The sequence below is a fragment of the Diprion similis genome, chromosome 6 (genome assembly GCF_021155765.1).
Source record: "Diprion similis isolate iyDipSimi1 chromosome 6, iyDipSimi1.1, whole genome shotgun sequence".
NCBI classification, from domain to species: domain Eukaryota; kingdom Metazoa; phylum Arthropoda; class Insecta; order Hymenoptera; family Diprionidae; genus Diprion; species Diprion similis.
The window spans coordinates 255,520-327,192 of NC_060110.1; the positions used below are offsets into that span (position 1 = coordinate 255,520).

The following is a 71,673-nucleotide window of genomic DNA, read 5'->3' on the forward strand; positions in this document are numbered from 1 at the left end:
TACTAGTAAGAAAAGTAAAGATAGCGATAGCGATAGACAGTAGAAATTACACAAGCGTTTCTAGCATAAAATTACGAGAAGCAAAGAAAATCAGATATACAAAAGATAAGCAAAGAAATTCAGACATACAAAAGATAGTTATTCGGTAGTTACAAGGTCGCTCACCATAGGTTTTCGGAAATTAATTACAAAACGAAATTATGCAGTCGCACGGCGGCTTACAGCACCTCAATGTCCGTGGACCATGATTCACAAAGATACCGGCATCATTCGATGCAACCAAAACGATAATTAAGATACGATACAAGAAACAGAAATTAGAGCAACTTCGTAACGGTACGATACATAGGCGAAAGCCTTACCTTAGTCGGCGACGAGATTAGACACTGACTTTATTTTAAATTAAACTTAAAGAAAAGCATAAAAGAAAGGAAGTGATTTTACAGGAAGGAGTGAAGCTAAAAGATCAAAACGATAGTGGGTGCGAAAAAGGTAACGATAGCGATAGCGATAAAGGAATAAGCGATAGTGGTAGAATATAAGAGGAAGGTTGAAGGATTTCTAACTAAACGAGAGCGAGGTGGTAGCGAAGCTGTCTCCTGGCGGGTTGAGCGTAGTTCGGAGTCCGGATCAGCGATCTCGCCGATGTCGTCAGGTGATTCTCCTTCCCCTTCGGCGGTCATTCAATCCCCACCATAATTGGGTCATCCCTCTGGCGAATATTGGCTACGCGTTATCGACGATTACCGCTAGATGAGCGTAGTTGACATCACACGTACTTTTCTTCGGCTGCTGCGTCGTACTGTCCAGATTGCCTGTCATTGGGGGTTCCCTCCACGAAGGCAGGTACGTAGGCTACCTCCGGAAGGTTACCGGATGGGGTGCAACTCCACATTGTTTGCCTTCGCCGGCTTCGTCGTCTAGGTAGTGGCCAACTGCCCACGATATATCACGAAGATCATGCAGTCACACGGCGGCTTACAGCACCTCATCGTCCGTGGACCATGACTCACAATGATTGTAGCCCTTACTGACAGGGAGGCTGCGTCGATCCTCAGGACGAGGGCTTCATCAACTTTGGACGTAGTGTTTTGGGTTCGGTCCGGCTCCTGGCCGGTAAGTCGGTGAACGACAGGCTGCGGTCTGCCCTTAATGTCGAACTTACGGCATCCGAAAAAGTAGGCATTCAAAGTTGTACGGGAGATTCATGTTTACGGAACGGTAGTTGAATTCGTCGGTAGCTGGAACTGTAGTTTTCGGTAGTTGTCGGTAGTTGTCGATCTCTCGGTGAATCAAAGAAACGTGTTGATCCCTCGGTGATCGTGATTGCGGTACCTGTTTAGCTTGCGCCGAAGCGCGGGATTACAAAATTTGTACAGAAAATATTAGTAACTAGTATTTTTCGCCTATATCGTATCGAGCTTGCTTGGAGTACCCCGCCAGGGACGCGTTTTTGGTAGTTTCCTTTAGATTTTTAGCCTTGTAACGAGCCATTCTGAAATGCCACGTTACAACACATAAGTATACATATACACGTATAAATAGTTTTAAAAGGAAAAACCTAACAATGAAGTTACCGGCAAACGAAGATGGGTTTGACTTTGAGGTAATTTTCTTACAAAAACCTGTCTCTAATAACAAACGGTTAGTTACCATTGAAATTAAGATGTATTCAATAAAAATTATAACAAATTTTGGATGCGATGCACTCACGAAATTTACCCTTGTAGAACTAGTTTGTAAGACAAACATAGCTGAAGGCGTTTATGAATTTTTTCGTAAAATAGTAGAGAGTGTAGATGAAGTAGATGATATGATAACTGATTTCCAATTAGTAGACGTAACAAAGAAACAGATATTGTTTTTCATCAAGATTCATAATGGAAAATGGTACCCACCGAGCCTTATCTTCGTAGGCCAGGGAACCATTGGGATACTTTCGGAATATTCCAGGGTAAATAATAAAATCACTTGTATGGAAACCGAAAATTATAACAAACTGTTAGAGGACAGTGATATAGAGATATAAATTAACCGTTTAAATTTAAGCTAAAATTAAGCAATTGTCAGAAATTCAGTACGAATAAACCTTCCAGGTTATGATGTTAAAATTCGAGGTAACCATCACCATCATCCTATTATGGAACAATGGAGCGCTCAGCCTCATCGGATATGACTGCGGAGGAGCAGCCTTAAACGTAACAACTATTAGTTTATTGGAGATAGACGAGTGCGATATAGACCCCCAACAGACACAGACAGAAAAAACTTATATACAGTTGCTGCAGTTGACGGAATATAAGCAGACAAATGTCATACAATGTAAAGTGGAAATAGATCGGACGGTGTACAGATGCGGATCATTTTCACACAATTCGGTAACCGATGGCGGAAGGAAGGCCTACCTCCCTCGAGTATCAAGAGAAGCATGCGAACTACTGCACCGCTCCGGAACAATTGCTATAGGCACAAAAACCAATTTTGTGGAAATTCCAGTTAATGCAACGACGCTACGCGACGCGACCTTAGCGGGAAGCCTGACGTCAGACGGAACCTGCCAAGGCGAATACTATAATGACGGCTACGGACAATGGGAAAAGGCCGTGGTGCAAGCTATCATTAAGATTTCAACCCAATCTTATACTGCAGATGTCAAGATTTCCAGGAATCAGATGATTTTAACAGGCGGAACAGTATGCCCCTTCGCCGACGGACATTGCATCGACGAAGACGGCGGACACACATATTGGGCCACCATGCCATTCGACGAATGTAAATTCGATAACTACGATGTCTTATATACAGGATATGCAAACAGAATGAATGCAACAAATTCACCTACAATTTACTCCTTGGAAACAGAAGAAACGACTTTCGCTTTAATGGAAAAATCAAGAACCAACGTTTGCGGGTACCGCATCATCAATACGGAACACCCACGATTATATATTTTCGAAACAAATCCAACTGAAACGTTCAAGCAGCGAACGAAATTAGCAGTATCAAACATCGACATGTTTTCATGCATGAACTCTAAATTTATCTATGTGGAAAAACGTATACGAACACAGACGACAAATTTATATCGAGACGTAATTGAACAAAAATGTAAATTAGAACAACAAGTGTTAAAAAATGCATTAAATTTAGCTGAAATATCGCCAGACTACTTTGCATATAACTTGATGAAAGGACCAGGATACTTCGCTACAGTCGCTGGAGAGGTAATATACATTATGAAATGCATACCAGTGGAAGTTGAGTTTAGAAAGATCGAAGGATGTTATAACGACTTACCAGTTAGATACCAAAACAAGAGTATGTTCCTACGAACTAAATCAAGAATTATTGTTAAAGCAGAAATATTAGGAAATTGTAACGAAATTGTACCACCCATGTTTAAAGTAGAGGACACCTGGTATAAATTTACACCTCGTGCCGCAGAAGCTAAAATACCACAAAGACTAAAGCCTTTGACGTCAATGAAATGGAAATACAGCAGCCCCGGACCACTTGGAACGAGCGGGATCTACACAAAAAAGGAATTGAAAGAATTGAGGGACCACATCATGTTTCCGGTTGAGAAACCCGCGCTACTGGACACAATCTCGAGAGGAGCGCGAGGCGAAAACATAGACTCCGGTTCAATTAATATGTACAATCTATTCGACGAAAAGACATTGTCTAAAATTGCAGAATCAACGGCACGCATGCTATTCTCAGGTTTCACAACATTCGAAAGTATAATTGGAAGAATTTGGGGATTGTGGGCCATATGGTCACTTTTAAAATTTCTTATTGACACTTGTGTACATGGTTATACACTTCATGCCGCGTACGGGTGGAATTTTTAGTTAATAACAGCATTATGGGACTCTATAACTAATCTGTTAATGCATTTAAGTCATCGTGAAATTAATGAATCTACGACCGAAACTGTGTCGAACGATCAGGAAAACATTGAACAAACCTCCTGTCCTTCACCAACACAGCCTATCCGAGTTTATGAAGTAATGAATTCTGACATAGAATTAAGAAAATTGGAAGAAAGAGCGCAAAAGCGAGCGAAAGATCTTGATATTGTATAATGATCTTTCAGGAAATAAACCCTTATTTCCCTGAAATAAGGAGGGGGGTATGACGTCCCTAGGTAACGTCCTATATATATTTTTCACAACTATATACATTATAATACTAATGCTCTCTTTCTTAGCCTTTGTGGAAATATTGTGTATTGAGGATTGTGTAGGAATGTATGAGTGGTGAGAAAAGAAATATAAAGGTTCGGATAATGTAGACGTATGTGTTTATTGTATGACGTGCTACCGACAACTGAACAGAAAAGTAAGGACGAAAGCTCGAACCTTGATATGCGATCTGCGCGCGCATGTGCTGGTATTATTCTCGACGTGCGAGAACTATTTTATTTTTCAACACTCCCGCCGTTTGAGTATGTCGAGACTCCTATACCTAAATTAACACATAAGAAATTAAATTGGCTCTTTGGGAGTGCCTTGGTGAATATATCGGCTAATTGCCGTTCTGTCGGTACATATTCCACCGATATTTCGCCATTTTCAACAATCTCTCGTATGTAGTGATACTTAATGTCTATATGCTTAGTTCTTTTATGAAATTCGGGATTCTTTATTAGACGAATTGCACTTTGATTATCTATTTTTAATGCTGTCGCAGTATTTGGTAAACACCTGAGATCGCGTAACAGTTTCCTTAGCCAAACGGCTTCTCTCGCAGCCGCTGCTGCTGCAACATATTCGGCTTCGGTGGTGCTGAGCGTAACTAGTTTCTGTCGTTGTGACGACCATGACACAATACCATTCGACACACAAAATGCATAGCCTGTCGTGGATCTGCGCGTTTCCACATCGCTCGCAAAATCGGAATCAGAGAAACCCAGTAATTCTAAATTACTCCCGCCACTTGTATAATTTATACCGACTTTAGTAGTTCCGATCAAGTAACGAAAGATTCTTTTTACAGCTTGCCAGTGACTTTCGTTATGATTGCTCAGATATTTACTGACCGAGTTCACAGAATACGCGATATCTGGTCTTGACACAACTGCGAGAAACAACAAGGACCCTACTGCTTCTCGGAACGGTACATTATTCGATTCTACAATATGGCTATCATTTAGAGTTAACTTTGCGTGTGGATCGGCAGGGACGCTTGCAACTTTTGCTTCGTTCATCTTAAATTTACTTAGAATTTTATTAGTCTACGCTTCTTGATGCAAGAAAAGTGCCTTTTTCTCTCGATCTCGTACTATTTGTACTCCGACAAAGACTGTCCCGTCTCCAAGCGTAATCTCGAACGCGTTTTTCAAGGATTTGACAACCGACTCGAGAGCTTGACTATTGTTTGCTGCTATGAGCCCGTCATCCACAAACAGAGCTAAAAATACTTCGGTACCGTCGACATGGCCCCGAAATATGCACTTGTCGGCCTCTGTCTCGCGAAAACTGTACTGTCTCAAAAATTCACGAAATTTTTCGTTCCAGCACCGAGGTGCTTGTTTCAAACCATACAAAGATTTGTTTAGTTTGCTAACTAATTCTTGACTTTCTTCTTTCTTGATCTCGAGCCCCTCTGGTATTTTCATGAGAATTTCCTCCTTCAGTTTCCCATGGAGGAAAGCCGTCCTCACGTCGAATTGTGCGAGTTCTAAGTCCTTTTCAGCCACCACGGCCAGTAGGACTCGTAAGGTGTCGTATCGTACGACTGGTGAGAAGGTCTCGTTATAGTCAAGGCCCTCTTTCTGTTTGAACCCTCGAGCGCAGAGTCGTGCTTTATATCGGTGCACATTGCCTGATGTGTCTGTTATAACTTTGAATACCCATTTTGAATCGATGGGTTTTCGATCGTTCTTTTTCGGTACGATTGTCCAAGTTTCGTTTCGTTCATGTGCGTCGAATTCTTCTCTTATTGCTCGACCCAGTTTTCGGCCTCTGGACTATTCATTGCCTCCTGGAACGTATTTGGCGGATTATATTCTGCAACATCGACCACATACCTGGCTGGCAACCGAATGTTGTTTCGGTCTCGCAGTTGTCTAGCCTGATTGGGTTGTTCGAGTTCTTCTTCGCGAAGAACTTGTACTTCCTCGACTGCCTCAGGTTCAACTGCTTCGGGTTCTTCCTGTTCCTCGAAAACTTCTGGCTCGTCTTCGTTATCAGCGACAGGGAAGGTGTATTCTAATTCTTCTTCTTCCGACGATCCATGCTTCGACTTCTCATTGAAGGTGACGTCCCTAGACACTGATATTTTCTTTGTTTCAGGGTTGTACAGACGATAGTTTGTTGAATCGTTCTGATACCCGACTAAAATCAATTTTGCTGATTTCCAATCTAGTTTCTTACGAAACTGCTTGTCAATGTGCATGAAGGCGTCTGACCCGAACACACGGAAATGGGATACGTCTGGTGGTTTTCCCATCCAAATTTCATATGGCGTTTTCACGTTACCGGCTGATAATACTCGATTAAGCACGGTAACTGCCGTACCGACTGCTTCAGCCCACAGAGAGAGAGGAAGACCTTTTGCTGAAATCATCGTGCGAGCACTCTCTACAATCGTCCGGTTATCGCGCTCGGCTTTGCCATTTTGCTGCGGCGTGTATGGCGCCGTGTTTACCAACTGGATCCCTCGAGTTGCGAGATACTGCTCCATTTCTCGATTGCAATATTCACGCCCATTGTCCGTGCGTAATATCTTCATTGGTTTGCCGAACTTGTTGTTGATTAGCCTCTCGAACTTCTTGAAAATAACAAAAACGTCAGACTTATGTTTCATGAAATACACATGCCGGAAACCTGACGCGTCGTCTTTAAAGTTTATGCAATATCTCGAGCCACCTGTTGATTCTACCGAGAACGGACCACATACATCTGAATGTATGTACTCTCCGGGTTGTATGTTTCTTTTTCTTTCGGTCTTCTTGAACGCGAGCCTGTGAGATTTTCCGTAAGCACACGATTCGCAAAAGAAATCGTCAACGTCGGTAGGTTTCACACCACGAATTAACCCTTTCTGTATCATTTCCCGCAACACTCTATTGTTTATATGTCCCATGCGCTCGTGCCACAAGTGCAAGTTCACTGTTGACACATTCGCTTCGTTTTTGACACTCGAGTTCTTGGCTCTGAAAAACATGCGGTAGATTTTGTTATCTTGTCTCACACCGATACCGAAAGTTTCACCGTCACGATTTACAGTCACGTATTGTCCTTTGAACATAACCTCGAACCCCTTCGACGTACACACGCCGACCGAGAATAGATTTTTTCTCCGTTTGGGAACGTATAACACGTTTTCAATGCGCGCTTCGCACCATTCGCCATCCACGAGTCTATCGATTACCACAGTGCCTGTACCGGCAATCTCGCACACGCCGTTATCCCCGAGCGATATTGATTCGCCGCTCCTCGGGTAAAACTCACTATACCACTCTCGTCGGTAGGTGATGTGCCTAGAGGCACCACTGTCGGTAATCCAAACGTCATTTGTATCGACTGCCATGAGTCGTTGGATGACCTCACTAGATGGTGCTGCCTCTGTTTTCTTGTGTTGCTGACCGCTCTCACGACCGCGTGCACCGGAAGTCGCAACAAACGCACATTCGCGAGAATTTTCACCGCTTTTCTTTTTGTCCTTTTTCTTTTTTCGACACTCGCGAGCATAATGACCTCTTCTTTTGCAATAAAAGCACTCGACACTTGTTTTATCACTTTCCCGATTTTTCTCGCTATCTTTACTTGCACTCGCGGTAAACTTTTTCTTGCTGTTCCCGCCAAGACTCACAGCGGCTAGCGCTCGGGCGACGTCATCGTCTCCTTCGAGTCGTCTCTCTTCCTTTATTAATCGTTCCAGCAAATTTTCGAGCGATTGGTTGTCTTCGGGTACACTATCCCACGCTGTTTGGAGGGCGTTATATCGGGATGAAAGGCTACCTAGAACCTTTGCCATAATGGCAGTGTCCGAGACGTTCTCTCCCAGATCCTTTAGCTGAGCCGCCATATTCTGTACTCGAGACACGTAATGCACTACTGATTCGTTCAAGTCCATGCGGTGCCCATGAAATTTTTGCAGCAACAGCATCTTATTTGACGCGGATCTCTGTTCGTGGATTCTTACCAGTTTATCCCACATTTGTTTGGCTGTCGTGCATTCCAGCAAGCAGTCAAGCTGAGAATCCTCGATCGAGGACGATACAATGCACATGGCCGTGGCATTGTCATTTACCCACTTTTTGCCGTCCGCAGATTGAGCGTCTGCCGGCATCACTCTCGCACCCGTCACGATATCTTGGATCGCGTTCGCGATGAGCATCGAATTCATTCGAAATTTCCAGGCTTGGAAATTCGAGCCATCAAACTTTTTGATACTTTTGAACAGAGTTGTTTCCGACATATTCGTTCGATTATTTTACCGAGTCCGCGGATACCGTTACACCACGACACTAGGATGGCGACCACGTGTCGACCAACAAGAGAAAAAAAATCGAGATAACACTTTATTTATTTTAACGTCCACCGTTCTTTCGACTACACAAATCTATTTTTCTGCAGGCTGCTTGCCTGGGCCCATAACCTATTGAGGATTGTGTAGGAATGTATGAGTGGTGAGAAAAGAAATATAAAGGTTCGGATAATGTAGACGTATGTGTTTATTGTATGACGTGCTACCGACAACTGAACAGAAAAGTAAGGACGAAAGCTCGAACCTTGATATGCGATCTGCGCGCGCATGTGCTGGTATTATTCTCGACGTGCGAGAACTATTTTATTTTTCAACATTGTGTATTAACTAAGTTACACAGAATAAGTTTTGCTTATATAATTTATTCATTATAAAGAAGACGAAATAACGTGGAAGAGAAATGACATTAATATAATGCATACGAATATGGCTCGCCTCATGAGATTGTCAGCGACCATCTTGTTCCGTCTTCACTCTGCAACATATATAGACACACATACGTATATTAGATTTGTGATACCGCTAAAAAACTGTTTTATTGGGAAAAAGTATATAATTATTAGAATTATAACTAAGTTGCGAGTAACAATACTCGATATTCGTACAATAATGCATATCATTATATTAACTAAGAAAATGTATTGAGAATAATATCAAACAATATCTAAGGAGACGAGTGTACCTCACGTCAAAGAAAAGCTATATCCAAGAGCGTTCGTGTACACCGAGTAAATAATTATATTTCAATATACAATTGACCACACGATTTGTAAACGTTTATATTAAAATATACATTTGGTCACGATTTGTAAACGTTTATATCAGAATATACTTTTGGTTACAATTCATAAACGTTTATAGTGGAATAAACTGGCGGCCACGATTTCTAAATGTTTATACCAAGATAAACAAGTATTAAGTATCTATCAATAATGCGATAGCCCGACGCCCGGGAATGGAGTCGAATAAACACTCTCAGGCTCTCGGACCAACGCCATCTTGGAGTGGGAATGCCACGCGGGAACCCCCGGACTGGTGAAAGGGAAGCGGCCATTTGCAAAAGCACCTCCTACCACACGGCCGAGGCGGTCGACTGCAGAGCACGGACTCCTCACTTCTTCGCCGAGTTTTGTTCTGTCTACGAGCTTCAAGATCTGTTCTCTTGAATATTAATCTTAAATATTAACTTTAACGTGTAACTTCTTCATCACTTGTACATTTATTCATGAGATTTAATTGAAAGAGTTTGTAATAATATATGGGTTACAGACCCAAAAGTTAAACAAAGTGTATTCATTTCTTAGAAAGTATTTAAAAACTAAAGTCAGTGAAATACCCAAATTCGAAGTTATCCAATTCACAATCAAGAGTCTCCTCCACGGGCAGATCCAGGCCCTAGTTCAACACATTCCGACGACGGAGTAGTCCACGAGGTCACCCAGCAGGTGATCAGAATACCTGAGGTTATCACGATTGATTGAAAAGTAAGTAAAAACATTCCATGTTACTATATTCCATAAAGTCTCATTCTTCCAAAAGAAATCCCGTGAAATATAATCCGTGGCAGGGGCCCGGGTCCCACAAATAAAAATAGGGCTCCTTAGACTCTCGGGCGACGTGTCGGTCGCGACTGTAAAAATAGAGAATTTTTTTTTTTTTTTTATTGAACATTCGCTCTGGGACGTCACAAAACCCTCGATTCTCGTCGGTTCTGACCGTTCTGAAAACCTGAAAGTGTTGGGTGCGTTTGTCAGAATCGCAGACACTTAGGTCAGCCCAGCAGAAAAATTGAAGATATCTCGATTTGGAGACGAGATAGCCAGGAATTCTACATTTTTCAACGGATTTTGGCTATTTCTAAATCGATCCTGAAATTCTTGGGTGGGTTCGACAGAGTTGCAGACAGTCAGCTGCCCCGCACCGAAAATTCAGAAAAAAGTTGGTATTGGGCTGAAAAAACCTCGATTCTCGTCGTTCCTGACCGTTCTGACCAAGTTACGATCAAAACCTGAAATTCTTGGATGCGTTTGTCAGACTTGCAAATACTCAGGTCAGCCCAGCAAAAAAATTAGAGATATCTCGATTTGGAGACTGTTCAGTATGACGCGTCGATTGATGTCGCTAGGTGTCGAATATGTGTGGCAGAACCAGCGCGACGCCACTGCCATTGGTTGGCAACACTGATACCCGCTACTGCGGAAACTAGACACCCTTAGGTTGGCAATAAAAAAAAACTAGAGTCTTTTACTCACTTCCTTTCTACCGCTACAAGTGTGGCATCATCATCACGTACCTGTCAAATAAAGAAACAAATTTATGCATAAAGTTAACCCACATAACATGTTTTGTTACTGATCACTCAAGAGAAGACTACATTTGGTGACCCGGACCAAGACTGTGCCCGGATTACAGTGTATTACTATTCTAACCTAACTTTTGTGCGTCCCTACGAACACACATGGCCACCGTGAGCCACCCGCCCGAAAAGAACCCCGACCTGAATCAATCGCTGATTGACTTGGACGACGCACCAGATTTCCGCGACCGCGACGATCAGAAAAAAAACATCACAACCAACCAGGTACAACAAATTCAACCTTCGATGGATAATCATGGAACAGAAAACCTCTACGCAGTAGGGAAGCACAAACTACCGTCCTTCATGCGTGACACCCCGGACATTTGGTTCATCCTCATCGAAGCGGAATTCAACGCAGCAGAAATTCGCAGCGATGAAACTAAATACCTCGCTGTATTGAGAGCACTAGATGCAAAAACAATGAGGCAGCTCACAGATGTTCTCCGTAACCCCCCTGCCGAGAATAAATATACTCACCTAAAAAAGGTAATACTCAACCGTGTTACTGAATCTAGACCTAAACAAGTTGATAAATTGCTTAAAAACCTAGTTCTTGGCGACAAAAAGCCTTCACAACTGCTACGCGAGATGCAAGACCTGGCCAAAGGCGAAATCGGTAACGAAATACTACATCAACTCTGGCTGGAACGATTTGCCGGCGCATATAAGACCACACCTTCTCACTTCAAGCAACCTTAGCGTGGATGATGTAGCTGAAATGGCTGACCGAGTCATCGATCTCTTCAGCAGCTCATACATCATGGCGACCGCCCCTTCTACGCACCAACCTAGTTCACAACAGCAATTAGGTCAGAAAATTGATGAAATGCAAGCTCTACTTATCACTTGCATGCAAGAGATCAAAGAACTAAAAGAGAACAAACTACAGCAACAACCTCAAAATCAACAACAGCAAAGCCAAGGATACTCCTCAAGAGGGAGGTCTAAAACACCCACACGCTCTAACCACCTCTGCTATTACCACGACCGCTTTGGCAAGAAGGCCACACAATGCCAAGAACACTGTCTACTTTATCCCAATTTCAACAAAACACAGCAACCGCCTGCGGAAAACTAGCACAGCTGTCATCAACAGGAGCCCTTGGTGACGGCCATCTAATACTATAACAAACGAGCTCCGCCTGCATGTATACGACAAAAAGACAAACCAGCAGTTTCTGATAGACTCTGGATCGGTTTTTTCTCTCGTACCTTCCAACAAATTTCGCAACCACGAAGCACAAGATTATCTCACTCTTTTCGCTGCTAACTCCACTCAAATTCCAACATTTGGCAAGAGAGACCTCAACCTAGATCTGAGTCTCCGCAGATGCTTCTCCTGGCCATTTGTAATCGCTGATGTAGCCACTGCTATCATTGGAGCAGATTTCCTCACACATTACAACCTACTCATTGACCTAAAGAACCAGAGACTCATCGACTCAACCACAGGACTCACTTCCAAGGGAGAAATCCTTCAAGCTCAACACGTCAACGTTTCGACTATCATTCTTCCAATGCCTTTCTCTGATCTTCTTTCAAAATACATCAAAATCACTAAGCCTTCACCCAAATTCAATTTCAAACAATCTGAATTTGCACACAGAATCACCACAGGTCCGCCAATCGGAGATAGATTCAGGAAGATTTCTGGCACGAAGGCTGCTGCAGCTAAAGCCGAGATCAACGGCCTGCTAGATGCTGGTGTTCTGAGGCCCTCACGCAGTCCGTGGGCAAGCCCAATACACGTCGTTCCGAAGAAAAATGGGAAATTCAGACTTTGTAGAGACTACAGAAAACTAAACGCTGTCACCGTACCTGACAGATACCAACCTCCACTCGTTCAAGATGTTTTTCCAGCCTTTAATGGCAAATCAATCTTCACTACACTCAACCTTCAGAAATCATACCACCAAATTCCTATGCATGAAGATGACATCGAATCATGTCTTCAGAGGTCTCGACTTCGTTTTTGTCTACGTCGATGACATTTTGGTCATGTCAGAGAACGAACAACACCACCAACACCCACAACAGGTATTCGACAGACTAAAAGAACACCACCTTTCAATCAATGTCCAAAAATGCAAGTTTGTTTGTTCAGAAGTCAACTTTCTTGGTTTTAAGATCAACGCCGAAGGATACTCTCCAACTACCGACCGAGCTGAAAAGATAACTAACTTCCCCAAACCTTCGACAGTCATGGAGCTCAGAAGATTCCTGGCAATGATCAACTACTACAGAAAATCTCTTTCTCGATTGGCGCAGCATCAAGCACCTCTCAACGACTACCTCAAGAAGTCCAAAAAGAACGACAAAACTCCAATCCCTTGGACAACCGAAACTGAAACTGCTTTCACAACCTGTAAAGAAAGCCTCGCCTCGATCACCCTACTAAAATATCCTGCAACCAACGCTCAGCTACGCCTAGCTACTGATGCGTCTACGACAGCCATTGGAGCCTCACTGAAACAAGAAGAAGATGGTTTATGGCAACCGATAAGTTTCTTCTCATGGAAATTGAGTGACACCGAAAAACGATACTCAACCTATGATCGAGAACTACTGGCAGTTTTCGCAGCTATCAAACATTTCGAGTACCTACTAGAAGGCCGCCCCTTTGTTATTCACACTGACCACAAGCCTCTCACACACGCCTTCAAACAAAAACCTCACAAAGCCTCGGATCGACAATTGAGACAACTAGAATACATCTCGCAATTCTTCATGTGAAAGGTGAAGAAAACGTGGTAGCAGATGCACTGTCGCGAATCAACACAATTGAGGTGCCCACGAAACTAAGCCCTCAAGAAATTCAACAAAACGATCCTGAATTGCAAGACCTACTCAATAATCAAGACCAAACATCACTCCAACTTCAGGAACTTTCTGTCGAACCCGACGTCAAAATCTACTGTCAAATCTCTGGTAACCGTGTAAAACCATACTTACCTCTTTCTCTCCGTCGGACCGCCTTCGATGTCGTACACAACCTTGCACACCCAAGCAACCGCAACACCTCTCGTGAACTTCGTGAACGGTATACCTGGCCTGGAATTGAAAAAGATGCTACAAAATGGGCACGTGAATGCATAGCCTGCCAGAAAGCCAAAATCCAAAGACACAACAAAATCAAACTAAATCACATCCAAGTTCCTGATAACAGATTCAGCCACATCCATATCGATATCATCATACTTCCAGCAGTCAACGGCTATCGGTACTTTTTAACTATAATTGATCTTTTCTCCAGATGGCTGGATGCTATTCCTCTTGAAGATATTAGAGCAGAAACACTTACCAAAGCACTGTTCGCACACTGGATTTCTCGCTTCGGTACTCCAATCAAAATCATTTCTGACCAAGGAAGCGAATTTGAGTCCGCTCTCTTTCAATCGCTTACACAAGCAATCGGAGCACAAAAACACAGGACGTCGGCGTATCATCCACAATCAAATGGCATCGTTGAACGTTCGCACAGAACCCTCAAAAGCGCACTCATGTGCTCATCAGAACTAGAGATGTAAAAATACCGGTATTAAGATTCTCGGTAAAATTACCAAATAAATACCGTAATTTTACCGTAAATTGACGTCATTTTTTTTCCATCTAATTTTGTGTTGTAAAATTACGGTCACAATTTTTTTAGTCATTTTACGGTAAAAATAGGTTAACACCGCCTTAGGCTAAGCTAAGCATAAGTTAATTTTTTTCCACCAAAAAGCAATATAACATTCACAGCTAATTATGAATAGATTGATAAATTTATTATAGTTTCATCACAAAAATATATGCCTAAAAAAATCATTTTTAGATTTCTTAGTTTTTCTTAGAATTTTTTATCAGAATATTCTTCTTAGATTAATTATGTATTTTGAGATTTAACAAGATAAAAATATGTATTATATAATAACGGCAGTTCAATAATCTCTGATAATTAATAATATTAGGAACTGAGTTCTTGAGTATCGTTTCAGTCTTTTTTTTTTCTCATTTCTATATCTCGCAAATCAAATTTCCGTTTCGATGTTTTCCATTTCTTCGTCGGGCTCTCCATCTCGTGCTTCATCTTGATCTTGAACGAAGTCTTCTTCAGGTTCAGATGATTCAACATTTAACTCGTGCACATCTGATATCGGAGCTGCTCTCAGTTTGCGTTTGTGCGTCTTTTTACCTTGCAGAGCTAAATTGTGGGCAATATAGGTCAACATGCCTGCACGTTTTTTTGTCAAGCGGTTACGCTTTGTCGAATGAATCCATCCATAGGTACTGAAAGAACGCTCGATTGCAGCCGATGTGGGTGGCAAATTCAAAATTGCGACACTGATTTTGCTCAAGCAAGTTTTATTACAGATTCCTTTCCACCAGTTAACAGCGGATGTTACGGAAATGGCTCTTTGCACGTAGTTCTTACTCCAGACTCCTTGATCGATCATATAGTCAGCGAGTTCAGCCGGAACTTGATTGTCGTCCAACTCGAATTTTATTGCTAATTCGAAAATAAGTTGGTTACCTGCCATAGATTCTTCGTTGGTCAAGCGTTTACCCTTGTACCCTGGGTCCAAAATATTTGCCGCGAAATGGATTGGATGGATCGCCATATCACGTCGTTTTTTAGCGCAGACATAACTTTTTCAGTTTCCGCGACGGGAAGAGGACGCAGAGTCGACATCTCTAGTTTCTAGTAGAAAACTTCAGGAACCAAACTAAGCTTTGGTTCATCGCTTTCCAACTGACTAATCCACATACCGATCGGTTTGAAAAGAATAAGCATTTTGTTGAGTAGAATCCAAAATTCTTCTCCGAGAACAACTAATTTCGTATCTCGTTTCCAATACGGTTGAGCTTTCGGCAAAATCGCGAGTGCTTGAAGATTATGTTTGTTCTGCTGCAAACTTTCGAAGCAGTGAATGATGTATCCAAATCAAGTCTTTACAGGTAACTTGAGAGTCGTTCGTATTGCGGTCTCGTCTTCCTTTTGGACGTCAGCGAATAAGGCTGAAATTACATGACCATCTTTGATTTCTCTCACTATCGCCGCTGCGTTTTTGATGAGATGTACAACCACTGGCTGAGCTGCGATATCCTTAATTAACAAATTAGGAATATGAGCGATGCAACCGTAAAACGCAATCTTGTGAGCCGCGTACTGATTGTCCAATATTTTCCAAGCTCTCTTCATAGCAGCCGCATTGTCAGTACAGACACCGAGAACTTTATTAGCATCAATTTTCTTGATTACCTCACTCATCTTTGTTGCTATGAATTCTGCCGTTTTTGAGTTGGCCTCAGTTGAGATAATTTCAAAGAATACTGGATCCGGTGTAGTCACGATGAAGTTGATAATACCCTCGTTTCTAATATTGCTCCATCCATCGCATTGAATGCCCACGGTTGGAGCAGATACCACTTTTTCCTTGACACCATTTTTGACTTTCTCATGAGCATTATCGAGCAGAGGATTCGATAATTCATATCTCGTTGGTAATTTCAAGGAAGGGCGAGCTGCCGCGAAGAACTCTTGCCAGTAAACGTTCTCCGTAACAGAGAGAGGAGTACCCGATGCAAATATTGCCAATGCAAGCTGACTTTGAAGATTTTTTTGTTTTCACTCTTAGTTATAGTATCACAGAATTTTAATACCGAGTCAGACTCCTTACTTTTCTGTCGGTTTAATTTGCTTGTCGCAGTTGATAGGCTTGTGCCGGCAGCCACGATATCCTCAACGACGAAAGAATTTTCGCTGCGACTGGTCTCTGCTGAGCGACTAGAGTGACGGCGACGGTGTTGTCCTTCTCTATTGCGTCTGCTGTGCTTTGCCGGTGATTTGAGAAAATCTTTCAATTTTTGTGGGCAACTTTTACAACCGTTTTTGAGGTGCTTTACCATCCTTGTGACGTTTAGAACGTATTTTTTTTTACAATGATTGCAGACATACTGCGTTATTTTTTGATTCGGCTGAATGCCGGACACTGTGAAGTGTTTTTTTACAAGGGCCTGTGTCCGCATCGTCTGTTTGGAAGGAGGTTGAAAATGCATTTTAAAGTAAACATTATAAATAATAAGACGGTGAATTTCGAACCCAAACATTTCTAACCTCTCATTCGTGTCTGTCGACGTCGACCCAAATCTCGAACCCGCCAACGCTAACCAACAATCTACCGTAGTTATTACAACAGAAACCTTATTCACATTTCTACGAAAACAGACAAGACATTTTCAAGCTGATTGAATTTTCGCATTACTTACGAAATTATCGCACAATCAGAATATTAGAATATTAGAATTGCGAGATCTCGCGTGAGATGGCGCTAGCATGTGTGTGACCAATGTGGTAATTTTTTCGCCGTCACGTTACCGGTTTGTGACGGTAAAAATACAGTAAATTTACCGGTCACGTTTACCATTTACATCTCTAATCAGAACCATGGCTAGAAATGCTTCCACATATCCTACTGGGACTCAGAACTTGCTTCAAAGAAGATCTACAAACAACACCGGCAGAACTACTATATGGCATGACGCTATGGATTCATGGAGATTTCTTTCTACAAATCTTCGTAGAAAAACACCGGACAATCATGCGGGCTCTGCGCCCAACTTCAACTGCACACCACAACAAAGCGAAGATGTTCATTCTCATGCCTTCATTCGCTCTGACCACGTTAAAAAACCTCTTGAACCGCCATACAATGGTCCCTACGAAATTCTCAGAAGGATCACGGACCGATTCTACATAATCAATGTAGACGGCACTGACAAAAACATATCAAACGATAGACTGAAACCCGCCTATATCAACAAGACTGATAACATAGTACCTGACAATGAGAAGAAGCACTTCGACCTCAACAACCACATCACTGAACATCAAATATGGACCAGCCAAGACGCACCTACAAAAGCGTCAAATTTAAAACGCCCGCTTAACCTTTCTCGTCAGAAGGAGGGGGAGTGGTTGTGGCGGAAGCAGTGCGACGCCACTGCCATTGGTTGGCAACACTGATACCCGCTACTGCGGAAACTATACACCTTTACGTTGGCAATAAAAAAAAACAAGAGTCTTCTACTTACTTCCTTCCTACCGCTACAAGTGTGGCATCATCATTACGTACCTGTAAAATAAAGAAATAAATTTATATAGAAAGTTAACCTACATAACATGTTTCGTTACTGATCACTCGAGAGAAGACTACATATTCAGGTCTCCCGTGCTCGCGCCGTCACAAGAGGCCCCGCTCGAGAGTATGTAAGTCAAGATGGTGACAAGCGAGGAGAATGCATGCTGGTCGTCTCTCCGTCGTATACAATAAACAAGATTTAAAAAAAATTAAGTGAGTTCGAGTTTTCTAAGCCCCTCTCGAATCGACCAATCAACATTTCAAACAGAGACGAGATAGACAGGAATTCGACATTTTTCAACGGATTTTGGCTATTTATGAATCAAACCTGAAATTCTCGCGTGGGTTTGACAGACTTGCAGACACTCAGCTGCCCCGCACTAAAAAATCAGAAAAAAGTTGGTATTCGGCTGAGAAAACCTCGATTCTCGTTGTTCCTGACCGTTCCGACCAAGTTACGATAAAAACCTGAAATTCTTGGAAGCGTTTGTCAGACTTGCAAACACTTAGGTCAGCCCAGTAGAAGAATTGAAGATATCTCGATTTGGAGACGAGATAGCCTGGAATTCTACATTTTTCAACGGATTTCGGCTATTTATAAATCGAACCTGAAATTCTTGCGTAGGTTCGACCGAGTTGCAGACACTCAGCTGCCCCGCACCAAAAAATCAGAAAAATATTGGTATTCGGCTGAGAAAACCTCGATTCTCGTCGTTCCTGACCTTACTGACCAAGTGACTGAGTTCGACTAAGTTGCAGTTACTCAGCCAGCCCGCACCAAAAAATCAGCAAAATGTTGGTAATCAGCCCGGAAAACGACAATTTTCGAAGTTTTTCGACCGATCTGACCAAGGGACGATTAATATAAAAAATTCTAGAATGGGTTCGTTAGGCTTGCGAACACTTGGGGCAGCTCAGCAGAAATATTCAAGATTTCGTAGTGGTTTATAATATCAAACCACCTTATCTGATGTAATAACATTTATTAACCAGAAACCATTGCACAAAGCATACACACGTCATTCCGCCATTCTCTATAGACTGTCTCCTGTTTGGAGCCTACCGGATCAGGCACCTACAGTTCGGCAATCCTGACAGAAGTTCGTCTCGAGCTCAGCTAACAGTTTACATCGATATCATATATAAGAGAACTAGGGGCTCCGCCCCTGCGCGCTTCCCGCGCCAACCCCGGGTCGGCGCTTCGCGCCTCGAAGATTGTTTTATTTATGTAATCATCATTTGTCTTTGTTTAAATTCATGTTGGTAATCTATATTCTTCTACGATATGAAAATCATTATCCGTTGCTTTTATGTGCATATCACAGTGAACTCAAGTATATCCTTGATTTAAAGCATTTCCAGTTTAACCCTCCTAAGAATCTTTTTTTTTTTCATTGTTATGATAAAGTAATCAGTCTAATTTTTTTTTCTTTTTATCGAGAAAAGCAACATATAATATCATTTAAAAATTCGCTGCGGATATATCAACTAATTCTAAAAAAATGATATCTAACCCTTTTTTCACCCCCTTGAGTGTCAAATTTATAAAAACGCTATAAGTACTTTTAAGGTATGGAGATAAGAACCCGTTTGAACGAAATACCAAGTCAATATCTCATCGTGTCTCGGAGATATCTATGAATCCGTTACAATAATAACGGTTAACCCCTTTCCACCCCCTTATGAGCCAAATCTAAAAAAAACGCTATAAGTACTTATGAGGTATTTATATTATGAACTGTTTGAAGCAACAACCGAATCTATATCTCATCGGGTTGTGGAGATATCTACGAATCCTTATGAATCACGTTTAACGGTTTTTCACCCCCCCCCCCCCCCCCCCCCCCCCGTTAAAATCACGATCACCTGCTTTTCAACCCCTTATTGTCTAAATTTCTGAAAACGCAGAAAGTACTTTTTAGGTATTTATATTATGAACTGTTCGAATCAATAACCAGGTCGATGTCTCATCTGTGTACGGAGATATCTTCTAATCCTTAAAAATCACGTTTAACCACTTTTCACCCCCTTAGGGTTCGAATTTCTAAAAATCGCTTCTTAGTGGGTGCTTACGTTCCGAGGTGAATATGCATCCTAAATTTCAATTTTCTATGTCAAGGGGTTTGGGCTGTACGTTGATCGTACTTGTTCCTTTATACAGGGTGTCTCTAAATTGCCTCCCACGGACTAGCCAGCGTGATACGTCGCTAAAATCCAACCGACAATTTCTTTACCGGAACCTCGTACGACGCATAGTTTTTGAATTATAAGCGATAGCGCTAGGCCAATCCGAGTACAGCTTTTCTTCTGGATTTGCCGCCACGGAAATTGCCACTTTGTTTGTCTCGGTAAATTATGATTATTTTTTTACGAATTAAATATCGGCACCGCTAGCGACCAGTATTGTCGCCGCGGTATTGTTGCCGCGGTCCGCGGTGCTAGCCGCACTATCGCTTATAATTCAAAAACTATGCGTCGTACGAGGCTCCGGTAAAGAAATTGTCGGTTGGATTTTAGCGACTTATCAAGCTGGCTAGTCCGTGGGAGGCAATTTAGAGACACCCTGTACATGGAGATTAACGAACATATCCTCTACATACATCATACAATCGTGACAGGAAACTTAATTACTTAATTAACAAAAGCAAGACTTAATGATAAGCTAAGTAAATATTCAGCACATATTCAAACACATTTTCTTACGAATATAGAACTTGAACTTATTTTCTACTGTTACACGAATTTTGGTTGTTTCGACTTAGAGTACTCGTACCATACTACTCAATTAATTATAAGATGTGAGCTTTAAGGTAATCAGGTAAGTATCAGGTAAAGTAATTCCATATATTTCATTTTTATTTTATAGTATATAATTCTTTAATCATGTATTTTATATCTATTTGTTTTCAGCGAGTCAGCCATGGACGAAGATTGACCGACTCCTAGGTACCCACATATGGCCTCTGAGCATTTTGAAAACCCTGTCTATCTGCAACATCGTACTGATTGTTTCTGAGGACTCTGGTTATTTCATACGGACCTTTAAACCGAGGTATTAGTTTCTTTGAGGTACCTGGTGTGCTATCGAAGTTTCTCACTAAAACTAGATCTTCCTTGTTATACACGTAAGGTGTCTTATGCCTCTTATCATAAGCACGTTTTGTTCAGCCTGAGCTTGCGTGATTTTTTGAGCAGCCTGTGCACGAACGTCAACCAGATTACGGTTGTCACTGATGTTCTCTAGCTCGACCATCTCTCTCAAACTATCTGGGACGGTGCCTCGTTGTTTGATACCAAATAATAATTGACTAGGTGAGTTTTTGGTAGTTCTGCTTATTGTATTGTTCATTGCATATTCTACTTCTCCTAACACTGGTTACTATCGCTTTCCACCTGTGTGGTCGTGAGCTTAGCATGCATTGGAGCTAAATCTCGGTTAACACGTTCTACCTGCCCATTTGCCTGTGGTGAACCCGAAGCTATCTTTATATGTTTGATACGGTATTCCTGTATAAAAGCTTCGAATTCCGCAGATGTGAAAGTGCTTCCGCGATCGGATATAATTATTCTAGGACTACTATAATTATTAAAATATTGTTTCAGGTAAATAATAGCTTCTTTAGAGCATGTCGTTTTAGTCGCATAAAGGCGAACAAATTATGTGAACGCGTCAATAATCAAGAAAATATATTTTTTTACCACCACTCGATGATCCACCGGTCCGAAATGATCAATATGTATCATTTGAAAGGGTTCATTCCCTTTGGGTATCGAATTTAGATAGCCTTCTTTCCTCCCTGTGGACGGAGAGAAAGAAATACATCTAAGACAATGACTTACGTGATCGTCGGACTTAACTCGTAACTGGGGAATCCAATAAGTTCGCTTTATATTCTCCATCATTTTCTGGACCCCAACATGTCCCATTTCATTATTATAATGAAACAATACATGGTTTTCCGTTATAGCGGGAACTAGGAAAAGACTGTCTCTTCCTTTTTTTTTTGTACACAAGTCCATTTCGCAATTCGAATTAAGGATCGTCTGCTTTCTCAAGTTTTTGTATAACCTTTTGAATTTTTTTATCTTTGTTTTGTAAAATCATTAGATTCCACTCGAACGGGTCGTCTTCGACCAGCGCCGGCGACTTTCGTATGGAGTATATGGAGAACTCCATACCCAGAATAACTCAGGGTATGGAATTCCACACCCAGAATTATGTAGATGCGGTACGAAAAAATCACGGTTTTCAAATTTATTATTGCCGATTGCACATTGCGCGTCGGTAAGAAAGTACAAACCCGTCGAGCAAATTTTGTGTATATCATATTTCATATTAGTTACAATTCTCTCCACGCGCGCTGCGGACTCACTTCTGCCCGCCATAGTGCGGTGCCTTTAAACCTTTCTGTGTGGAGAAGTTGTGTGTTTGTGTGCCTCATTGTGAAGCGAAGAGAAGGATAGCGAACTCAACCAAACTTTGATTCGGTATGGATAAGTTTGTAGTAGAGAGAGAAAGAAATGGCCAGGTGTTGCAACCGGTGATCCGGTTCCTGAAGCCGGCAGTTCGAAATCTCAATTTTCTAGAGAACGACCGTTGGTCGAGTCCCTGTGTGAAAATCCCGATTCAGAGAAATAAAATAAGGAAATCGAAAATAAAAAAGGTAGGTATATAGATTGATTTTATGAAATTCGAATGATTCATAATTTTCTCTTTTTCACTTTTTCAATGAAATTTCAGCTCATTGGCTCCTAAATTTATATTATCAGAAATGGAGTAATTTGAAATTCGTATACTTATTATTTCAATTCCACACGGTTTTTGGGCGTTGCAAGATGCTGCTGGCTGGTAATTGGTAATGCTCAAATTGAAAATTAAAACGAAAGAATAGAAATAATTAATAGGTTCTGAGTGAATGAAGAGTATGTTTTAATCTTTAGAAGAAATTAGATTTTATACCAGCCAGATATTGTTTTTGTTTCGAGAATATCCGCGTCCACGGCACTGAACGTACGATTTTTTGTCAATTCCAGGTCGTGGAGTGCCACAAGCTTTTCGAAAGTGGCAGAGTACTTATCCATGGCTCGATCTGAATTCAAACAGTAGAGCCATTTGGAAGCTCTGTACTGAGGCAACGCAAAAGAAATTGCCATTAGCGAAGAATAGTCAAACTGTAATTGGTCAAAGTACTTGGGTAGAAAACGGTTTTGACACGTGGAAAAACGCCGTTCTACGGTTCATGAAGCACGAAACAAGTGAATTGCATCGTGAAACTTTAACTGGAATAGCCAATTTGAGTAAGCCAACGGTTGTGAGTTCTTTGTCACACGGAAAGCAAAAAGAGATGGCTGATGCACGAATAGCTCTTGAAAAGATGTTTAACACTGTCAACGTCTTAGCCAGACAAGAGTTGGCATTGCGAGGAAGGGATAACGATGAAAATTCTAATCTCATCCAACTATTGAAAATGAGAGCCGAAGATGTTCCGCAGCTTGAAGCGTGGTTGAAACGGACGAGTTATAAATGGCTGCACCATGATTCTGTCAACGAAATCTTAGAGATAATGGCTGGAGATTTAATTCAGAAACTCGTGAGGAAAATAAAATCGGTTGCCTATTTCGCGCTCATAGCAGATGAGACAGCTGACGTTACTAGAGTGGAGCAGGTATCCATTTCCATCAGGATTGTCTTGGATGATTTATCAATTGAAGAGATCTTCATGGGCTCCTATGCAACGAGTAATACGAGAGCAGAGACACTATTTAAAATTATGAAGAACGTTTTACTTCGCTTCAACTTAAATATTGCCACTCTACGAGGCCAATGCTACGACGGTGCGCCCAACGTCAGTGGAGGTTTGACTGGGCTACAGGCTCGAATCCGCAAAGAAAAACCTCGGGCACTTTACGTGCATTGTTCGGCGCATACAACGAACCTTGTTGCTCAAGATGCCATGGAAGCCGTTAAATCGGCTAGAAATTTCATCGGAGTAATCAAGGAGTTAATCAATTTTATTCGGGATTCTCCTAAGAGAGTGGCAGAGTTCAAACTTCTCCAAACAGAAGACTCACCTACATTGTCGCAATTTTGTCCTACGAGGTATGAGTGATTCAAATATTATCAAAATGCGGTTGCGAATGCGATGTTTTATCTATTGTACATTCAGCAGAGTAGTCAATGCGATTTTTTTCATAATCTGCTTTCTGCTTTAGGTGGTGCATGCGGATCAAATCTTTAAAAAGTATGAGGCCTAACTTTGGAGCCGTTCTATCATTTTTGGAGCAATCAAAAGATGATCTGAGAATAGACAGTGCTGCATCAACGAAAGCTTCAGGATTTCTAAAGCACCTTGAAAGTTTTGATTTCTTCTTCCATCCGACCCTCATCATCAGCGTATTGGAAAGAATAGAAATTCTTAACACTGAGCTGCAGAAGAGTGACCTCTGTTACAACAACTCACACAAAAAGGTGAAGGCAGTCGTTGAGTCTCTTCTTTCAACACGGCAATTCGGATTTGAGACTGTGTGGGCCGATGCGATTACTGGCGCAAAAGAGCTCGATTTGGATAACCCGGAACTCCCTCGACTCCGAAATCGTCCGAGAAAACTTCGAACGGAAAGCGAGCCTGAAATTCATTTTTCCACGGCAAAAGAGTATTTCGAGAATATTTTCAATAATATCGTTGATCAGGTACTCGATTCGCTAAATACCAGATTTCAGTCGGAAACTATGACTCTCCTTAATAAGTTGGAGGATTTCGTTGTTGGGAGAGAATATGAATGTGCGACGGTAGTTTCTTTTTACAGAGACGACTTCGAGGTTGACAAATTATTGTTGCACAGAAACATGTTTCTCGATATATTAAAACAGAAAAAATTGAAATATCTACCCTACACGACGTCGTATCATTCTTAAAAGCAAACTTGAGTATTGCAGAGCTTTTGTCCGAATTTTGTAGGTTGATCAAACTGTTGTTGACAATTCTGGCATCGTCGTGTACGGCAGAAAGATCATTTTCTGTCCACTAAGCAGAAAGTGGCAACTTTCTGCCGCCTGCGCAAAACGAAGTTACCACTTTCCGGCTCTGTCGGGCAGAAAAATGGTGTACTAACCTTGGGCAGTAAAAAAGAAAGCCTCAGATCGCATGTTTGTTAGCCTCGGCTTCGCCTCGGCCAACAATTACATGTGATCTGAGACTTTTCTTATTTTACTGCCCTAGGTATGTAATATACTATTTCCTCTCTTCTCCGTCTAAAAACATACCTAAGATCGGGGATGTTGTAATTGCGTCTGAATAACTTGGCGACACTCTACGTCCATGCGGACTTAGCCGCTGAATACGATCGGAAAAAACTCATAGACGAATTTATAAAGCGAAACAAGGTGCGTCGTACTGCATTTGCGTTGTCTGAATAAAGTCGTTGAAAAAATGAAAAATATGTATTGTGAGTTGTGGCCCCCCCCCCCCCCCCCCCACCCCCCTTCTGCCGCCCATCACTATATTGTAACTCCATACCCAAAAATTTTGCAAGTCACCGGCCTTGTCTTCGACTACAAGGATATTGAAACCGCGACTGAGGGCATCTACATATTTCATTTGGTTGCCTGGTTTGTGAACAATTTTAAAGTCATAACTTTGTAGCTCTAAACTCCATCGGGCAATTCGAGAGTTAATATCGCGTTTGTCCAAGGTCTGTATGACTCCAGCGCAATCTGATATTATAGTAAACAGTATCCCTTGTAAATATATTCTAAATCAGCGAAGGGCATAGATAATAGCAAGTGTTTCCAGCTCAAAACTATGATATCGTGATTCGGTTTCCGTTGTTCGTTTGCTAAAATAGAAGACCGGATGCATTTTTTGATCCAGCTGTTTCTGTAATAAAACCGCGCCAAAGCCGAGTGCGCTAGCGTCACAGTGTAATTCCGTTGTTGCACAAGGATTGTAAATAGCTAATATTGGTGCCTCAGTGAGTTTACTTTTCAATGACTCGAATGCTTCTCTTTCTTTTTTACCGAAGGTAAACGTCATATCAATCTTAATTAGATCGGATAACGGTTTCGCTATTATAGAAAACCCTGCTATGTACCTCCGAAACCATGATGCTAGACCGAGGAAGCCTTGTAGTTCGCGAACGAACTTAGGCATAGGAAAGTTAGCTGCAGCCGTTATACCGTTTTGAGTAGGGCTAACTCCCTGTTTAGTTATAAGATACCCCAAGTGTTCGATTTTTGTACGGAGGAAAGAACATTTGTCCAATCGTAATTCAAGTTTACTTACGACCACGCTTCTTAAAAGTGTTAAACACGCTTCTTAGAACACTGAGATGTTCTTCGATTGTAACGATTGCGATTAGTATATCATCCATATACACAACTACATTTCCTGTTCTAATAAAAGGCGTCAATACCTGATTAATAAATCGTTGAAAGCATTGCGGACCTATCTTTAAGCCAAACGGCATCCTCAGGTATTTAAACTGTCCCATTGGTGTAATAAATGAGGTATATTTTATGGAATTCGGAGCAATGAAAACATGATAAAACCCATCTTCAAGGTCTAGCCCACTAAAACATTCCTTGTTTCTTAATTGATCAAGTTGATCGTCTATCAACGGAAGAGGGTAATTATCACGAATCATTATTTTGTTCAATGCTCTGTAATCCACGCACATGCGGATATCTCCATTTTTCCTTCGAGTCAGTACAATTGGTGAAGCGTATTCTGATGTACTCTCCCTTATTATGTTTCCTTGTAATAATCGATCTAAAATAATGTGAACCTTTTCTTTGTCAGTATAAGCAAGCCTACGTGGAGCGAAAGGAATCTGCTGTTCATTTCTTAATATTATACGCGCTTCTCCTTGTATTTTTGGAGCCGTTGGTCGTTCGGGTTGGTCATAATGTTCTTTAAATATTTTCTCAAATTCGTTATAATACTGTACAGGAATATCTGGGTTAATGATAATCTCTTTAGATTTAATCTCTTTATCTATTTCGACATGCATAAGGTCTATTACCGCTGAATCGTAATTTGGATTTTTTGTAAGTACATAGCCAAATTTTCGGAGTGTATCTCTACCTAACAACGCCGGAGTAGTCATAGTAGTGTCTGAAACTACACCGAGAACAACTTCTTCACACTCTCCTTCTAACGTGACTGTAGCTGACACAGCTCCTTTTACATGTAATGCTGACTTATTTATGCCATTATATTTTTGCCATTCTTGACCTGGATTACGCATCGCTTTACTACTTACGAACTGTTCCTGTATAAGACTAATAGGACACCCTGTATCGATTCGGGAAATTATGGAAAAAGGTGGAATTTCTTTTATTTGAAAGCTGGTGATCTTCTGAAACTCATCTCGCACATCAGCCTGCAGGTCTACGATGCTGATCTCTTCTTCTCCGTCATCTTCAGGTTCCTCAGTATAATCTTCGTGATCCTTCAGGGACTGAGTATCATCTTCTGGTCCTTGTTCTGGTATTTGACAGACGCAACTGACTTGTCGGTCGATTCGTGTGCTCGTACTGCTAGGTGCAGCAGTCCGGTTGTGACGTTTGGGCTACTTACAGTCTTTGGCGTAATGCCCGTTCACATTACAGTTACAACACTTAATAACGCCTCTAGTAATAGTCTTAAGGCTACTATTTGTTTCCTTATTTTTGGTGAATGCACTTTGTTGAGTTATTGACTCCACTTTGGATTTAAACTGATTGTCTTCTTTCGGTTGCAAATAATTACGATTTCAATGGGCCACTTTGGATGTACTCAATTGAATGTTCTTAAAAGCCTGTAATATACTCTTAACAGAGAGAAAAGATTGCATGCAAGCCTGATTTTTTAGATTTTCAGACGGGATTCCGTCGATAATATTGTTACAAAGGGTAAAATCACCCGTTTTACCCCCCCCCCCCCCCCCCCCCCTTTCTAATGATCTAGTAGTCGGCATGTGACGCAAGAAAACTAAGTCTTCTTATGTCATCAAATGAATAGGGTTGCTGCGTCAACCGCTATTATTGTAAAAACAGTCCTGTTTCAGACTCAAAATGAGAAACACATATTGCCATTAAAGCATTTTTCCTCCAAATATTTCACATAGCGCCTTTTATTGATTCCGTTAACTAAGCTCACGTACCCACATTTTATTTGAAACGCGAGTCCGTTTCACTGTGAGCTTAGTTAACGGAATCAATAAAAGGCGCTATGTAAAATATTTGGAGGAAAAATGCTTTAATGGCAATATGTGTTTCTCATTTTGAGTCTGAAACAGGACTGTTTTTACAATAATAGCGGTTGACGCAGCAACCCTATTCATTTGATGACATAAGAAGGCTTAGTTTTCTTGCGTCACATGCCGACTACTAGATCATTAGAAAGGGGGGTAAAACGGGTGATTTTACCCTTTGTAACACTACTCCCCCAGTGAAACGGAAACGGACGGATATTTTATTGATTCCGTTAACTAAGCTCACGTACCCACATTTTATTTGAAACGCGAGTCCGTTTCACTGGTGTCAGAATCGGGATTTAGAGCTTTTCTTTCGCGAATCAATTCTGTGTGCGATTTAAAATGAGTGCCAGCCGTCAAACACGCTCCAGACGCCAAGAAACCTGCGGAGATCGTCCTTCTCAGGACGAGACGCTTCAGGCACCCACACCAACCTTGGCGCCTTCTTCGGCTCCTGTAGAAACAGCGCCGACCTCAGTCATACCGCTTGACTTCTTGAAGGTCCTGCAACATCAACAAGATGTAGCGGAGCGTCAACAACAACAGCTTTTCCAGTTATTACAGGCACAAGAACAACAACGTTGTCAAGAACAGCGAGAACTGCGTGAACAACGTTGTCAAGAACAGCGAGAGCTGCGTGAGCAACGCGATCGAGAACAGCGAGAGCTGCGTGAGCAACGCGATCAAGAAACGACAGAGAGACCGGAGGATCCGAAGGAAGCCCGAGGACTCCACGACCCTCTCCTGTTCCCTCTCCTGTCGTTCTGGCTGCTCCAAGGTCTGTTAACTTTCCTAAAGATGCTGAAACATCTCCTGTCGTTAGATCAAACGTGCATCAAAGTAATTTAGATCAGTCTTTCCTGAGCTACCAAGGGCGTGACCCAGAGGTTCATTTAAATGACGCTAGAGAAATTTCTCAAATACCTCAAACAAGGCTGCAGCGCCCGTAAAACCTCCTATTTTTGACGGGCAGATTTCGTGGTCAGACTTTGAAAGTTAATTTTTAGCTGCCGCTTTCCATAATAATTGGAACTCTGTAACCAAAGCGACTAATCTCGCAGTGAGTCTGCGTGGTCCCGCAGTTTCTGTCTTATCAACTGTGTCTCCTTCTGAGACATTCAATTACGGAAAATTGAGCTCTGCTCTGAGACTGAGATTTGGTACAGAACATTTAAAGAAATTACACTTGACTCAGTTACAAAACAGACGACAGAAACGCAACGAGGATTTGGCCACTCTTGGTCAAGACATTGACCGGTTAGCTAGAGCAGCCATTCCAGATGGCGGACATTTAACTGATTTTATAGCCGTAAAAGCGTTCATTAAAGCAATCAGTGATCCCGAGATTAGAATTGCTGTAAGTACAGCCGGGGTCACTACACTTCGGGAAGCCATTGTTAAGGCCCTCGAAATCGAGGTAGTTCGACGGCAACATTTACCAGTTGCTAGAGTTTGCCAGGTAGAAGTTGGAAAAGACGCCCCTGGAGAGCGTCCGCAAAACAGCTCAGGACAGACCAGGCCAAACGCCCGAAAGAATAATGGCTGTAATAGAAATTTTCAAAAAAAAATACTCGTGGTTCTCCTCAGAACCAGGGCGGAAGACCCGAATACGCCAAAGAGAGTGAAGACAATAGGTCCACTCTCACTTGCTTATTTTGTAAACGAAAAGGCCATGATGCCAATCATTGTTTCGCGCTAAAACGTAGAGCAGATGCTCCGTCCGAAAACTTAAACTCAGATACATGTAATTGGCGTAGTAAAAATGCTTTATACTCTGAAAACAATAATTGGAGAAACCATGATTCTCGAGACAGAGATAAGCCTGAGCAGGAATAGAGCTGCAGATGGGAATTTTCCTAATCAATAATCTTTAATTTTATTCTAATTTTTGTTGACAGCTACTTCTAATTTAACTTCAACTAACTCATTCATAAGATTATTGAACTTTGTTTAGGATTAGAGATTCCACAGAAACTCTTCTGTCAAACGAGAATATTTCTAACCTCGTATTCTCATGTATCACATGTCAAAAAGAGACGTTAACAGTCAACTCCTTTTTGTTCCATTTCTTCTTCCCTAAAGGTTAATTTTACAAAAGCTGATTTTCGCTCAGTTTTGTTTGCTTCTAGAAGATTCTTTTTTTGAATCGAGTTTTGTGTTGGACCGGCTCTGATTTCTTTATAGTCTGAATGGAGCCAAGATTATTATTTTTCATGGTCGATAAGCGATTATTTGATTTTCGCGTTTTTCTAACCCATGTGTCAGTTTTTGTCAGCACATTTTCAGGTTCCCTGACACAACATCTTTCCTGTGATTCCTTTCTTCATTCCCAAGGACGACTGGTGATGGACGAGCCGGGTTTTTCTTCTCCAGATTCAGATAAGATCGTTTCTTTTCTTTTAATAGAAATAAACGTTTAGTGATTTAATAACGATCTTTATTAATGAATCTTTCTTTGACTAAATTCTTTGAACGAATTTGGAATGTACGATCACCATTGCTCACGTATGTCCTCCCGATCTAGGGTGTGCTGTTTTCGGAGAAATCCCAGAACCGGCCCACCACCTTTCCTCCTCCTTTTCTCAGTAGTGAAATCATAACTCCAGGATCCCTTTTGGACTTCCGCTCGAGTCCTTCTTGATTTTCCAGATCCTGTGACACCCTTGGATTCTTTCATGAAGAGGGTTTCATAACACTTATACACTTTACACCAACTTTTTATAACACATATTACAGAATATTGTGAAAATCTTGATTTTTGGGACTTTTGTTCGGCTATCTGTTCAAGGCTTTCTATGGTTCACCTTGAGACTGTGGGCAAATGCCAGATAGTTAAAAAGGGAGTCTTTAAATCTTTAGAGCCATAGCTCCGACTCACCTTCGAGCAACGTCTGCTAGATCAGGATCACTATTGTTTCAATTTGCACGAGCCGGGACGACTCTTTTCCTCAGGGGGGAGTAGTGTTACAAAGGGTAAAATCACCCGTTTTACCCCCCTTTCTAATGATCTAGTAGTCGGCATGTGACGCAAGAAAACTAAGCCTTCTTATGTCATCAAATGAATAGGGTTGCTGCGTCAACCGCTATTATTGTAAAAACAGTCCTGTTTCAGACTTAAAACGAGAAACACATATTGCCATTAAAGCATTTTTCCTCCAAATATTTTACACAGCGCCTTTTATTGATTCCGTTAACTAAGCTTACGTACCCACAATTTATTTGAAACGCGAGTCCGTTTCAATATAATCAATGATCTCCTCACTCGCTACCGGCACTTGATTTCCGAGAATTATTTTGCTGTGACAATAATCACTAAAAATTTCTCCCCGTTGCCACTCTCTGGCTTCGAATTTCTTAAGTAATTCCATCCTCGCTGGTCGTTGACCAAACATGTCCTCCATCTGTAGGGTAAGTCCGGGGGAGATGGCCTTAAGGGAGAGATGGCCAACTCAAAAAAATTCTATAAACACTCGCTTAGTGTCGCTAGTTATCACTCAGTTCGCTTCAAGTCGTGCGTACGAAGATCTGCGCGCAAAAATATTTGCGAATAAATGACCAAAGGTAAGTAAATCCACCTGTTTTCTTTTGCCTCGTGTGAAAATTAGTTAAGGAGTTCATGTTACCAGTTCTGGTTGCGCAGCTTTTGAAAAATAATATAATTTCAAGTGTTTTCGGAACGGCTCACGAGTCGAGCTTGAACATAACCTCAAAATAACCACAAGAACTCATACATTTTGTCTCGTGGCTAGTGTGGCCATCTCTCCCCGAAAATTAGGAGAGATGGCCACATTCGGTCAGGGTGTGATGGCCTTACTATGAATAGCGATGTTTTTATAATTTTTGAATTGAGAAAACATGTTTACGTTAATTTCAGATGCCAAATAAATACCAAAGACAAGCTTCAGCTACCCGAGGGAATTGGACCGAAGAGTCATTAAAGGCTGCAATAAACGCTTTGAAAAATGGTGAAATGTCAGTTTATGCAGCTGCCAAAGCCTATCAAATTCCAAGGAAAACCTTAGAAAGGCGTTTCAAAAACAATAACGACAAAAAAGGACCTACGGGACCAACTTGCTTTTTTGGCGACGAAAATGAAAGGAAGCTCGCAAACCACATTAAAGTCATGCAAGCGAAAGGTTTTCCTTTAACGATTGATGATGTCAGAAAGGTCGCTTACCTGCTGGCTGAACAATTGAATTTAAATCACAGATTCAATAAAGAAACTGGAAAAGCAGGCTACGATTTCGTACGATCGTTTTTGAGTAGGCACCCTGATATTGCAATCAGGAAGTCAGAAGGTGTTTCGTTAGCGCGATCGACTGCTATGAACAAGGCGGAGGTGGACGCTTATTTTAAGCTTCTGGAAAATGTTTTGACGGTCGACGACGTGATGTTGGAATCAAGTCATATCTTCAATATGGATGAGACAGGGCTTCAATTGAATAACCGTCCTGGATATGTACTTGCTGAGAAGGGGTCCAAAGCTGTGTCGACAGTTACATCGACTGAAAAAGGAGAGACAATAACTGTTATAGCCTGTTGTAGTGCTGAAGGAACTTTTTTGCCACCTGCTTGCATAATGAAGGGTAAAAATAAAAAAGCTGAGTTTGAGGACGGAATGCCTCCTGGATCGAGGATTTTTATGTCTCAGAAGTCTGCATACATAACTTCGATCATATTTTTGGAATGGTTGGAAACACACTTCGTCTCAAGGAAACCTGCAGGAAAAGTTCTTTTGTTGTTGGACGGCCATTCAACTCATTGCAATTCTGTTGAAATGTTGGAATACGCAGAAAAAAATGACATAGTTTTGCTATCAATGCCGAGTCACACATCTCACTACCTTCAACCGTTGGATCGTGCAGTGTTCAAGTCATTGAAAACCCATTTCTACGAACAATGCCGACTGTGGCTGAAACAAAATACTGGTCGTCGTATTACAAGACTGTCGTTCGGAACATTGCTTAATAAAGCGTGGGGAAAAGCAGCTTCTGCAGAGAATGCTATTACAGGATTCAAAGCTACCGGAGTCAGTCCTTTCAATCCAAGCGCAATCCCAGACTATGCTTTTACACAAGAACCAAGGGAACTCACATCGACCTCTCAAAAAGACTCCCCAGCTACAATTACAGATTCGATATCAACAAACCTGGAACAAGTTTCACGAATTTCAGAAGAGCCAGTAAGCGAGTCTGTTACAGTCTCTGAGCAAACCTTTTGTGCTGAGGAACACCGAATCTCAAACGCAAACCCTGAAATGTTTCCGAAGAAAAGTCCTAGTGAGAACATGATCAGTGGTTCTCAAGTTGCCGTGATGCTGTCGTCGACCTCAAGAACTCCACCAAATAAAAATGACGTCCCAGATTTAACTCCAACGCGAATTTTAATGGAAATATCTCCTGTTGCACAAAAAGTTTTCGAAGTACGTAAACGGGCTAAGCAAGTCGGCACACTCCTAACATCAGAAGAACACATTCAAATGAGAAAATGTAAAGAAGATATGAAGTATGCCAAAACGCTGAAAAGTATTGCCAAGAAGAATGTACAAAAAGAAAACAAGACAGAGAAAATAGAAAACAAAACCGAGAAAGACAAAAAAACAGCAGTGAAAAGTGCCCCACGAAAGAGAAAATCCTTAAGAATGATATCTGACAGCAGCGGCGATGAAGAACAGCCAGTTCTATGCGATACATCAGACAAAAAGGGTGAAGGGAGAGAAAAAAAAAACTGTGTGGGCTGTGGAGAGAACTATTTCGAAACACATCTTATCGAAGACTGGCTTCAGTGTATCATTTGCCAACTTTGGTTGCACGAGAATTGCACTGAATTTGACAACATGTGTTCAAAATGCGGACAAAGGAAAAAAAGAGAACTGAAACTCAAAAAATGCACGGTGAAAAAGGAGAAACAGTAGAAGTATTTACTGGCCAACTCTCCCGTACTACTAAGGCCATCTCTCCCGGACGCGCCGGGAGAGATGGCCAGTTGTGATTTTCAAATTTTATTGTTTTTAACGTTGATCCTATTAGAAATTATTAGATTTTTGTTATTCAATTTATAGTATAATATTCAGAGTTTAAATACAAATAATAATTACAGTCTATATAAATGTAGTTTTATTTTAACTGAACCTTGGAAAAACTATGGCCATCTACCCCGAACTTACCGTATTAATAACTCTGCCATATTCATCGCTAAATGTTCTGCTTTTGAATGATACCGCTGGAAAGCTATTCCTTTGAGTTTAGATCCAATCATAATTCTCACCTCATTTTCATCTAACTCGTATGTCTGGCGCAATAAATTCCCTTGAGCCTGTCGAAATCTTCTCCCGCTCCGTTATATTCGGTCAGTAATTCGCTTATCCCTTCAACATTAAGAGATGAACGATGAGATGTTATTGGCATTTGACTCGGAACTGGGGATGCTCTTAATAATGCATTTTCTCTTCGCAATAAATCAATTTCCCTCTGCATCAACTCTCGTTCTCTCTCTAACAGCTGAATTTCTCTCTGTTGGTTCCGGTTGCCGATTCATCGTTTGAGTGATCTCTACTTCCTCTGCGTGTTTAGATGTATTCGACATTTCTTCTGTCAACCATTGACCCGACGGATTAGCTTCCTGTATTTGTTGAATTAATTCTGCTTCCGATCCAACGTTTGACAAATTATTTCTGTCGAGAATATTTCTCAGCTGGGTTACTTTCAATGTTTGTGAATTCATCGTACGCGTGTGTTAATGCTCTATCGTTTAACTGACAATTATCGTTTATCTAACAATTATCGATCTACTCGTAAGGTAAACTATTTGTATACTACCGAACTTTGATCTTACCGATCACCCGTGAGATGACGATGTTTGCTATTGTTTGCTATTACCGACTGATATATGCGTTCAATTGGTGTTTCTCAATAGTTATTTGGCGTGTTAATTTTCGATTTTTTTTTTTAAATCAGTTTCAGGCACTAAGCTCACTTTATTTTTTTCTTTTTCAGCGTCCTGGCGCACAGCACTAGGATACACCGATTCGTGTCGTAGCACACACCGTAACGACTATCTTGGACTACGCGGCACACAGCTCAACGAAGCCTCTCAGCACACAGCTTTTTTTCGGACTACGCGGCACACAGCTCGACAGAGCCTCTTTTCCGTCTTCAGCACACAGCTTTCAGACTTCACTATCTTTGGCCACACAGCGCATAAAATTCAGAGAAATGTTGGTAATTAGCCGAGAAAACCACAATTGACGTCGTTTTTCGACCGATCTGACCAAGTTACGATTAAAACCAGAAATTCTCGAATGAGTTCGTCAGACTTGCGAACACTCAGGTCAGCCCAGCAAAAAAATTCAGGATATCTTGATTTGGAGACGAGATAGCCAAGAATTCTACATTTTGCGGCGAAATTTCTTCAGTTATGTGCCGGACCTGACATTCAGACGTAGGTTCGACTAAGTTGCAGACACTCAGCTGGCCCGCTCTGAAAAATCAAGGAAATGTTGCGAATCAGCCGAGAAAACCACAATTTGCGTCGTTTTTCGACCGGTCTGACCAAGTTACGATTGAAACCAGAAATTCTCGAATGCGTCCGTCAGACTTGCAAGCTCTTGGGTCAGCCCAGCAGAAACATTTAAGATATCTTTATTTGGAGACGAGATAGCCAAGAATTCCACATTTTGCGACGGAATTCCTTCAGTTATGAACCAAACCTGATATTCTGGTGTGGGTTCGACTAAGTTGCAGTTATTTAGCCAGCCCGCACCAAAATGTCAGAGAAATATTGGTAATTAGCCGAGAAAACCACAATTTTCGTCGTTTTTCGACCGATCCGACCATGGGACGATTGAAACCAGAAAGTCTCGAATGGGTTCGTCAGATTTGCGAAGACTTGGCTCAGCCCAGCAGAAAAATTCAAGATATCTTGATTCCGAGACAAGATAGCGAAGAATTTCACATTTTGCGACGAAATTTCTTCAGTTATGAGCCAAACCTGAGATTTTGACGTGGGTTCGACTAAGTTGCAGACACTCAGCCAGCCCGCACCGGAAAATCAGAGAAATGTTGGTAATCAGCCGAGAAAGCTACAATTTCGTCGTTTTTCGACCGATCTCACCAAGTTACGATTGAAACCAGAAATTCTGGAATGCATTTGTCAGACTTGCGAACACGTGGGTCAGCCCAGCACAAAAATTCAAGATATCTTGATTTGGAGACGAGAGAGCCAAGGATTCCACATTTTGCGACGGAATTTCTAGAGTTATAAGCCGAAACCGAAATTCTGACGTGAGTTCGTTTAAGTTGCAGACACTCAGCCAGCCCGCACCGAAAAATCAGAGAAATGTTGGTAATCAGCCGAGAAAACCACCATTTTCGTCGTTTTTCGACCGATTTGACCAAGTGACGATTGAAACTAGAAATTCATGAATGCGTTCGTCAGACTAGCGAACACTTGAGTCAACCCAGCAGGAAAATTCTGGATATCTCGATTTGGAGACGAGATAGCCAAGAATTCCACATTTTGCGACGAAATTTCTTCAGTTATGAGCCGAACATGAAATTCTGAAGTGGGTTCGACTAAGTTGCAGACACTTAGCAAGCCCGCACCAAAAAATCAGAGAAATGTTGGTAATCAGCCCAGAAAACCACAATTTTCGTCGTTTTTCGACCGATCTGACCAAGTTACGATTGAAACCAGAAATTCTGGAATGCGTTTGTCAGACTTGCGAACACGTGGGTCAGCCCAGCACAAAAATTCAAGATATCTTGATTTGAAGACTAGAGAGCCAAGGATTCCACATTTTGCGACGGAATTTCTTGAGTTATGAGCCGAACCTGAAATTATGACGTGAGTTCGACTAAGTTGCAGTTGCTCAGCCAGCCCGCACCACAAATTTAGAGAAATGTTGGCAATCAGCCGAGAAAAATTTTACCAAGTGACGATTGAAAGTAGAAATTCTGGAATGCGTTCGTCACACTTGTGAACACTTGGGTCCGCCCAGCAGAAAAAATTAAGATATCTTGATTTGGAAACGAGATAGCCAAGAATTCCACATTATGCGACTGAATTTCTTCAGTTATGAGCCGATCCTGAAATTCAGACGTGGGTTCGACTTAGTTGCAGTTACTCAGCCAGCCCGCACCAAAAATTCAGAGAAATGTTGGTAATTAGCCGAGAAAACCACAATTTACGTTGTTTTTCGACCGATCTGACCAAGTTACGATTAAAACCAGACATTCTCGAATGCGTTTGTCAGACCCTCGAACACTTGAGTCAGCCTAGCAAAAAATTTCAGGATATCTTGATTTGGAGACGAGAGAGCCAAGAATTCCACATTTTGCGACGGAATTTCTTTAGTTTTGAGCCGAACCTGAAATTCCAACGTGGGTTCGACTCAGTTGCAGACACACAGCCAGCCCGCACCAAATATGAGAGAAATGTTGGAAATCAGCCCAGAAAACCACAATTTTCGTCGTTTTTCGACCGATCCGACCAAGTTGCGATTGAAACCAGAAATTCTGAAATGCGTTCGTCAGATTTGCGAACACTTGGGTCAGCGCAGCAGAAAAATTCAAGATATCTCGATTTGGAGACGAGATAGCCAAGAATTCCACATTTTTTGACGGAATTTCTTCAGTTATGAGCCGAAACCGAAATTCTGACGTGGATTCGTTCAAGTTTGCAGACACTGAGCTAGCCCGCACCGAAAAATCAGAGAAATGTTGTTTATGTCAGAGGATGGCTTCACAAATAAATGAACTCACAGAGGTTTAATGTAAAAACGTTTATTATTTATACGGACCGAAACGGAACGGTTATACGTCTCGATTCCGACGCGGTCTCCTCAGGTCTCTCTGCTCTGTTCCCCTCTCCGTGCGTCTCTCATCAGAGATGCGTAACTGGCGTCACCGTCACTCCGTATGGTGGCGCTGCCTTACAGTTACCGTTCCAACTTATATTTAATTCTTACAGTTCGGCCAGCCTGACAAAAGTTCGGCTCGAACTTTATTTTCAGATTTTTTTTTTTTTCTCACTTCCGTGGTAGTGATCATCATTCTAACACAGGTAAGTATTAATCGCAGTTTTACATGTTACACAAATACAGTATAAATCACAGTTCTACAGGTTATAAAAATACAGTATGAGTCACAGTTTTACATGTTACACAAATACAGTATAAATCACAGTTTTACAGGTTATAAAAATACAGTACACAGGTCATGTAAATGTATAGGATAGGCTTAATTTACGTAATTTGGACCTTCGGTGACTTGCCAAGGCCTTATATTGCAAGCTTCCCATGTTCCGGTGTACGGTTTTTGCGTAATCGATGGTTTCTTAAAATTCTAATGATCTCATAGGGTCGTTTGTACCGTGGGATTAGCTTCTTGGCTGCACACGGAGTATTGTCAAAATTTTTTGTCATTACATAATCACCTTCTTTGTACTTATACGGTTCTTTCCGTTTTTGATCGAAATACGTTTTGTTGTACTCTTGTGACTTATTAATTTTATCTTTGGCCTTATCTCTTAATTCTTTTGGGTTCCTGTCATCTTTACTTTGTTCGTGCTGAAGGCATTCACCCAAAACATCGACTACATTGCCGCGTTGGTCAACGCCGAACAACAGCAGACTCGGTGTTTCACCTGTAGTTTTTTGGACAGTATTATTGAGCGCGAACTCAACATCGGTAAGTACCTTGTACCAATATTTACCAGAGGCGTCATCGGATAATTTTGCTAACATGGGATATAATACGCGATTTACTCTTTCGACCTGGCCATTTGCTTTAGGCGATCCGGTCGCAATCTTTACATGTTTGACGTTATTTTCCAGGAGGAAATTTTGAAATTCCTGCGACGTGAAGGCAGTACCGCGATCATAAACGATAGTAACAATTGTATGTAACATTATTTAATACATTTTTCTATGAATAATAAAAAATAAAAGATTGCGGTGTTGGGACAGCGCTCCGTTCGAAAAATGTATTAAATAGTGTTACATACAATTGTATTCAGAGAAAAAAAAATGCACAAGCTTCGTTGAATGCGTAGATATGTTTTGAAAATTTAGAGAGTATTTTCGTAATATTTTTCAGGTAATTGACAACAACTTTCGTCTATACGTTTTTTTTTATTTGGGCCTCTATAAAAAGTTACAGAGCATCAAATGTTGGAACAATTCGGTGCGGATAGTCCTAACGGGAGCGAAAGAGACCAAGCGCGCCCGAGAGAGACGAACCGTTCCCCCTCCACTCGCGCCCGGCCGTAAAACGCTTCAGACCGCACAAATCTCCCATACTTAGATCAGCTCATTTCGGAATGCATGGCATATTTTCCGATCAGATATATTTACAACTGAAGTACACATATTTGAGAACCTGCATACCAAATTTCAAGTTGAAATATTAATTACTTTCATTGTTATCAGCCGAAACGCGTTATGCTGCGTATCTACGGAACCACTGATCCGAATCAAATTTTTTTTTTTAATACTCGTTTTTTCAATTACCAATCGGGTACGGAATAGAGATTTTGAAAACACGTGAAATCGTAAAGTTATGCCGCTTTTTTGTCTCGGAATTTCGCATGTTTGTCTAAGATATTGTTTAAAACACGTGAAAAGGAAATTTTTTTTTTTTTAGATGCGCGATCGATACTGCATACGGTTACGGTTTCCCCCTTTGAATATGCATGTATTGATTTAATTAATCAAAATGAAGATCTGATGTTCCCTGACAACGGTCGTCTTTTGGAATCAATGAGGATCCTTCTGGCATTCCTTGAACGGACTTTAAAAGCGACACATCTCCTTGTACTTTTGTCCTAAATAAACCGCCCCAGTCTTTTTAATAATCTCCTGACTATTTATTACACCCGCATATGAGCGGATCCACGTCACTTCACTCAAAAAAAAAACCGTCAAGTCACGGATCTTTGCGCCATTTGAAATATCCGTAGTATTATGTGAAAAAAAAATACAATTTCAAGGATTTTGAAATTTTTTCAAAAATTTTCTGAGTTCGAGCTATGTAAAGTTTTGTATATCACTGTTGCACTGCTATGTTTGAAAATTCATATCTCCGAAAGTATACATCGGAGCGGACTAATCCTGCAATCGTTCTGTTCGTAAAAGAATGCGCTTCGATAAAAAAAAAAGTTATTTGGGAAAAAAAAATTTCTTTCAATATTTTTTTACCCTTTCTTTTTTTGATTTCGCTGCCATTTCCGCGGGACTAACAACAATTCATGGAGATAATTTTTTTCGGATACCTGTATCCTTCCTCTTTGATCCTAAAAAAAAAAAATTGATGGAGAAGTCACCAGGGCCGGAGAAAAAAAATGAAACGTCTCGTCGCGCGTCACCGCGCGCGCCGATCCACGTCAGCGCTACTCCCGCGAACTCGGTGTGTTGTGTATATGTATATGTATCGAAGTGAGGAGGTCAGTCACATAATTCCAGGTCAAAGAATCTGCATAACCGTTGAAAGAAATGGTGAAAAAATATCGGTTCAGAAGCATCTGATGTTGAATAATCTGAGAGAATTGTATCGATTATTCCGTGATCGTTATCCGGGTAAAAAAATCGGTGTTTCTAAATTTGCAGAGTTGGTGAATTTTTAGTAGTATGCGATTTCGCTGAGAATTATGCATTTGTTGTACAAGATTCCACGCAAGGGTTTCACTAGACCAATAATCAGGCTACTATTCATCCAATCGTGGTTTACCATAAAATTCACGCCGACGACCAGTTGAGACATTTTAGTTTTGGGATAATTTCAGAGCATCTGAAACATAATACAGTCGCGGTTCATTTATTTCAAAAAAAGTTGATCAACTTTATGAGAGAGAAGTTTCAAAATTCGATGCCTGTAGAAAAAATAATTTATTTCTCCGATGGAGCAGCTTCCCAATATTAGAACAAAAAGAAATTTCATAAACATAACACATCACTTCGAAGACTTTCAATGCGAAGCCGAATGATATTTTTTTGCTACATCACATGGAAAATGGCCGTGTGATGGTGTTGGTGCAACTGTTAAGAGATTAGCTTCGCGTACGAGTTTACAACTGATTGGCAATTCCTATCCTATCCAAACACCGCTGGATCTGTATAATTGGGCAGGTTCTTATTTTCGGAGCATATCTTTTGCGTATTGTACGTCTGCAGAATATCAAGCGGAAGAATCTATTTTACAAAATCGATTCGATAAAGCCTTGACAGTTCGTGGCACTCTAAAATTACATGCGGTTATTCCAGTATCTCATAAACTCATCAAACACAAAATTATTTTCCGCATCAGAAAAATTTGATTCGACGAAAATTATGAATTAATTTCAAACAGAGGTTGGCTACTAAGCGTTATCCTGCGAATCATCGCTGAAAATATCGGCCCTTTTCAGAGCCACCAACATATTGCAAGATTATCTATCAGTCATGTAACACAAACTGAGTGAAATAGAATTAAACCCAATTTCAGCACAGGAGTGCTCAACGAACCATAACCGTACTGGAATTATCAGAACAGGTATACAGTTTAACTCCAAGAAAGAATGACCAGTGGACGGATACTTAAGGGCTAAGGTGGTTAATATCTATTTCCGTAGAATGGATAGCCCGGGTAAGTGGAAGAGCATCAAATCAAATTGAACTCGACTTTATCGTATATAATATACGCAACACACCGAGTTCGCGGGAGTAGCGCTGACGTGGATCGGCGCGCGCGGTGACGCGCGACGAGACGTTTCATTTTTTTTCTCCGGCCCTGGTGACTTCTCCATCAATTTTTTTTTTTTAGGATCAAAGAGGAAGGATACAGGTATCCGAAAAAAATTATCTCCATGAATTGTTGTTAGTCCCGCGGAAATGGCAGCGAAATCAAAAAAAGAAAGGGTAAAAAAATATTGAAAGAAATTTTTTTTTCCCAAATAACTTTTTTTTTTATCGAAGCGCATTCTTTTACGAACAGAACGATTGCAGGATCAGTCCGCTCCGATGTATACTTTCGGAGATGTGAATTTTCAAACATAGCAGTGCAACAGTGATATACAAAACTTTACATAGCTCGAACTCGGCCATTTTTGAAAAAATTTCAAAATCCTTGAAATTGTATTTTTTTTCACATAATACTACGGATATTTCAAATGGCGCAAAAATCCGTGACTTGACGGTTTTTTTTTGAGTGAAGTGACGTGGATCCGCTCATATGTAACAATACTTTAAAGTGTGTGCAAAAAAATAATCACTAGATGGAAAAATTTTGTTTGGCCGTGATGCAATTTGCAATTAAGGCTCTGAATATTTAAAAGAAATCAATATCTCGAAAACGGTTCGATCAGCCATAACCGCGTTTTGCATACTTCATTATACTCACATAAACATTTATTCCCAAGATTATTAAGACTATTCCACAAGTTCTGTACTCATTACGAAAGATTGAAAAAAGACCACTTTTTACGAATCAGCGGGCGCTGCGCATTCAATTTCAAATTGTCGAACATCGGACGGGTCCCATTTTGTAGGAAATTTCTTCACGAACAAAAAAGGTATGTATGAGTTTTTTTCGAAATTCGGATGGAAACGGAGTTATTCTAGAAAATGTGTGGCAATTTTCATAAATCAATTTTTCAACAATTGTTGCACAACTTGTTCAAACTGTGGATGGTTATTTTCTCAATATCTATCTTACGAAGAAGTGATTACAAAAAAAAAATTACCTATATTTCCGTTTTCCTTTTTCGGCCACTTTTCAAGCTATTTCAACTGGACTAGTACCAGCAACGGCAACAACAGCAACAAGGCGCCAACACAAGTCAACGAAGTAATCCAGGAGCAAGCGCATGGATAGCGACGGCATTATTCGTGAAGGGCTTCAGTGAACCTCGAACGCGCTCTTGTGGCAAATCACCCATTGTTACTTCTAGCGATTTTGGATTGCGACGATAACATTCGACCCAACTTCTTGTCACTTTCTGAGATTCTCGACGGCCGTTGAGAACCCAATATCGTTGTCTAATCGAATGCAACAATTGCTCGGATCCGCAATGAAGCAAACGTTGATGCTCTCTTTTTAATAAAATCTTTGTCACGTGATGTCTGTCCGGCAGGATGATTGGGTGCTTCTTTGTTTCCGAAATATTTGCTCTAGACAGTCTCCCACCTACTCTGATAACTCCGTCGTCATCGAGATAAGGGCTGAGTGGTGCGAGTTTGCTACCTTTTGGTACTTGCTATTTCTGCTTTAACGCGAGTTGCTCTTGCGAAAACGACTCTCCTTTCGTCATCCTCGCGATTGCTGTTTCCGCGTGCGCAAGTTCTTGCACCGATAACGCGTCGTTTCTCTTCGCGCCTAACGCGTTCGTCTTGAATCTAATGCAATATGCAATTACCCGTTGCATTTTATCGAATGAAGAGAAGTCCTTCAGGGCATCGCATGTCATTCTCGTTACGGCGAGTACCGCTGCTACTTTCATCTCCGAAGTGTCCATGTCGATTTCCCTTCGCTTAGGCCATTCTCCTGTGGTCAGCCACGCTGGTCCGTGCCACCATTGCTTGCTTTGCATCCATTCTTCGACCGACATTCCTCTGGATATCAGATCCGCGGGATTGTCCTGCGACGGGACATGCAACCACGATGCTTCGCGGGTTAAATCTTGAATCTGCGTTACACGATTTGCAACGTAAGTTTTGCACATGTTCGGCGAGGTTGCGATCCAACTCAATACAATTGTTGAGTCGCTCCAGAGGGCTATGTTCCGGATTTTGTCGCCGAAGGCTGCTTTCGCTGTGTTGCACAGTTTAGCAAGTAAGAGTGCCGCGTTCAGCTCGAGCTTCGGTAGCGATATAGTTTTGAGCAGTGCCACCTGACTCTTGGAGCTGATTAGGTGTGAATTCATTATACCCTGCGAGTCTCTCGAGACCGCATAAATGCACGCACCGTAGGCCCTTTCAGAGGCGTCGCTAAATCCGATGAGGTCGAATCTTACCTCGTAATTTTTCGGATTTATGTTTCTCGAAATGTGCATGTCATTGATTTTTGAGAACGACCCGTAGTATTGTTCCCAACTTGCTTGTAGATCCTGCGGCAGACTTTCGTCCCATCCTATTGGCAATTGCCACATCCGCTGCATTATGCTCTTTGCATTGACGAGTACTGGTGCCAAGAGGCCTGGCGGGTCGAAAATCTGTGCTATTGTAGACAACACCACTCTCTTTGTTCTTCTCGGTGATTCATCGATGAATACTTTATATTTCAAAACGTCAAATTTAGCATCCCATAGAATGCCTAACGTCTTTAATGCTCCTTCTTGGTCGATTGTCAAAAGAGGGTCCACTTCTCTGTTTTGCGATATGCTTTCTAAAATCTTGTCGTCGTTCGAGCGCCATTTTCTTAGATTGAACTGGCCTCGCTGTAATATCTGTCGCAATGCGATTGCTTTCTCAATTGTGTCCGTACCCGTGAGCACGTCGTCCATATAGAAGTCTCGATTGAGTGCTTCTGCTGCCTGCGGGAATTCCGCATCCTCGGCTGCTACAACTAGCAAGTTGACGTAGACAGCGAATGGCCAAGTACGGCGCTGGTGCTGTCACGTAGGTAACCGTATTAAGCCTGTACAACTGAATCGGTTGCGTTGAATCCGATCTCCAAATAATCCTTTGAAGGTCACGGTCTTCCTCTCGCACAAGGATCTGTTGAAACATGGCCGCAATGTCGGCGGTTAAAACGAATTCATGTGCTCTGAATCGCAGAAGAATATCGAAAAGATCCTTCTGCAGATTTGGCCCAATCATTAGTCGATCGTTTAAGCAGGGTGGCCACTCAATTCCGCTCACAGAATTCCTTGACATTTCCCGGTTTTTCCTGACTGAAATCATTATTTTTCCCTGACATTTCGATGCACAATTCGTGCAGAAATCACTAAATACTATAGTAATCTAGGTAAAGCGTGACCAAAAAATGATGATACATTCATCTTTATCGGATTGTCTTAAAATTTCAATCTTAGAGGATAAAATAGACACGTGAAAACATGATACACATTTATTGAATGATCAGACATCACTTTGAATCGCTTACTAATAAACTTATACAACTAAAGACATAGACTAAAAATTATCCGCAAACACAAGAATTGCATAAAGATAGTATATCATAGTACTGATTTTGGTTAGTATATCATTCTATTATATTTAGTAGGTCTTCATGCTTAATCACGAAGGGTTTGTATGTCCCTCTACACCTATACATATAACTATCAAAATAGAATAAACATTGTTAGCAGAAATAGGAATTGCCCAAAGTTGGCAGTATACCACAAGCAGTATATCACTGTACGGATTTTTATTACTAATCGTAAGCTTGTCTCATATAGTAAGCAAGATTTCGTAGTGTCATCAAGCGCTTATTTACGAAGCGTCTGTATCTCCTCTTCGATCAATGTTGCTTCTTTCGCAGCGTCTTGCAAAACCTTTTGTTTCTTCACAGATAACTCTTTCACCCTAATTGCAACTCTTTTTGTCTCCTGTAATGCAATCTTTTCAGCATCTGCTTCAGTGCGGCGTTTCTCCAATTCTTCAATATACCTGCGGTGAGCGTTTCTAGCACTAAGAATGAGTGACTTCGTAATAGGACCCGATTCCAATCCTCCATTGGCGATAATAGCATCGTATATTTGCTTTTGTGCGACCAGTGATTCTTCAGCAAGATTTTCCACGAGACATTCCTTGTTTACTGAAAATCCTCTCTCTAGTGATGCATTTCCATGCGAAAGAATGAAAATCATTTTTAAAAAAGATGATAGTTCTTGCGGAACCTCAGATCCACCGACCACTGTACGGAACCAAAAATGGTCCAATCTTTCTTCTTCGGAAAATGTTTTTAAAGCTTCGATAAAGTGACTTGCAGCGCATAAGTCTTTGAACTGTCGCTGTACTCTGTCTGCGAAAATACCAGACAGCCATTTATGTTCTACAAATATCTCTAATGTGGTTGCCAGATATTTATCTCGAATAGAAGACTGCCCAGCAATTTGAGGATCAAGAAAAGAAATAACCTTCGTAACTTTAAATTTGAGGGGTGAACGTTGCATTAATTTCTGACATAGTGTTACCATGGCGTTGCGGCAATCCCGGCGAAAATCGCTAATGTCACGATCCTTCAAGCCATGAGTACGGCAGAGCGTGTCGCGTGTTGCGAAACCCACATCAATTTCTTTATATCCGATGAGGTTTTCTTTGTTAGAAAGGTCCACTTTCGATGAATCTTTCTCAGTGTCAATAATTTCTGCTTTCACAAATCTCGTCATTACAGTCCGCATCGTTGCGATTAAAGACCCATAAAGTAACGGTACAAGCGGTGCATCAGATTGAAATTTTCGCAGAAATGGTTCTACGTCCGATGCCAATGACTGAAAAAAGCTCAATTTTGAACCCAGCATCTTATCTTCTATAGCTGTCGCGATGATTTTGAAGCTGTTGCAGGTGGGCGTCCGTTTGTTCTTTTTGGCGGCATCGACGTACTTGGTAGTGTTTGGAAGAATTGATGTAGCTCTTTCAGCTACTTTGGCGTTTTCAAGCCATCTAATTGCGCAGAATTTCAAGGGGAAGGTTTTGGACCCCGAGTAATGAGTGTAATCCACGGTCGAGCTAGCACACGATTAAATAAATTGTATAGTGCTCTAAGAAATTCAACCACCTTCCAATCAGTCACATTCATCCCTTGCTTGAATGCGTTGTGTAAAGCATGGAGCCCACAACTGCCAATCTGCACCAACGTAGGGTCATCAGGGTCACCTTGGAGATAAGTCTGCAGATTCTTGTGGAACTTCAAGTTCACGTTAGGGCCATCCATGGACACCTGCAACAGTTTCTTTAGGTTAATTCCATTCAAAGTCTCAGTGAATCCTTTCAGCAAATCTGCAGCTGTTGCATGTTCGAGAAAAGATGAGCCAAAATATCGCACGTGTTATGGACTGGGTTGGCTAATGACCAAACTACTCCCAAAAATATAACGCTTGGCTCGGACTAGTTCTCCCGGATGGTTAATAATTTGAATTTTGATGTCGTTTTCCCTCTTGGTTGAACTGACTTTGATAATAAAATGGTCACTTACCTTTAGCTGGTGACTGTTGATTCGGGCTATGTGGGCGGCTCTGCGTGTTCGGCCGGTGGTGAGATCGGTATAAAGCTACTGATTGTTTAACTTATATTATGCGTTGAAGGTAATTAATTGTTTAACTCGCGATGTAGGTTTAACACACGAATATTTGTTTATTTAATTTAGGTTTAAAGAAAATGCTTATAACGATTTTGATAATAAAAAAGGTAAAACGTTTTGTTCGGTCCTATACAACCCGATATGCCGTAAAAAAAATATGTAAATAATTAGTATAGAAAATTAAGGCTCATGGAATTTCCCACACTATGAGGGCAGGCAGTCCCAGGCCAAGTCTAAACCTTCGGGTATTTTCAAGTACCAAGAATATTGCATTTAACCGTTAAAGAAATTGACCATGCCTGGAAAGGTAGCGTGCAAAACACATGCCAGACACGTTCGGTACCTCTTGGTGTCCCACGAGTTAGGGATTTCCAACTTTCTCTAGTTTATGACGTTCATATGGTGCTGAACGCCGTCTCGCGGCCTTCCCCGAATGGCCCGCGCCGAGGGCCTCACAAGAGTCACACGATTGACTCTGGGTTTTTTCCAACCCCTACCGGACCACGCATGGCGGTATCTGGCGTTGCCTCCCACCCTCTCGGGTTCAGTTGAAATATCCCCGTTTGAGACATTTCAAACGGGGAACACAACGTCAGTCTTCGTCGAGTATCCAACTAGTAATACACGTCTCTTCGCGGGTGAACGTACACCCACGAAACACACGAGACTCATGAAGTTGACTTATACTTCCGCATAACGGTCACTAAATAACCTTGTTTAGTTCGTTACATTCGCATAATAATTAATTTTTCAATATATGTAATGTCTAATAGCAGATAAACAATTTGGTTGGTCATTTTGTATATATTGAATTTACACACCGAGAAAATAATTCGACCCTAGAAAACTTATTCTATGGTAACTTTACACGTTTAAATGAAAAGTCACGGAATTCCCTTTTAGCACTTTAGTTTGTTGAGTTAAATAAAATAAAAAGACCTTTTGAATTTCTAACAGATTCTCTGATCTGATTGATCTGTCTAAAACTGAGGGAACGATTTCTCGTTGAAGACTGTTAATAACTGAGAAGATATATTAGAAAAATGAAGCCTGAGGATGAGACTTGAGAAAATGAGAATTGCGAATGAACAATGAGCAATGAACGTCTTGAAAAAGAACTGAGAGCTGCTTCTTCTTGTTGAAGAATGGCTAACGACTATGTCAGGACTGGTTGACGAAAATGTAACGACTGTGTAACGGCTGTGTAACGACTGCTTGACGAAAATGTAACGACTGACTGTTTAGAAAACTGAGTATTGAGAATTGAGAGAAACTACTTCCTGATTGGTTCCCAGCATCTTGAGAGAGCTGCCCAATAAGGAAGTCTTGATAATATTTTGAGTTTTCCATTCGCCCTTAACTACCCCCGCCCTTTGGGTACGGTGTAGCATGCAAAACTATCTTGTCTAATCCCGTCTCTTCCATGAGTGCGGGTGGGAATTGCCGTGCTTGTTTTGGTACATTGGTAAAAATATCCTATTGTATGTTCGGGACGACCCTGTCCAAACAGACACTTCAAAAATGGCTATATGGATTTTAATCCGTTGCATGTGCTGCCAGATTCTGCATACCTGGAAATATCGAGAAGCGATTTCCGGTCATCTGGTTACTCTTAGAGAGTTTGTATATACTAGTCTGTTTAGGTAAGGATTATCCCGTAACATTATTTAATGAGTGAGACTATTATAAGTGGTTATTTCCCAGAGCCGTAAAAAGTGATAAAGAAAGCCGTATGCATACAATGCATACGGAGATTCAAAAATAGAAAATATAAATGAATTTAATCGTAAACTGAAATAAAACTAATGAGTAGGAGCCGAGGGCATCGAGGATGTGACACACGCATAGTTCACTAGATTTGGAGTTCCAAAATCGTACAGAGATGTCCATTTGTCATTTTTGTGCAATTATGTTGTGCGATTCATCAAACCCGACGACTATATGAGAGCAATTGGTGATCATGTCAAATAGTTCCTTTTGGAAGAATAACGCTATTCCATACAAAGAGTGTATACCCGATTTTGGTTCGTCCGAGTTGAACTTTACTCGCGATTTCTGAGTTAGGAAACATAGATTTGAACACAGGTACCGTAGATACGCTACTGCGAACAGAGTGATGCTGCACGATCACGTGTAAACACCAAATAATTTCCGCTATCGTGACTTTTTCATTCATAACAAATGCCTGAAGTCCTCGCGGTTGTGGTTGTAGTAACGCCGGTCGATGTCCACTGTCTTCCATTGATGTAATGACTGGAGTAGGTTCTGAAGAATTTCGTGGTGACGGTCCAGCTGCATCATTACTTCGGAAAAACACCTTCAAACTCGCAGATTTTGTTCTGATCGAAACAGCAGAGGTATGTTTCCGCCCACGCATGTGACTCGTTACCGACTGTTTCCCCATATTGCTGAGAGAAAATGAGGTACAGCATGTTGAACAATAGGCTGAATGAGGGTCTTTTCGACTCATCGCAACCAGGAAGAAAATGCAGGATCCAGAAGCCACATTTCATTGAAAGTAGTTTTTCTCGCTTTGGAAGACATTGTATCTAAAAAGAAAAGTCTATGCATTGCGTGGTGTACACGCTGTGAAACGTACTACAGCATTGTACTCAGTAGGGAATTTTGTTCCAGAAGGTCAATTCGAATTCTCGCGTTGGATATGCACTCATTTTACATTTTTTTGTTAATTCAATATACAAATTAGTTATTCTGAGATAAAAAAATGTTAAAATCAAAACAAATTATAAGTGAATTTTCTGGAACAAAAAATGTGTTGATATGTAACAATACGTTATACGCAAAGATGTACAAAATGGTTTAATAATAGTATTCAAATACAAAATACAAATACTTTTTCAGTTTGTCAATTTAAATGCAAATACAAAATAGTTTCTTCGTTTTATATTTAAATACTAAATGCAAAATAGGTATTTCTGAAGTACGTTTTTTAAATAAAATGCTTTCATAAAGACAAATTATCAGTTTTCTATATTGATATCAATATTTCTTATAAGTCCTACATACAAACTTGTCACAATTCGAAAACATGGTCCACAGGCCACAACAATATACAAAGTTCGTAATATAACTTGGTTTATCACGCCTGTAGTGGTCAGTGTGAACAAGTTTCGTAAAATTTATGTGATAACTTGTAACGTTCCATCGATAATGTTGGTAATACTTAAGAAATGTCAAAAAAATGTATTTTGCATTTACTAAATACAAAATACGTTCGAAAAAGTATCTGAAATAAAATGCAAAATGCTTTTTTCAAAAAGGTATTCAAATGCAAAATAGAAATGGGTATTTTGTATTTTGTATTTGCATTTTAAATGCAACTATTTAAAATATATCACATCTCTGGTTATACGTAGAATGACTGTGAGCTGCTCTTCACACTTTGATTAGTTCGAAGAAACTACGGTAAAAAGCATTTCAGAATAAATAATGAAAAAATTAAAAATCCAGACCAAATTTACACAGCACTGACAGAATACAAATATCTCTACGTCTGTGAATTATTTCTGATTTAAAAAAACTTTTTCCAAAACCCGAATTGTTTTAAAAAATTGAGAATATTTTATAATTAGGCAAAAAAAATTTCTTATTTGCGAAGAAAATAAGTCCAAGCCAGTTCCCGCACGAAAAACGTAGCCGGAGTTATGAATTTTTCAAAAAACGAATGCGCCTTAACCAAAAATGTGAATAACTTCGGAAATATTGAAAATTTTGCTAACTCTGTTATCGGAACCTCAATTTACTGTTTTTTCTGTTGTGTGCACGGTTTTTGTGATTCATTAGGGACATGGTATGTTTGAATGGCGGCGTGACGGAGGACCGCGCTCAATTACAATGTTGCAAACAAGTGTTTGGTCAAACGTTCGAATATTACATGGCATGTAGATTCATATGTTTCGTTATTTATTATCTAAACATTTCATACGTGAAAAAAACCTTAAGCCACATGTCAAATGTTTAGAATTATAAATATTATATTTATACACTTCAATAATCGGCTAAATAGCATCGGATTACCCAACTTACTCCGACAGTGGCACCGTAGTGCTCACTTTTTGAATTCACGAAGTTACGAAAAGTAATCAAATGCATAGCGAGAATTAATAATGAGGGTAATTTTCATATCCATTATTATTGGTGATGGGTATTGATTTTTAAGCAATAAACGTTATTTAAGAGACCAAGATATTCCGTTAGAACCTCGATGAGAACGCATGTATTTCTGCATGGGTTTTCAGTTTCCGTAATCCCGCCATTTAATTAGAGCTGTACAGTAACTTCGATAACAATGAAATGCAACAAAATGTAGATAAAAGTGGTAATTATATATGTACAAACCATGTGTTGAGTAATTCTCCGTTAAATCGAGCGTCGATAATGGCGGTGTCTTGATTTCTGAACTATAAAACAACTGAAAGTATCACGACGGTGGTAGGCTTTCAGCCGAGGGAGAGATAGTTCGAACGAGAATGCTGTCTCTTTCTACTAGCCACTGCGCATGCGTGCAACAGTCTAAGCAAAAGAGAACGCGTGCGAAGGGAAGGACTGTACCGGTGCGAGAAAGACACTTCACCTTCGAGCGAGCAGTATACCGAGCAATGCAGTTCTGTAAATCATAATCTGACATTTTTTTTCATTTTCCCCGTTGGTAAAAATTGCAATTGTTATTATTGAAAAACAAAAAAAACAAAAAAATGAAGCCAAAGTTTTTTAGCAATAACTCAAAAAGTATAAGCGCTAGCAAAAATTAAAAAAAACGATTCTTAAAGAGAAGGAAATTTCTAATCAAAAAGTCCCGACTCCCGGAACTCTATCTCCAGTATTAATGATTTTGATTTAACTTTGAAAATAGGGCTCCGCACGACCGCAATGGCATGGGCGCGCCGCGTTTAAAGACAGTACATCGCAGAAAATGATTTTTTTACTGTATTAAAGATCAGTTCAAAAATTTGGATAAATTATGGTGTATTCTTAACACTTGAAAGAAAAATGTCCCATTGGAAAAAAAAAATTCATTTAATTTTCCAAAAAGTCACATGTTTGCTAATTAATCAGAATTTTTCGAACCTTGATTTCCATTGCAAGCGACATAAATGCTTAAATAATAGCTCTGAAAATATTTTGTTTCTTGGAGCCCCTTCTTAAATATATGCTCAACAAGACCACGGTATAAGAGTTTTTGAAAGTTGTTTATTTTGTTCAATATGATATTTCAAAGTTGGAACATAATGAAAATTTCAAAAAACGATGTTAAAAAAAGTTTTTTAAACATATGTTATGCTATTACTAGTTTTTCATCTAAGAAAGGCGTTAAATAAGGGTGAGTAAATTTTTTTTACGTCTTTTGTTCATAAATTATTTATAAACAAATGAAGTTATTTAATATTTTCGAAAAAAAAAATTCTACTTCTTTATTGTCTTGATAAAATAATGATTTATAGAAGAAAAAAATTCCTAAAAAATTGTTTGTCTTGGTTATAATCGTTTTTTTTTTATATTTATTATTTAAATGATTGGTTAGAAAATTATTTTTTCTTTAAAAATCATTATTCGCACTTCTCAATGGAATACAAAAAAAAAAATTTCCATAATTTTGAGAAATTTTCATTTTTTGTTAACTTTGAAAAATCATAACGAACAAAATAAACAATTTTTAATAACTCTTACAACATGGTCTTGATATATTTTAGAAGAGGTTCCAAGAAGCGAAATATTTTTAGAGCTATTATTCAAATATTTATGCTGTTTGCAATGAAAATCCAGGTTCGACAAATTATGACTAACTAACGAATGTGTAACTTTTTGAAAAATAAAGTTAAACAGTTTTTTCCGGTGCGACATTTTTTTGTGAAGTGTTAAGAATACACCATAATTTTCCAAATTTTTAAATTGAAGATCACTACCGTAAGAACTTATTTTGTGTGATGTACTGTCTTCTGACGCGTCGTGCCCATGCCGCAACGGTCATTAAATTAAATTTATTAGTATTGAAGATGGAGTTCCGGGAGTCAAGACTTTTTGATTGGAAATTTCCTCCTCCTTAAGAATCGTTTTTCAAATTTTCGCTGCCGCTTTTACTTTCTGAGTTATTGCGAAAAAACTTGGGCTTAATTTTTTTTTTTTTTTGATTACTAATGACATCAATTTTAATTTTTATTGGCGGGGAAAATAAAAAAAAACGTCTTTCTCAGAAGCACGTTCCGAATCGAATGAGCTATCGCTCATATCTTTAGAAGGCTCGGAAAGATTTTTGCAGGAATCACACTTGTGGACTAGACTATTCGGCATCGGTGACCGTGCATCTCCGCACGCAATAACAGACATACATAAATCAGACCGATGTCTGCTCGTACTACCGAATTCAGGTGACAGTCAACAACTAAGCTAATTAATCGTCAATTAAAAAAGAGAAAAAAAATTGTGACAGTGCGGTGATATCGGCTCAGTTTTATTGACAGGGCTTTTGAAATCCGTGAGATATAAAAAATCCCTGACCAACCGAAAAATTCCCTGACATTTCCCTGATTTTTCCCTGATATACAAAATTCTCTGACATTTCCCGGTTAACCCGGTTTTCCAAACGGGTGGCCACCCTGGATAAGGAGCAAGTCCGGGGATGATGTTACAAAGGCCATGGAATCTGTGCTAACTCAAGGACGTGTACCGAAAACATTACACGTGGATAGAGGAACGGAATTCTACAACCCAAAATTTGAATCTCTTATGTCACGCTATGGAATCAAACTCTACTCCACGTACAGTAATTTGAAGGCTTCGATCTGTGAACGGTTTAATCGTACGCTGAAAAGTAAAATGTGGAAACGGTTCAGTATGCAAGGAAGCTACAAGTGGCTCGACATCTTATCTGATTTAGTATCGGCTTACAACAACACGAAACACCGAACCATAAGAATGAAACCATCGGATGTCACCGTTGCGAACAAAAGGCTGGTATTACGTCAGTCGTACGGAGGGCTTCGAGCGAAACCTTCCAAACCGGCAAAGTTCAAAACCGGTGACAAAGTTCGAATCTGCAAGTTCAAAAACGTCTTTGAGAAAGGTTACACTCCCAATTGGACGGCTGAAATATTCACAATAAGCCAAGTAGAAAATACCAATCCTGTGACGTACAAGCTCAAAGCTACCAAGGTCAACCTATCGCTGGTGGTTTCTACGAACAGGAGCTCCTCAAGGTGGAACATCCGGACATCTATCTGGTGGTGAAGGTGCTTCAGAAGCGGGGAAAAAAATTATACGTCAAGTGGCTAGGTTTTGATACTACACACAACATGATAGTTGGATAAATGAATCTGATATGTAATGTTGAATAAACAAAATTATTTTTCAAGTATTTGTCTTTATTTTTACATCTTGGAGATGCAATTCATACCGATGTTCAGTTTAACTGCAGGTCTTGTAGCCCCACGGCAGCGTATCGGTTGCGTTTCGAAATACGATACGCTTATCGTCGTTCCAGCTCAGTGCTACTTTTTTCTGTTCAATGGTATAGACCTGATGCTTCTGACTCTGTATCAGACTCTGACGTTCGACTAAATTTTCGTGTTCTAAGGCACACTTTAAGTAATCATTGAAGATTATAGTTTTTAACAGGGACACCCTTTGACACCCTTGGCTCGTTTTTCATCCTTATCCTCCCCCATCACTCCTGAATGAGTACAACTTCGCTCTCAAGCCAATAAATTCCGCCATTATTTTTCCGTTACACTCATCTTTCATCAAACCCAGAACCTTTTTGTTAACCAACGGCATTTCGTAGACATTGTCAGGTGGATAATCGGAGGTATCAAATTTATCCAAGTCCTGTTTGATGCATTCGTAAATGTTGGGGACGGTGAAGTGATATATCAAACTATCCGTGTCAGTGTACATTAATTTTGCCTGCTGCCCAAATTTCGTTTTAATCTACTTGTAGTGAAAATCGTAGATAAAGGTCTTCGCAAGATCTAAAATGGAGAAGCCTGCATACAATGGTTTGTTGAGTTTGACTGTCGTTCTACGCAATTCAACTATTATCATATCTTTATCAAAGATTGTACAACTGTGGAAATTTGGTTTGGCTATAGTAACTCTAGCACCGTATCTTCCATCCAATTCCGTGATCAGCCTGACATCTCTATACTTCCTAACATTTTCCATTGTCTTACCGAAAACTGCGTTGTTCATCAGTTTATAGAAGTTTTTTTCGAATTCATTGTTTGATTTTTTGCGTAAGTCTGTATTTAAATCTATGTACTTTTTGAGCCACGGTGTTTGTCTGAACTTTAAAACTCTATGAATTTTAGCTAGTTTTAAACCTAATTCTAAGCATTGTTCCAAGACACGGTAATGAACAACATAGTTTTGCTTGAAAAGTAGCGTGGTCGTCAATTTCGGCTGCTTACTTTCTGAGATGGGAGGTATGTAGTGTTCCGGACACAGTGGTAAATCTTTATGCATTTCATGCAATTCCTAGGGATATTCCAAATCGACCTCTAATATGTAGCCAAACTCTGCCTCGTCTGTGATGGCAAAAACATCGAATGGTCTGAAATCTAATATCCATTCGAAAGAACTGCATGGCAGAGCAAAGCTCATAGCCGCGCCATACAAGTTGTTAACGTCGAAGTACATGAGATAAGACTCTTCGAGCGCTGGATTAAAAGCATCTCCCATGTATCTATTGTTAGCCTTTGCATATCGATTAGAGCATTGGGACACACCACCTCGAATACCTTTTTCTATAAACATAATAGTCCAGGAACTTTAGACAAAAAATGGGCTAATCTTCGGAAAAAGTCCAACCAAGCTGAAAATTGGTATACACTTACCTTTCAGCTCTCCAAATAAGGTGTGAAAAGTCCCCTGAATTCGGTTGTACGCATAACTTGTGACAGCCCAAAAACGGTGAAAAAATGACCCTTTTACGTTTTTCACGAATATCTCCGTTCCTGTCGGTCTTACGGTTATAAGGTATACTTATAAAAAATAAAAAGCGAAAAATTTCCTACAAAAAAGGTCCAATAGAGTTTATTGATAAAATTAGCAGTTTTCACGTAATCTGGTATTTAAACTGCAATATAAATTTTGTATGGGTATTTAATTGCATGTAATAATCGAAATCGAGGTTTCTGTGCCGTATCTTCTCGTTTTGATATTTTTATAGACATTCGGGTATAAATAATAGTATGTTTAATAATGGTATATAAAAATAGTACTACAAATAATAGTAAATTTGTCTCATTCTAACATTATATAGATGTTGAGGTTTACCGTATAAAAATGGTATATTCAATTGTGCAATATCAACGTTCCTGTTCATGATCTTCTTATTCTAACACTAAAAAGATGTAAAAGAGTACCTCAAAAAATAAAGCTTGTCAGGTTAGGTATAATCTAATATTTTTCATAGTGAATATTTAGGAATAGAAAAATGAATTTCGAATATTTATTGGTTGACTTGAAAAATTAACGACGGAGCCAGGAATCGAACCTGGTATCTAGAGATGCTTTACCGGAGACTTACTCCACTAGACCACCTAGGCGCCCTGACACCAGTGGACATCAACAAAAATTTTGCCATTCCAACAGTATGTTTATCATTCCAACAAAATATACCGTTGAGATTGCAAAAATTTAGTCAATATCGAAAAATATTTAGTCGTGCGTATTCAACTATATATTTATAAATTCAACAAATTTTTTTTTCACTGTAATGACTCATTATGGAACAGTTGTGCGGTATATGTGACAAAACACTCGCAGATGACGAATCTGTAACAGTTGAGCGGACGATATGGAAGACCCAGAAACCGATTTTATTGATGATTCTGAGCAATCTCGGAATTTCCCACCAGTTTCGTGGGAAAATCAAGAACAATTCGAGAGAGAAGAGGAAGAAACTGAAAGAGAATAAGCTGTCAGAAATTATTTACATAAACAACCTTTATTTTTTTTTAGTTATCTATTCCTAAATATTCACTAAGAAAAATATTAGATTATACCTAACCTGACAAGCTTTATTTTTTGAGGTACTCTTTTACATCTTTTTAGTGTTAGAATAAGAAGATCATAAACAGGAACGTTGATATTGCACAATTGAATATACCATTTTTATACGGTAAACCTCAACATCTATATAATGTTAGAATAAGACAAATTTACTATTATTTATAGTACTATTTTTATATACCATTATTGAACATACTATTATTTATACCCGAATGTCTATAAAAATATCAAAACGAGAAGATACGGCACAGAAACCTCGATTTCGATTATTACATGCAATTAAATACCCATACAAAATTTATGTTGCAGTTTAAATACCAGATTACGTGAAAACTACTAATTTTATCAATAAACTCTATTGGACCTTTTTTGTAGGAAATTTTTCGCTTTTTATTTTTTATAAGTATACCTTATAACCGTAAGACCGACAGGAACGGAGATATTCGCGAAAAACGTAAAAGGGTCATTTTTTTCACCGTTTTTGGGCTGTCACAAGTTATGCGTACAACCGAATTCAGGGGACTTTTCACACCTTATTTGGAGAGCTGAAAGGTAAGTGTATACCAATTTTCAGCTTAGTTGGACTTTTTTCGAAGTGAAATGCTAAAGTTCCTGGACTATAAGCATATCTATGTCAGTGAGAATCTCGAGTTCGATACCGGTACATTTCAACATTGCGCCAAACGAAAGACCGGGCGCTGTAAAATAATGTAACGGGTCCAGGTTGTACGTTGCATAACAATTTTGTCGAAAGTTTTCAAAAACGTCAGCTAACAGAAAAACATCAGTTTGCAAATATAAGTCTGAATATTCCCCCAACGTTTTGAGGTTAAAAGCTTGCCAAACTTTACACGCGTGTGCGTAATCGTTATCCGAAATATCTTGGTTGTTTAATTTTGAATAAAATCTTTCTTTAGGTGGTAACTTTACGTCCTCGAGCTTCTCCCAACCATCCATGTACTCATACGGAAAAACACCTTTCCTGGTTAATAACTCGAATTTTTCAGAGCTTGTGCAAAATTTACGTGTAATTGCTTTTTGATTGTCATTCAAATATGTTGCCAATTTTTCGAGACTGCTGGGCATAAAACGGAACGAATCTAGAAATCTAAACTTTATATCTGTCCCCTTTACATGTTTTGTGAACGAAATGTACTTTTCTTTGTTCACGGGTAGAAGCTGAATAGTACCCTGAAAAGTTGTGGCCCATGCTTTAATCAAAAAATGCGAATCGCAACCCGACAGATTGTGGAATATCACTGGGATAGTATGCGAGCTTTGATAATTAAGATTACAGCTTTGATGCGCAGGACCACGGTACTTTCCTGTGAAATGACAGTGATCACGGTGTTTCACGTCTTCGCGCGTGAACGGCTTTTCACAAATATGACATACCTTTGATAAATTAAATTCGTTAATTTGATTGAAGTTCAGCGACTCCATAGGTACAATAGTTTTGAAATACGTTTCTAACGAATGTGCCAATTCCTCCAACTCGTTCACAAACCATTCGATGCAAGTCTCCCCGCGGTTAATTTTGAACTTTGAAATGGAATCGTTAAAGGTGCAATGCAGGTAATATGCTATACTGTGAGGAATATGATTCTGGTAAATTGTTCTATTTTCTGACACTTGAATGTTAGTAGCTTGCAACAAGCATTCTAGATCCGCGTAAATACAAAACGGAACGGTTTCTCTGTGCTTAAAATTTTTGAGTTTCAGAATCTTTTCCTCCTCCTCGGGTAAAACAACTTTGGTCTCGTTTAAACTCATGCAATAAACTCTATGGTTTTCCAAACATCTTTCAGATTGGAAGTGCATCAGACATCTATCACACAACCAGATACGAGGATGGTGCTTAGAACTTTGAGAACTTGTCAAGCGTGATAAATTGCGAATCCAAGCAAAATGAAAGATTCTATTTTTTTGACAATATTCCGTATCAATATCATCGTCATAGTCTGTAATTTCGGTTTCCACTGCCAAGAGATGAATTACGGGTTTATCAGACTTATTTTGACTCAAGTGAATCGGTACTATTTCACTTTTTTCCCCACCATCTTGATCTATACCATAAACATTGATGGAAAGTCCGTTGAGTTTTTCAAATTTTGAAACAGTATTTTTATCTGGAGACATAGGAAAGTTTATACTGTCATACCGTAGCACTGAGCTGAAATGTGGATACGAGCTGGTTATGTTGGGATTTCTGTTGTTAGCTAGATACAGAGCTGCGGTGACCGACCAAAGGAAGCAATACGAGTCGTTGTTTCGGATGTTCACCACAGCCTTCTTATCTCTGATGTGCTTTGGTAACGGGGTGTAGGTATACAGACCACCTCGAAGTGGCGTATACTTGTTAATGTTGACGGCAAGATTCATAATTTCAAGTAACGACCAGCCTGAATCCTTTTCCTGTAAATCTTCCACCTTTGTCAACAAACGGTTTGTTACATTTTCGATGAACCATTCGTTAATATCCGTTGTCTGGAGGATGATTTCGTTTTTCGTATTAAAGAATTTGTTCTCTTCTACTATGTGATCATCCTTTTTTACTTCGAATTTACAAACCAGGATGGCGTTTACTTTTAGGCTCCCCGTTTTCCGCAAAGCGTTTTTCAGTCTTGTCACAGCAAGTAACTTTACGTCTTCTAGAAACCTCTCCGCGTCTTTATGCTTCAAATTGGTGATGGATCCTGTTCGTATTCTTCCCTTGAAAGCAGACTCCAATTCCTCCCAGTGTACGCGATCGCTTCGTCTTTGTTTTCGCGTACCGTCACCCGTTCTCCGAAGCCGTTTGAATTTTTCTGCCAGCGACTTCAAGAGTCCGATCGTTGGGATAATTTTCGTTTTCTCACCCATAGATAAAGCCTTTCGCAGAATTTTGTTTAGAAGCCGGATATTTTGCGTCCCAAATTTAATCCATTTCTGAATCTCCGTTGGCGATGATTTGTTCAACATTTTGTACGCAGATTTCATAATGTTGATCAATTTCAAACAATTCGCGGATTCCATATTTCTTACTTCTCACGTGCTCTTGACAAGTTTAAACATGAGTGATCGTTTGCTGTGATGGTAATCCTTTTTATAGAGCGAGCTATACGTGTGTCTATTACGCGTGGTGTCGTGTCATTCGGTGAACACGGGAGCCACCATACGATATCACATTTCTCCGTTTGCAAAACATAAACACATGGTTTCGTTACATTAGAGTCCTGGAGAGGTATTTGGTGGGGAGAAAGAACGTCACGTGGTTGATATCACTTCGAACTTGTGATTTTTGATAAGAATGTCACGCGGTTGATAACGCACCGAACCTTGGACTCGAACAGAACATCACGTGGTTCACCCCATCCCTTTTCGGAACTATTGATTGTCGAATGTTATGTAGTTGATATCATACTGGTCATTAGACCACACAAGCAGTTTTCAAGAAAAGAATATCACGTAATTGATATCGGGTTAACGAAAACAATTCTCGGAACTGTTAATTGCGGAATGTAGGGTGTCAAATATCACACCGCAAGCCGCTCAAAGTTAACTGGAACATTCCTGAGATGGGTACGTTGGGAACAGAAGGGTTTGCGTCTCCGCTACACCTTGACCGTCGGTAGGGGGGAATAACAGCGAGACCGATGGTAAAGCCGCGTGATTTCGACCTTCGGCCGATGGAACAGTCGGTAAAACAGCAAGATTTTGACCTTCGGCTGATAACACTGTCGGTAAGGTTGAATCTTCGGTCGATAAATAGGTAGCGCCATTTTGATCGACGGTCGGTACAGTAGACTGTGACGTCATCGCGGAGAAGGGTTTGAGTCTGGGGAAAATGTCGGTAAGTGTCGGTAACAGGAATCTATACGCAGAATGCCCCTTGTATTACTACTGGTGACGATGATATTCTGAACTTTTAACTTTCTCGTGTTGTGTAAGACTGATGAGTCTGCCATGGATTTACTGTCCTTATGCCGAAGGATCGTGAGGGCGGGAGGGGGGGAGGGTCTCAGCGTTCTGCAGCAGCTGTAGCCTCCAAGATAAAAATTGTAATCAACCCCGTCTGAGCCTACAGACGCCCACCCCACCCCATTAGTGAAAAAAACGTTAAGGATACCCAGTGGGAGAATCGGCTGGCGATAAGCGGCTTCGAGCGGCATAGAGATGAATTCTAATCCCTAGACTCTTGACCGGATGATTTATGTTTATGGGACCTGACGAAAAGGGTTGTTTGGGAAAAGACTTTTGAGAAAACGTAGCAGCAGTCAGTAATTATTGCACCCAAATGGTGAGAATCCGATTCTGCGACGATCAGCCAAGACTGAACCGCTTAGTAAATTTCTGCATGAGGTTTTCGCGATGGTTCATAATGGTGCATAAGTACATTTCCAAATATTCTGGCATGGTTTCAATTTTCTCCTTGTGTCCCCATACCACTGCATTTATTACCGGCATGAGCTGAAAGGCAGCATTTCCAGGAATTTTTTCAAGTGGTCTAGCGTTATCTAACTTAGAGCCTCCCGCCATCGAACAAGACCCGGCAGGACCCCTCCCCCCCCCTCACTCTTCTCCTCGCTTCCCCCTCCCCCCTAGCGGCGCTGCAGTCGCCCCAGCCTGTAGGAATAGGGGGGCTGGTGGCGGCGATTGGAACTAGAATACAGACCTCTTATATCTTTACTACTTCTACCGATTTTGAAATTTCTTTTTAAAACTTTTAGAATGGCCGTATATATGGCTTTTTTTGCCTAGTATCTTTGAAACTTTGCAAGTCTAATGGTAAACCCGCCCTCTAAATCATATCCAAAATTCACAATTTTGTAGTTTGTATTTTATAATTTTTTTTTTCAAAATATTTCAAAAATGGAAAAATTTGAAAAATAATTTTAAAATACAAACTAAAAAATGTAAATTTTGGATTATTTTTGAGGACAGGTTTACCATTAGACGTGCAAAGTTTCAAAGATACTAGGCAAAAAAAGCCATATATACGGCCATTCTAAAAGTTTTATAAAGAAATTTCAAAATCGGTAAAAAATTTAAAAAAAAATTCATAAGCGTGTTACGTCCGGCGTCCCGCCACACGTCTCCTCCACCTTCCTCGACAACCTCTCGCCTCTACCTGCCATTCCCATCGTAATGCTACACTCCATATCTCGTCCTCCCATTTCCATCTTGCCTTACGCCACTCGTTATCGCCCTTACGTTGCTATTTCTATTCCCCTCTATCCTGGATCCTCGCTCCTTTCTCACGCTGAGGATGGACTCCGATCAGAACTTTCAACCCGACAACATCGAGCTCCTACTTCTTTCCTCCCATCACCTCAACTACTCCCCAACAACTTCGCCGCTTATTTCACCCCATTCCCAAATCTCAATAAAAGTTTATTTCTCATCAAACATAATCCTTCTCTAATTATTATTCTTCCCTCTTCCATTCCCTGAACGAGGACAGTGACGAGAACCGACCAAAAAATAGCACCCGAATCAACATCTCGGGTGGGTACAAGAACTACCGTCCCTCTGTACCGTAACAAGCGTTCAGAAAAATTAACAAATTTGATTCGTATAAAAAAACAAGGGGTCACCGTTATGTTATTGAATAATTAATTGTTTTAACAATTAGTTAATAACTTTCGAGTGATATTAATGTTGGTTATCGTAGTTCATAGTATGCCAATTATTGCTGAATTTTTTCAGATTTTCATTGAATCCCGAAGTACAATAATTCTGATTAAATACATTTTTCGTCCGAAAAGTGTCCCGCATACATCCTTAAGGTAGTTCTATCGGTACACGTATGAGCCAAAAGTTTAGCCCGCTCCGTGTAGTTACATCCTATTTCTAGATTTCGCGGTAGGGCAAAAACTTTTAACAGAGACTGTACGCCTCTACACGGAACTGTTATATATGAACGAGCTCTCACACGTAAACACATAGCGGCACTGAACGTGGCAACAGCGCGATTCCCAACTTTTGTCAACATTTAAACAGTTCCATAAAATTGATAAAAAATGTCAGATAGAGTACGACTAAAGGGTCGTTTTATCAAGAAAAAAGTGCGTGATAAACAAGTGAAAGCCGTGGCGGCTATGCGTGAAGCGCATCTTTCGAAAAACGTGCCAAGATCCCCGCCTAACCTCAAATTTTCGTTCGACGGTAGACGTATTGTCGACATGCAATACCTTTCGGAACATTTGAAATGCATCAAATGCAAAAAAGATATTTTTTTGAGGAATACGGTAGAGGAATCGCGAATGGGTTTGAACTGTATTCTAAATATTTCCTGCGAAGAGTGTTCAACGTTGACACGAGTGCACACCGGAAAAATGCATGGCACAGGAGAAAATAAAAATCGAGTCGACGTCAATACGAAAGCTGTGTTGGGTAAGTAAATTATTCTTATAAATTATAGAATGGTTTTTGATAATTAAAAATGAGTTAACTAGAGCCTAAATATCTTTAATATTTTTTCAGGTGCTGTCCACTCCGGCATTGGGGAAACAGCTTTGAACAAGCTATTGGTCTGTTTGAATGTTCCTCCGATATCAGCAAACCTGTACAAGAGATATGAACGGGAAATCGGGCCAGCTATAGAAGCTGCTGCAAAAGACTCATGTCGAGAAGCTGCGAAGGAAGAAAAACAATTAGTCATAGCTAATGTCGACAAGTTATGTCAGGAGATGTAAGTTTCATATTTTCTCCTTAGCGTAGTAAAGCTTTGTAACAAAAGCATTTGCTACGGTGAGTACAAAATATTGAGAAGACATTCTTCGCAGAATGAGTGATGATCATGAAACTAGGTACTGCGGAGAAGAGAAATTACAAAATTTCCTGCTGCGGTTGAGAACATGATCCACTGTGGTACAGTTTACTCTGTATTTACAACAGTTTTTTTAAAAAATGTCTGAAATAGACAATTTTATGTACTTTAAAAAAAACTCAACGGTGGATCAAAGTTAATTATTTCCCTTGATGCTGTAGATAGTTTTTTAATTTCCCTCGCAGTGCACAATTTCATTGTCGTTGCTCTTGTTTTTGTTTTCTTTCAGATTGTTGAACGATACAGTGCCTTGACACCAATTATTGGAAAGCAAAAGCTGGAACAATAAGATTAATCGTGTAAATTAATAATCAGATTTTCATAGCATTTTACAGCTATTTTTATAGGAATTTTGTATATAAATAATTGTAACATACGATTTATTTTAAGACGTTTTTCACCTAGTACTCGTATTTTTATGAATTCTAATTTTTCAAGTTTTATTACTTGTATTTTTATCAATTACAGTTGATGTCAAGAAATAAACTGGAACATTCGGCAAATTTTGTGTTTTATAGTCTTTCATGCATCCTACAGATTTTCTCTTTCTCTATTTTCTCTACCGTAATTAGGCCAAAAGATGTAGTCCAAGACATCTTCCCTTTCATGGAGTCTCTGAGAGTTTCAACGAATGTCGACGTTCAGCACCCTGAAGGTACAGAGGATGCCTTGGACCAAAGAAAAATATTCGATGCAGCCGTTGGAAATATCGTCAACATCATCGTATCATATGATATGGGTTGGAGCAAACGAGGCAACGGACGGAGCTATAATAGCTTAAATGGTTATGGTACCATAATCGGATTCCTAAGTGGGAAAGTTTTAGATTTTGCAGCGCGTAATAGGAAATGCAAACGTTGCAGCACTGGTCATGATAAATCCGACCATGATTGCCGACAAAACTTTTCTGGTAGTGCTAAGGCGATGGAGCCTGATGTAGGAGCAACTCTAGTCAATGACAGTACGATTCTCAAAGAAATTGGATTAAACGTCAAAGTGCTCATCGGTGACGAGGATAGTTCAACAATCGCTGCAGTACGACAAGGCAATCCTGAGTCGGTTCACAAATTGACAGATGCAAATCATCTGAGAAAAAACTTTATGAGCGCATTATACGATTTGAGGAAAAATTTCAAAGAAATGAGGGATAAGAAAGTTATTCCCCATTTGAAGAAATGTTTCTCTTACGCTTTGGCTCAAAATAAAGGGGACAGCGCCAACCTAGCCAAAAGTCTTCGCAATATTCCGGAGCATTTCTTCGGTCGCCATGAAAACTGTGGAACGTGGTGCAAACAGCCGCACAAAATAGTGCTACAAAACGTACAACTGCACGCAAAATTGTCGGAAATATTCGAGAAATATGCGGGCAACGCTGCTAAATTTTCGATTGTCGCATCCAGTCAGCCTAACGAAAGTTTTAACAACATGATGGCTCACAAAACACCGAAAAACGGTTGTTATAGTCAAAGCGAAGCAGCGGATTATAGATTAGCCAGCACCGTGTGCACGAAAAACGAAGGAGAAATGTTTGTTTTGAACGTCAATTCAAAATATTTGAATCTTTCTCCTGGAAAATATACCGAATCTTTTACTAAGAAGTTGGACCAAAAGAGAAAAAAGAGAGCGATAAAGGCGAAATTGCCTTCAAGTAAAGCACGTCGAAATTTACTCACTCAAACGAAAGAAACTTGTAGAAAATCAATGGAGAAGTCTGAAGGAACACAATACGAGAGAAATTGTGGTATGGATATCGACGTGCAAAATTCTACAAGTATTAATGTACCACTGAGAAATACTGCTGAAGATTTACCCGATGTTTTTTTATCTTCGGACGACTGCAACATCATTTATTTCGATCTCGAAACGTCTGGATTGTCGAAAACATCAGAAATCTTACAAATTGCAGCAAAATTTGAAGATCGAAAATTCAGTGTATACGTCAATCCATCGAAAGCTATCGATTCTACTGCGTCCAGAATTACAGGATTAAAGTTCGTTAAAGGAAATCTGTATTTCAACGGCAAAAAAGTCCCGTCGATGTCACCACGGGACGCCCTAGAATCATTTCAAGAATTTATCGACTTCTCGTCTAAACCTTGCATTCTTGTAGCTCATAATGTTTCGTTTGATTCTGCTCACTTGCTTCGGTATATCATTCAAAATGGAATGATTCTAAATTTCCAAAAGATCGCAGGATTTTCAGACAGCTTGGCGATTTTGCGAAAAGTTTTACCCGAAAGAAAAAAAGAAAATGGAATGTTTAAACTGGAGACGCTGGCACGTGATTTTTTAAAATTGACAATGACTGACGAATTTCACGAAGCATTATTTGATGTTGATATATTAGAGAAATTGTGCCATCTGCTTGTCGAGAAAGAAGATTTTTGTTTGCACTGTAAACCATATAAAAACTCGGTGTTAATGAAAATTTGTACACCGTCTTTGAAAAATTTGAAAGGCGTAGTTTCGGACGCAATTATCAAAAGAATAGCAAGCGCTGGGTTCGATTTCGAAATTCTGACAACAGTTTACGCGACAGGAGGAGAAGCTGCAATTAGGGAATTATTGACCAAAGAAACGACGGAAAAAAAACCACGCGTTACCAAAATGAAGAAAATTATCGACAATATAATATCGCACCTGCAAAGTAGGTCTTAACTTCAAACTCTCAAGCATATCGAAATATATTGAGTTTTCGTTATTTCATGTTGTTTTTATGTATTATCTTCATTAATACTTTGTTTTTCTATAATAAAAGTTTATATTTCATTATTACATTATAATGTAAATTAAAATAATTAAATATGAATAAATATTTTCCAATCATTCAGACAAAAAAAAACATTCCTTCCTTCACCTTGCTAGAAACAGAAAATTTGGGCTCTATCGATTCAAATTTCGCGCGCATCTTGGCCAGCTGTCGCCTCGCATCGTTGCCGCGTCAACACAATCACTCCCCTGCACGTTCAGTGTCGAGCGCAAATTATTACTTTCGAAAGACTATAAATCGGAAACTAGATGGTCAAAAATTTTCATTTTTTTTCAAAAGCATCTATATATAGTCAAGAATAATATGTTATTTTTTCAAAAAATTGGTAAGATCCGTTCTCTTGTTATAATTACTTATGTAACTGTAGTTGGAGTCTCTCACGTGTTAAGTATAGGAAACGTGCCCCAGAAACATGATTTTTGATAGCGTTTATCTAACAAACTAGATGGTGAATCACTTTAAAAATTTGACCATTTCTTTATGACTGTATCTTCTACGTCATATTAAAATTTCAAGTGATTCGTAAGATTTTGGAAAAACGATAGAACTACCTTAATTAAAAGCAAAATAAAATGACGCTCTTTTCTCGGCCGAAATGTAGAAGCCATTCGTCAATCTGGCGATGATAATCGACACATACATAACGATACACAACCTCGTTCAAATTCGCTGTTTCTCTTTCATCACGGAGTAAGTTGACCGTGAAATATAAAATAGCATAATGTTACGTACCGTTCATTCAACTGATCGTTCCGCATCCGTCTGCCTGCACGCACACATGCACTACTACATAGGACCACTATACGTGCGAGCAAGTGGCGACGTCAAGCGTTCATTTAGAGAACTAAATTGTCGGCTTCGACATGAACGCAGGACTTGTGCTTCCATGTAAGTCTATATTCTTTGCCGCCGCGCTGTTGCCACAGTCATGCTTGACACCTAGCGGCAGCAAACCCTCTCGCCCCACAGGTGGATAATTCCATTTTTGACGCATGCGACCGAGAGGTGGCGATAATTAAGGAAGAAGTAGGTGAAGAAGACAAACCGATATTCAGAAAAAATAACCGAACGTTAGCAGGTTGCGAGGCAGGGAAAAGTTTACACGCAATAAAAAAGCGTTACCACTGTAAGGTATGCACGCTAGAGGCGTGCGTGTTGCGTGCTGTAGGTGGCTGTGGCGGCAGCGGAGTCGTCGTAGTAGTGTGGCACTGACGAAGCATCATATAAAATGTAAGAGCTACAAGAGCTCCCGGCTCTTGTTAATAAACATATATTTCTTAAACAACTTAATTTGCGGTTCATTCACCCTACAGCCATTACATGGCGCAGCCGGTAGGATCAATAAAAAACGATGGTGAAAGGTGAAGAATAAGAAATATTCCGTGGTTAAAATTTAATAACCTAAATGGAAAAACGTGCACGACGCGCTACGAACAAGATGGACGGTTTCAAGCCCCCCAAGTCGATGAGTGTAGAAGGCAATCTCAGTGAAAATCGGCGTAAATTCAAACAGAGCTATGACATTTATATGGAAGCATCGGGAAAAATAAGTGTTGAGACAGCGAAAAAAACAGCCATATTTTTAAACCTAATTGGTGAAGATGCGGTTGAGCTGTTCAATACATTTAACATAAGTGACGCGGACAAAAAGATAGAACAAAAGGTGATAGAGCATTTCGAGGCCTACTGCGTTCCCAAGAAAAATGTTGTGTTTGAAAGATTTGTGTTTTACAAAAGAGATCAGAGAGAAGGCGAAATGTTCGAGCAATTCTTAACAGACGTTAAAAAGTTGTCAAAAACGTGTGAGTTCCAAAATCTCGCTGATGAAATGATTCGAGATCGTATAGTACTAGGAATCAGTGATTTGACATTACAAGAAAGACTTCTCCGAATTGATGACTTGGACATGAAAAAAGCAGTCGATTATTGCAAAGCTGCTGAAGCGTCAAAAACTCAGGCAAAAAATTTGCAAGTGAAATCCGTTGAAGGTATAAAACCATACAAAAATAAAGTGGATAAGAAGAGCAAAGCATCCGAGGGGAGTAAGAAGACTGGGCAGTTCAACTGTGGAAGGTGCGCCCAAAGACATGGGCCTCGCCAGTGTCCTGCTTTCGGGAAGAAATGTACGAGCTGTGGGATTCTCAACCACTTTGCAGTTTCCTGTCGCAAGAAGAACGTCAAGGAAATACAGGAGTCTGAAGATATCGACTTTTGTAATGATAATACTAGTTTTTGCATTGAAACGTTAAGCATGGAAAGTATTGATAACGTTGACACATGGCACGAGGAAATAATTGTAGAAAAGTCCGAGGTAAAATTTAAACTTGATATAGGTGCGCAGGTCAACATCTTGCCTAATAGCTTATTAGAGAAAATAGGTAAGAAGTGTGAGATAAAACCATTAAAGGTAGTATTGGAAACGTTTGGAGGCTTTAAAATAAAACCTCTTGGTATCGTAAACCTCAAGTGTCAAGTACAAGACAAGGAAAGCCTTGCTGATTTCATAGTAGTAGAACGTAAAGTTACGCCAATATTAGGATTGGAAACCTGTGTCAAACTGAATTTAATACAAAAAATTGAAGCGATAAGTGATGTAGGCAGAAAACAGTTCATCTCAGATAACAGAGAAATATTTGAAGGGCTAGGGACATTCAAGGATAAGTGTACGATCTCACTGAAAGAAAATTGTAGACCTATTGCCAATCCACCGAGGAGAGTTTCGATAGCCATAAGAGATAAATTAGAGGCAACGTTGAAAGAAATGGAGAAGAGAGGTATAGTATCTAAAGTAACAAATCCTACTGAATGGATTAGTAATCTAGTAATAGTAGAGAAGAAGGATAAAACTTTGAGATTGTGTCTAGACCCCACTAATTTAAATAAGGCGATAAAAAGGAATCCAAATGTACTAATACCCACAATTGCGGAGATAAGCGAAAAATTGTGCAATAAGAGAATCTTTTCAGTACTAGATCTAAAGGATGGGTTTGGCACGTCGAATTAGACAGCAAATCTAGTGAATTATGCACATTTAGTACTCCATTTGGGTGTTGGAAATTTAATAGATTACCATTCGGGTTAAATATGGCTCCGGAGTATTTTCAGTACATTAACAGCAAAAATTTTGCCGATATTGAGGGTGTTCAAATCTACTTTGATGATTTACTGATTGCTGCTGATTCACTAGATGAGCATGATAAGATAATGGAAAAAGTAACTAAAAGAGCCAAGGAAGTTGGCGTAAAGTTTAACCCAAACAAAATACAGTACAAAGTTTGTCAAGTAAAATATCTGGGACATTTGTTCGACAAAGATGGCATGCATGTTGATCCGGATAGGCTTCAAGCAATACTAGCACTAAAAAATCCTGTAGATAAGAAGGGGTTGCAAAGTATTTTGGGAATTGTGAACTTTGTAAGACAATACATACCTAATCTGGCTGAACTGACAGCACCATTGAGAGAGCTGTTAAAAGAAAAAGTGGAGTTTCTTTGGTTGCAAAGACACTCTGATGCGTTAGAACAAATTAAAAAAACAGCTCACAAGTGCACCAGTTTTGACAAATTTCGATTCTAGTAAGGAAGTTACCATACAGACTGATGCATCACAAAGTGGGTTGGGATGTTGCTTGCTGCAGGAAGGTAGATCAGTTTGCTATGCATCACATAGCCTAAACAATGCTGAAAAGAACTATGCAACAATAGAAAAAGAGTTGTTAGGAATAGTGTTTGCCACCAAAAGGTTCCATAACTTCATATATGGTCGTAACGTTAACGTGGTCACAGATCATAAGCCACTTGTCAGCATTATTAATAATAAAAACATAGGTGACATAGCGTCCAGTAGGCTACAACGGATGAAAATAAAACTATTGAAATATAATTTAGCTGTATCCCATGCACCGGGTAAAAACATGTATGTAGCAGATTTGCTATCAAGAAACCATATGGCGAACAGTAAGGATAGTTCAAGTGATTGGATCACTGAAGTAGTTCATTCAGTCAATACTAGTCTAAATATCTCAGATTCTAAAAAGAAGGAATACCAAACAGCAACTGAATCAGATTCGGTATTGTACAAAATTAAGAAGTACTACAACGAGGGCTGGCCACCAGACAAAAGCAAGGTTAGCGAAGATATTAAATTCTATTACAAATATCGGAATGAATTGAATGTCGAGGATGATTTGGTATATTTAAATTATAGATTGGTTGTACCAACTGAACTTAGAAAGGATGTCTTAAAACTGTTACACGAGGCTCATCTAGGAGTCAACAAAACTAAAGCCAGGGCACGTCAAGCTGTTTATTGGCCAGGCCTCATGGTAGACATAGAAAACATGGTGGCCATGTGTAGAGTTTGTGAAAAGTTTAGGACAAAAAATATTAAGGAGCCATTGATTCCTCACGACATACCGGACATACCATTTAATAAAATTGCCACTGATATTTGTGAGTTCATGGGCAAAAATTTTCTTATTATACAAGACTATTTCTCTAAGTGGCTGGAAATATTGCCAATAGCAAATAAGACAGCTGCTGAGGTATTAAGAAGTTCAAAGTTGTATTTGCAACTCATGGCATACCGAGACAGGTCATTAGTGATAACATGCCGTTTCATTCATACGAATTTGG

At 40.0% G+C, this 71,673-nt stretch overlaps 7 protein-coding genes across 7 annotated transcripts in view; 5 read left to right on the plus strand and 2 right to left on the minus strand.

Annotated features, from left to right (window-relative positions):
• Positions 1-22,133: 22,133 nt before the first annotated feature.
• Positions 22,134-25,278, plus strand: LOC124407367 (zinc finger MYM-type protein 1-like). Its single transcript, XM_046883445.1, has 6 exons — positions 22,134-22,208; positions 22,479-22,575; positions 23,014-24,079; positions 24,193-24,769; positions 24,939-25,015; positions 25,200-25,278. Exons 1-6 carry the CDS (start codon positions 22,134-22,136, stop codon positions 25,276-25,278), a joined length of 1,971 nt encoding a protein of 656 aa, XP_046739401.1.
• Positions 25,279-31,605: 6,327 nt separating this feature from the next.
• LOC124407375 lies at positions 31,606-34,129 on the plus strand. Its single transcript, XM_046883460.1, has 5 exons — positions 31,606-31,623; positions 31,703-31,776; positions 31,965-32,016; positions 32,090-33,757; positions 34,001-34,129. The coding sequence occupies exons 1-5, from the start codon at positions 31,606-31,608 to the stop codon at positions 34,127-34,129; spliced, it is 1,941 nt and encodes a 646-aa protein (XP_046739416.1).
• A 3,927-nt stretch (positions 34,130-38,056) lies between these two features.
• Positions 38,057-39,124, minus strand: LOC124407412. Its single transcript, XM_046883520.1, has 4 exons — positions 38,642-39,124; positions 38,463-38,549; positions 38,247-38,268; positions 38,057-38,145 (listed from the first exon to the last, which is right to left on the minus strand). Exons 1-4 carry the CDS (start codon positions 39,122-39,124, stop codon positions 38,057-38,059), a joined length of 681 nt encoding a protein of 226 aa, XP_046739476.1.
• A 3,902-nt stretch (positions 39,125-43,026) lies between these two features.
• LOC124407421 lies at positions 43,027-45,004 on the minus strand. Its single transcript, XM_046883532.1, has 3 exons — positions 44,897-45,004; positions 43,603-44,796; positions 43,027-43,443 (listed from the first exon to the last, which is right to left on the minus strand). Exons 1-3 carry the CDS (start codon positions 45,002-45,004, stop codon positions 43,027-43,029), a joined length of 1,719 nt encoding a protein of 572 aa, XP_046739488.1.
• Positions 45,005-63,460: 18,456 nt separating this feature from the next.
• On the plus strand, positions 63,461-64,135 carry LOC124407155. The gene is made up of 2 exons (XM_046883010.1): positions 63,461-63,833; positions 63,924-64,135. Exons 1-2 carry the CDS (start codon positions 63,461-63,463, stop codon positions 64,133-64,135), a joined length of 585 nt encoding a protein of 194 aa, XP_046738966.1.
• Positions 64,136-64,875: 740 nt separating this feature from the next.
• On the plus strand, positions 64,876-68,016 carry LOC124407446. The gene is made up of 2 exons (XM_046883569.1): positions 64,876-66,916; positions 67,913-68,016. Exons 1-2 carry the CDS (start codon positions 64,876-64,878, stop codon positions 68,014-68,016), a joined length of 2,145 nt encoding a protein of 714 aa, XP_046739525.1.
• Positions 68,017-70,123: 2,107 nt separating this feature from the next.
• LOC124407447 (uncharacterized protein K02A2.6-like) overlaps positions 70,124-71,673 on the plus strand; it is a 2,313-nt gene continuing 763 nt past the window's right edge. Inside the window, exons 1-2 of the mRNA XM_046883570.1 lie at positions 70,124-70,453; positions 70,578-71,582. Of these exons, the coding sequence (XP_046739526.1) occupies positions 70,124-70,453; positions 70,578-71,582 (1,335 nt within the window). The remainder of the gene's footprint in view (positions 70,454-70,577; positions 71,583-71,673) is intronic.

Coding starts and splice junctions, on each gene's coding strand:
- LOC124407367 (XM_046883445.1), top strand. CDS start 22,134: ATGGAGTATATGGAGAACTCCATACCCAGAATAACTCAGGGTATGGAA. Junction 22,209..22,478: donor CCCAGAATTATGTAGATGCG/GTACGAAAAAAT, acceptor GGTATGGATAAG/TTTGTAGTAGAGAGAGAAAG. Junction 24,080..24,192: donor TCGCAATTTTGTCCTACGAG/GTATGAGTGATT, acceptor TTTCTGCTTTAG/GTGGTGCATGCGGATCAAAT.
- LOC124407375 (XM_046883460.1), top strand. Junction 32,017..32,089: donor TGGCCACATTCGGTCAGGGT/GTGATGGCCTTA, acceptor CGTTAATTTCAG/ATGCCAAATAAATACCAAAG. Junction 33,758..34,000: donor AAAGTATTGCCAAGAAGAAT/GTACAAAAAGAA, acceptor GACTGGCTTCAG/TGTATCATTTGCCAACTTTG.
- LOC124407412 (XM_046883520.1), bottom strand. CDS start 39,124: ATGTTACATACAATTGTTACTATCGTTTATGATCGCGGTACTGCCTTC. Junction 38,550..38,641: donor AGTACAAAGAAGGTGATTAT/GTAATGACAAAA, acceptor TAGAATTTTAAG/AAACCATCGATTACGCAAAA. Junction 38,269..38,462: donor TCACCGAAGGTCCAAATTAC/GTAAATTAAGCC, acceptor TACCTGTGTTAG/AATGATGATCACTACCACGG.
- LOC124407421 (XM_046883532.1), bottom strand. CDS start 45,004: ATGATTGGGCCAAATCTGCAGAAGGATCTTTTCGATATTCTTCTGCGA. Junction 44,797..44,896: donor CCATGTTTCAACAGATCCTT/GTGCGAGAGGAA, acceptor CCTACGTGACAG/CACCAGCGCCGTACTTGGCC. Junction 43,444..43,602: donor CATTCGATAAAATGCAACGG/GTAATTGCATAT, acceptor AAGCAGAAATAG/CAAGTACCAAAAGGTAGCAA.
- LOC124407155 (XM_046883010.1), top strand. CDS start 63,461: ATGTCAGATAGAGTACGACTAAAGGGTCGTTTTATCAAGAAAAAAGTG. Junction 63,834..63,923: donor CAATACGAAAGCTGTGTTGG/GTAAGTAAATTA, acceptor ATATTTTTTCAG/GTGCTGTCCACTCCGGCATT.
- LOC124407446 (XM_046883569.1), top strand. CDS start 64,876: ATGGAGTCTCTGAGAGTTTCAACGAATGTCGACGTTCAGCACCCTGAA. Junction 66,917..67,912: donor TATAATATCGCACCTGCAAA/GTAGGTCTTAAC, acceptor ACATGAACGCAG/GACTTGTGCTTCCATGTAAG.